The following is a 71,306-nucleotide window of genomic DNA, read 5'->3' on the forward strand; positions in this document are numbered from 1 at the left end:
AAAGTCATATGATCAATCATTCAATCTTAAAAATTGCTGAATTGCAGGTCCTGGTTGTTCTTCTCTTGCATATGGAGCAATGGAGGAGCTTGGTCCTTTTCGGGTTTACAGTGATGGCAAAACACTCTACAAGAATCCATATGCATGGAATTCAGGTATTACTTTCATAATTCAATACTAGCAACCATAATTTTGTATTCATCTTTGAGCATATATTACCTAATCTGGAAAAATTAATTTCTGTACTTATGTGTTCTTTAGTGGCCAATGTTCTGTTCTTGGAGTCTCCGGCGGGTGTTGGTTTTTCATATTCGAACACAACATCCGATTACGCAAACAGCGGAGACCAGAGAACTGCGAGCGATAATTATGTGTTCTTGGTTAATTGGCTAGAAAGGTTTCCAGAGTATAAGACCAGAGAGTTCTATATATCAGGGGAGAGTTATGCAGGACATTATGTTCCCCAACTTGCACATCAAATCCTCCAAGGGAACAAGAATGCCAATAGAACTATCATCAATCTCAAAGGAATAATGGTATAACTCTCTTTGAATCTCTCTTAACTAGACTTGCTTTAACACAATTAACATTAAAAGGGTTTGTTGCTTACCTTTTTTTACTGTACTTTTGCTGTTTATTGCAGATTGGAAATGCAGTAATTAATGATGAAACAGACCAAAAGGGGATGTATGAGTATTTTTGGACCCATGCTCTCACTTCTGATGAGGCTTACTATTTAATCAAGAAATACTGTGATTTCTCCTCAAATGCAAACTCACAAAGCAGCCAGTGCATCCAGGGTGCTAATGAAGCCAATATAGATACCTCTTCCCTTGATATCTACAACATCTATGGTCCATTATGTTTCTCCTCCAATCTCACAGATCCACCCAAAAAGGCGTCGGTACGATTAATTGTACAATTATGAAACAAAATTTTTCATCTTTGCTGATCCAAAACATAATTCCATTTTCTTTCCCTGATGGATGATTTGTTGCTGCAGTTCATGAATTTTGATCCTTGCAGTGATAATTATGTATATGCTTATTTGAACCATCCTGATGTTCAAAAGGCTTTACATGCCAATGTTACCAAACTCAGCTTTGATTGGGAACCTTGCAGGTGTGCAACATAAAAAATAAAAATAAAAAGACGAAAAAATCGTGTTCTTGATTTGATATGATTTATTCTCTTACAGAGTTTATGAAAATTTTGTAAATTTGATTAGAGAATTGTAAATTGCAGTAATGTAATCACTGCTTGGAGTGATAGCCCATCGACGATTCTTCCTCTCTTGAAAGAGGCCATGGCTAATGGAATTCGAGTTTGGGTGTACAGGCAAGGCCACACTTTCTTCTTCTTCTTATTCTTCTCTCTCTTTTATATTACAATCTTTCATGTACTCAAGGTTGAAGAGATTGACTAATATGTGTTTATTGGACTGAATGAATGCAGTGGTGATATAGATGGAAGGGTTCCAGTGACTTCAACTAGGTCATCTCTTAATACGCTTAGACTTCCAGTTAACACTTCATGGTATCCTTGGTTTGTAAATAATGAGGTAATTTCTCCTTTTTCAACAATTTTACTAAATTTCAATTCTCTGAGTAAATTATTCTTTTAGAAACTTCACCACAAAATTCATAGTTACCTAACTACCTTTAATTTTTCTAAGGGACTGCTTACCATTCCTTTTTTTGTGTTTGCAGGTTGGAGGGTACACTTTTGCATACAAGGGGGATCTAACATTTGCTACAGTGAGAGGAGCAGGTCATGAGGTCCCAAGTTTCCAGCCTCTGAGGGCACTTATACTTATCCAGCATTTCCTTAGTGGGAAGAACCTCCCTAATTCATGAAACTTGGAGAAGACCATACATTGCTAATTAGTCTTTTTTTTTTTTTTTTTCTCCTTTAATTGTTTCTAGCTTCCCTCAAGTATGTAGGAAAGCTTAGCTTGTTAGCCTCTTCCCTAATTTTTAATTTAATTCAATTTTTAGATAGGTTATTTGATTAGCTTGCAAAATTAGTGGAGTTTTTGTATCCACCAAAAATTTTTATTGCCATTGAAATAGTTGATTTGATCTTCTTAGCTAATTTTATTACAAAAAAAATATATATATATATCTTAGCTAGTTTGCAACTCAATGATTCGATGACACGATCCAATAGTTATATCCTCGGCTCAACTCAACTCAACTCAGCCTTATCCCAACTAGATGTGTTGGTTCATATAAAGATTGATTCAAATGAAGTGGAAGTGGGCTTGCATAATGTGTTGAACTATTTCATAGCTTGCTAATTAAAACTCAATTGGACTGTTCAATTACAACCCATTTAATATTCTCACATAAATTGAGTATGCAGTTTTTGCCATAAAATATTTATGAAATTTATTGAAAACCTTTTTTGTTTTTGAAATAAATTTATTCAGAAGAACTGGAAAGATGCATGGATGCTAAACGTTGATCTTGGAACCAAAGATCGGAAATTAGTCAAATTATTGTGCCCGTCACAGGTTGAGCCCTCCTAGCCAGGGAATCAATTTTGTTGAAAAACCTATATGTATGCATGGAGATTAGAAAAGGAAAAATGTTTTATTGATATGCAATACAAAAAGTTATAAAGCAACATCCATTTCAAAATCCAGAATGTTGTTTTACAAAAATAATGATTTCTCTTGATTATTGGAATTCTTGGCATCTATATGTGGAAGCTCCATCCCTATCATATGGTTACATTATTTTCCTCAGCCAATTATATTTAAATATGCTTATAGTTATGTTCAATAAAAAGAAGACTAAATAATTAAAAAAATAATATAAAATTATAAATTTTCCTTTAAAACATTTTAGGATGAAACAAACACAACCTAAGTGTTTTGAAATGATAAAAAAAATGATTTATGACAATTTTAATCATTTTCACCATCTATGGATGAATGGGTTTGAGTTGTGTTACTTGACTAAATATATTCAAAAGTTCATAAATCATTGCAGGAAAAGGGTCTTTGAGCCTAAGGCGTACACTGCGCTTCCTCACATCCTTTGTGACTTTGTGAGAGGATGAAGAATACCGTGCATACTCAAAGAACCGTCACCCATTCTTTATATATCTCTTTTTAGCTTTAATTAATCATTGGGTTTGATCCCAACATAGGCCCACATTTTTTAGTTTGGGCTAAGATTTTATCCATTCATAAGCTTTACTCAACTTTGGCCTTGTGACCAACGAAAAGTTTTTCAAAGACAGAATCTAACCAGAGTTGGGATCATACGGGCTCATCGATCTAACCAAATGACATCTTAGTGATCAGTGTCACATCAAGATTTCATCTCCCTGATCTAGGGCTGCAACACGGTCCAGTTGGGTTGGAATTTTTTAAAACCCCAACCAAACCCTTAGTCCCCATATATAGCTAGATTTAGGCCCGGCCAAGCCTTGACTCTGGGCCTTACAAATCCAACTTTGACCCGCCCTCACGGTCAGGTCAGGCTGACCCTATTTGGCCCTGATTATGGGGAGGTGAAGGGATAAATGCATGGGTTGGGTTGGACCGGGGAGAAAATTATCAATTTTACATAAAATAACATTATAATAAAGTATATTATGACACTTATTATCTTCATATATAATATATTATAAAACAAAATGTGTGTGATGTTTAAAATTTATAATATATATATATATATACAGGGTCGGGCTTAGCCCGAAACCTCAATCCTAGCCCGGTCCGACCTTGACTCAGGACTAGAAATTTCTAGCCCTGACCCACCCTCAGAGTCAGAGTATTTCAACCCAGGCCCTGCTCGGGCTCACAATGGGCTAGGACCAATAGGGCCAAACTTGCACCTCTACCCTGATCCATCCATTTTGTTTTTGGTTGGGGGGAGGGGGTAGAAAACCCAAAAAACCCCTCATCACACTTCCTTGGTAATGGACTTAGACCATCCCATCATATGAGTGACCAGTTTGGATCAATTCCTCGCTACATAAGGATATTATGAAAGCAAAATGATACATGTCATTATGAAATTATACGTGCGAAGCCTTTGTACAAGGAACTGATCCGGGTTCATAAGTGAAGTCTATATTAGGTTATTTTAGGATTTTTTTCTTTTTTTGGGTAGAGAAGGTTGTCTTTGCAATTGAAGTTCCCTAGAGGCTCTATGAAACTGAAATCGTTTCTACATAAAACAACAAAAAATTGTTACACATGAACTTAATCACTAATAATAGGCTTAGACCACTAAGTTTGTCATCCTATGCATAACAGCTGTTTTAACTCTCAACCAAAGGTTCTAACAGTTTCATATCAAGTTACAGCTTATCTTATGAGGGGTACTTTATGACCATCAGATTGTTGAGTGTTAATTTGATTCCGATCCAACGATGGAACGAATGGAAGTACCATAGTGATCAATGGTGGCGTAAAGCTTAAAATAATGCAAAAGATTAAAACCGGTTCTTTTAGTACTTCATGCTTTATAATGCGTTGCACTAGTGGTGAGAGAGAGAGAGAGAGAGATTTTGATTGAAAGAAGGAATCGGCCAGGGACAGAGCTGGAAAGAAGGAAACCGTAACTGCGAAAGAGGAGGAAGTTACTGTTTTTAAAAACTTCTTTGTTTTCAATAAACGGGATAATAATAAAAAGGGAAGAGGCTGGTATGCTAGCGGTTTGCAAACTAACACCCTATGTGTTTATCGCTCTCTTTCTTGTTTTTAAGGGTAAGGGAGTCATTTCGAAGGAAGAATAGATAGATAAATACAGAAGGTGCTAGATCCTCTACGGCCGGGCAGCCTAGCAGCCATTGTGCAACCCACACATAGGCAGGGGCGAAATGATCGCCCTCCCTTTCACTGGATCTTTATCCCCTCTAGTTATCTGCCTGGCCAGTTCCCCAATGCCACTAACAGGGGGAAATGATCACCCTACCCTTGACTGGGTGGGATCCACCCCCCTTATTAGAGGCACTGGGGAACTGGGCCGGATAGGAGACTGGTGGAGATAATTTTTCCCCTTCACCTTTATCCTCTCACTAGTGTGTCTCATTCGATATCTAATTTTTTATTTTTTATTAGGGAGTGTATCTCTCTTCCTTTTTTCAGGGGTAAGGGAGTCATTTCAAGGAAGAGAGATGGAGAGAGAGATAAACACATAGGATGCTAGCTTACCCATGTTTCTATCTATCTCTTTCTCGTTTTGAAGGGTAAGAGAATCATTTCAACGGGAGAATAGATACATAAACACATAAGGTGCTAGTTTTAGGGTTAATTTAAACTCTTTTACAGTTTTACCCCTAGTGAGAGGATAGAGAGGTATGAGAACTTTATACAAATCAAGGTGAGATTGAGAAGAGAGAAACTAAGTGACGAATAGCAGAGCAAATGAGGAGTGGAGAAATGATTCTGAAGAGCTCAATCTTTGTTCTTCATTTGTTACTTCTTTTCTCTCTTACTACTTGCTTTGCCGTAGCAGGCAAACATGAAAGGCAATCAGATGTTCTTCACCGTTTTTTCAAGGAAAAGTTGCAGAACAAAGCCGGGATCAACACCGAACCAATTTATGTAGAGAATGATATCTTTAATAATATTCATGTGGAACCTCAAGAATGCTTGAAGGAACAAGATAAGATTGAAAAGCTTCCGGGACAGCCTTTCGTTAACTTCTCTCAATATGGAGGTTATGTCATTACAGACAAATCGGCTGGTCGAGCACTTTACTACTACTTTGCTGAGGCTCTTGAAAGCAAAGAAAAACCTCTCCTTCTTTGGCTTAATGGAGGTATACTTTCATCTCTGTCTTCTTATGTTCTTATTCCTTTTTATTTCTTTTTGATGAGAGAAAGATGAACACAAAAGGTTTAGTGTGATTCGGTTCTTGCTGAACCTACCTCCACAGAGATGAGATTTTCCATGCATAAAAATCCTCTGCAGTGCCAGCGGGGCGCTGGTGCACATCGGGCAGTGCAGCACAGCAGAGGCCATGTATGCCATGTGTGCCACCTGGCTTCTACTGTGCTGTTGGATGTGCACCGCCGTCCTACCGGTACTGTAGAGGATCCTGATCCGATTTTCTACTATTATGTTTCAATGTATATGCAATTACGATCTTTATGAGAAATGATTGAGTCAATAAAGGAGTGTACGTGTATCCTCTTTACAAAGAAAGGATTTGATTGGAAATTTAGTATATTGGTTGTCTTTCTATTTTTGTATCCCATGATATTAGCTGTCTAGTTGGGATCCTTATCATTAGGAATTTGGATCCTCGGTCAGGATTTGGATACTTTGCGGTTTGGGGTTGAGCGGCCATTGTGTTGTGCTAATTTTGAATTGAACTCGTCTGTCTATCGATTATTGGAACGACATGAAATCCAACGTGACAGCCTGGAAGTCGAGCGCAGCAAGTTGGCGGAGGATCCAAATCCTGTCACTAGCAATCAAGCTTGCTGACCTTCTATATTTGTGACCCATGGTGTGAACTGCTGGGGAATTAATTTTGGTCATATCATCTTGATGAGATTTGATTTGAGAGTATTCAAATCTGTATTTGAATTGTTTTCTTCTACAATCTAAATATGGATTGTATTATTAAATTAGTAACCATTGGTCAGGATCTTCTGCACCAATCACAATATACACAATTTGATGTCCTTCGATTTCTTACTGGTCCAGGTTGTTCTTCTCTTGCATATGGAGCAATGGTGGAGCTTGGTCCCTTTAGGGTGTACAGTGATGGCAAAACACTTTATAAGAATCCATATGCATGGAATAGAGGTATAACTAATTAACTTTCATAATTCAATAATAGCAACCATAATTTTGTAATATCTTTGAGCATATATTAACTAATCTGATAATATTGTTCTTAATTATGTGTTCTTTAGTGGCCAATGTTCTGTTCTTGGAGTCTCCGGCCGGTGTAGGTTTTTCATATTCGAACACGACATCCGATTACGCAAACAGCGGAGACCGGAGCACCGCGATCGATAATTATGTTTTCTTACTTAATTGGTTAGAAAGGTTTCCAGAGTACAAGACTAGGGAGTTCTATATATCAGGAGAGAGTTATGCTGGTCATTATGTACCCCAACTTGCACATCTTATTATCCAAGGGAACAAGATTGCCAATAAAACTATCATCAATCTCAAAGGGATAATTGTATAACTCTCTCTCTCTCTCTCAAACTTGTTTAATTTAGGGTTTGTTTGCTTTACCTTTTTACACTTACATTTGATTGTTGTTTATTGCAGATTGGAAATGCTGTGATTCATGATGAAACAGACCTAATAGGAATGTATGAATACTATTGGACCCATTCTCTCACTTCTGATGAAGCTTATTATTTAATGAAGAGATACTGTGATTTCTCCCCAAATGCAACTTCACAAAGTAGCCAGTGCTTAAAGGGTTCTAATGAAGTTGAAGTAGATATCTTAGGCCTTGATATCTACAACATCTATGCTCCATTGTGTTATACTACCAATCTCACAGACCTCCCCAAGGAGGCATCGGTAAGATTAATTGCACAATTATTAAACCAATTTTATCTTTCTTGATTTATTGATGTTCTCACTTGTATTTATAAACCCTAAACCCTAAATCCTAAACCCTAATGCATTATCGCGTTACCAAGGAACCCGGTCCTTTTCTTTCCCTAATGGATGATGATTTATTGCAGATCAAGAATTTCGATCCTTGCAGTGATAATTATGTACATGCTTATTTGAACCATCCTGATGTTCAAGAAGCTCTACATGCCAATGTCACCAAACTTAGCCATGATTGGGAACCTTGCAGTAATTTAATCACCAATTGGACGGATAGCGCAACAACGGTTCTTCCTCTATTGAAGGAGGCCATGGCCAATGCAGTACGAGTTTGGGTGTTCAGGAAAGACCACACTTGTTTTGTTTTGTTTTGTTTTTTTTTTTTTTTTTTGGATAAATTACACGTCACCCCCTGGTTTTCAAACAAAACTTAGATCACCCTCTAGTTTTTGAAAACACTCAAATCACCCCCTGGTTTAGACCCCAATATGACAAATTAGTCTCTACCATTAGTTTTATGATGTTAAGTGATGATGTCAGCCAGTTAAATAAATTTAAATCCCTAAACTACCCTTGACCAATATTGAAGATGAAGGAAGGGTAGTATTGTAAATTTAATTCTAAGGTTTAAGTACAAGGGTAAAATAGTCATTTTTCACACCAATAACTAACAACAGACTAACACTGTTACTGTAGAGGGGATGTTTTGAGTTTTTTCATAAACCAGGGGGTGATCTGAGTTTCATTTGAAAACCAAGGAGTGATGTGTAATTTAACCTTTTTTTTTAACAATTTTTTTATTAACTCATCAAAGCTAATATATGTTTATTGGACTGAATGATGAATGCAGTGGTGATATGGATGGAAGGGTTCCAGTGACTTCAACTAGGTTATCTCTTAATAAGCTTAGACTTCCAGTTAACACTTCATGGTATCCTTGGTTTGTAAATGATGAGGTAAATTTCAATTCTTTGAGGAAATCATATTTTTTTAAGAAACTTAAACCACAAAATTCTTAATTATTTTACCTTTAATTTTTTGATTGATAGGGTGTGCAGGTTGGAGGGTACACTTTCGTATACAAGGGTGACCTAACATTTGCTACAGTGAGAGGAGCAGGTCATCAAGTCCCAAGTTACCAACCAGTGAAGGGACTTGCACTTATCCAGCATTTCCTTAGTGGGAAGAACCTCCCTGATGGTTCATGAAACCTGGAGAAAGACCATGAATAGCTACCCTTAATTATTTCTTCTCTTATACCCTTTAGGTATGTAGGAAAGCTTAGCTGGTTTGAGTTTTAGATAGGTTATCTGATTAGCTTGTAAATGTTGTTAGTGGAGTTCTTTTATCCATTGAGAAATTTATTTCTTAGAAATAGATGATTTGATCTTTTAAGTTAGTTTTATTATGAAAAAGAAAAATCTTCTGCTAGTTTTTCTATTTGGTTTGAGCATATGTCCTTTATAGGTGTTAACGATCATCATCTCGGTGATCGATAATGGAAAATCATCTTTGGGACAAGTTTGGTTAAGATCTCAAAAGTCAATATAGACTCGGATGTGCCAATTCTTTTTTTTTTATGGGGACATTAATGTTGGCCAACCAGTTTAGATATTTTTCTTCTCGAATGAAACCGATTGTTGTGGAGTATGATGTCTTGTATTCTGTCACTTGATTTGTGGGTTGATTCCGAAAGGCTGTTAACTTGTTAAGAGGTCGTAGGCCTTGATGAATTGCTTCCTGGTTTGCATGGTCACTCCACCACCGAGGGGTCAATGAGAGCACAAACATGGACATCAACATGTATGAGATTTTTTACTTGATGGGGAGGGGTGGTGATTTTGTCATTTTTCAATTGAAATATCAATGAAATTTTTTTTTTATTTGAGGGGAAGGTGAGGTGATTGGAGCACCGAAAAAATCACTCATCACTTCGCCTTGATGATGGGCTCAGACCATCCCAACCTATGAGTGAAGAGTTTGGATCAACTTCCCATATTTGGAGTGTAACGAGTCTTCGCGTACGGTTTTGTGAAAACACACAACCTTTTTTCCTTCACAAATTCTCCTCTAAACGTTCTTAATGACAGAATGGGACATTATATTATGGAAGCAAAAGACACATGTCATATGAAGCTAGCTTCACGTATAATGAGCTTATCGAGATTCATAAATTAAGTCTATATTAAGTTATCTTAGCAATTTTACTTTTTTTTGGGTAGACAAGTTTGTACTTGCAATTGAAGTGTCAGGCTCTATGAAACTGAAATCGTTTCTACAACAACAAAAAAACAAATCGTTTGCAATGCATAAGGAGCTGTTTCAACTCTCAACCAAAGGTTTTGAAACTTCCGTTAATCCTTGCAATGATAAAAGGGAAGAGAAGTCCTTGTTCAACTTAGGTCGTGGGGAAGAGAAGAAGAGGAAGAAAGAGAAGATGAAGACTACAGGAAACCTTCTGCCTCTTTTTCTCTATGTGTTCCTTCTTCTTGGATTTCTTGTATCAAGCAGCAATGGCCGCCGACAAGGCGATGCTTATCGCGTTTTCATGAAGATTAAGGCTACTGAGGACGTGAACACAACCCACGACCTCATTAAGTTCCTACCTGATTTCAATTCAGAGCTAATACCTCAAGAGGGATCCAAAGAGAGCGACAGAATTCTAAAATTGCCCGGGCAACCTAAAGATGTGAATTTCGGCCAATATGGTGGGTATATCACAGTCAATAAGCCCGCCGGACGAGCACTTTACTACTACTTCGTCGAAGCCGAACCCAAGGACGATTCGAAGCCTCTTATCCTCTGGTTCAATGGAGGTAAATTTCTTGAAAATAATGTCGATTTTGCGTTAATTTGTTTAATTGTGTTGGAAGAATAGTCTTACATCGGTTACCTACCCCTAAGATCTTCTTCTCCCCCCCCCTCACCCACCTAATAGTTCGAGCTTTTGGATTGAATATTTACAAATTTTTCATCTATAGGTCCTGGTTGTTCTTCTATTGGATATGGAGCATTTGAGGAAATTGGTCCATTTCTCATAAAAAAAGACAATCTTATTGAGAATCCATATTCATGGAATAAATGTGAGCTTACTTATCATCTCTTTTATTTCAAATTTATCTTCATTAATCAATAAATAAAAAAAGGACAAGAGATCTCTACTTGATTGCCTGGTCCCTACACAAGCATCTGGGCCAATGGGGAAGCATGCCTGGGTATCTACCCAGGGGGCGGAGGCATCATTTCACGGTGCCCTGTGAGAGAAAGTAGAGATCTTTTTCCCATAAAACAATTACAAGTCTCCTAATCATCTCTTGGACTTCTTTTTTTTTTTTTTTTGGGGGGGGGGGGTTGATCCAGTGGCGAATCTCTTGTTCATTGAGTCACCAGCAGGAGTTGGCTTCTCTTACTCAAACACGACATCGGATTATACTACGACCGGAGATAGTAGAACTGCGAGAGAAGCTTATACATTCTTGATAAATTGGCTAGAAAGGTTCCCAGAATACAAGAACAAAGATGTCTATTTAGCTGGAGAAAGCTATGCTGGTCATTATGTGCCAGAGCTTGCTTATACTATACTTCAACAAAATAACAATTGTGGTAGAATCATCAATCTCAAGGGCATCGCTGTATGTACTTTTCTATCTTTCTATTTATGTCAAGTCCTTATAAGTCTCCACATCGGGTTATTCACATCAGAATTGACTTTAAATAAGTTGATGGTGACAGATTGGAAACCCTAGTATCCATGACATTGATGATCGTGCCGTTGGTAGCAGTTTTGGACAGTTTGAGTACCTATGGAGGAACCTTCTCATCTCAAATGATTCCTGGAATACAATCAAGAACAACTGTGATTTCAATATTCCGCCCCAAAATAGGACTCAACAGTGTCAAATAGCTTTAGTTGTGAATTTCATGAGAGTCAATGACAACACAGATAGTTATAACATTTATGGTCGGAAGTGCTATGAAGACAATAGAACCTTATCCTCGGTAAGCAATAACCACTTCTTTTAAGTAATCATAGATTTTTGATGCTTTGTTTTGTCACTCCATTCTTATTGTTTTTAGGGTTTTGATCAATTTAGGATCAGAGCCAGAAATTGGGTTATTAGAACTACTAACCCATTAATGGAGATTTCCTTTTAGGTATTTTGTTTCAAATTTTATTATTTGTATGCTTAGGAATGAATATTAAATAATCATAATAGTGTTTGGTTCTTATTAGGAAACAGAACCGCCGCACCTATTAATAAACCGGTTCTAAATCTTAAGTTTGGAATTGATTAGACCAGAACCATTTTGGTTTCAAAAGCTGGAATCTTTTGTCAATTTGGTTTGGTTTCGGTTTCATGCCTAAAACCGTTAAACTGAACCAAATTATCTATTTTCAAACCGAATAAGAAACCAAATAAAATTATATATTTTTTAAAAATTTCAATCAAAGGCGAATGATAAATTCTATTCCTTTTTTAGTGTTTGAAAAAAATTTGGTGGACGATCCTAACAAATAAGGGTTTTTTTTTTAATGGTGAAGATGTAAAAAGTAGGCCAAACACTTAAAATATAATCTAGACCGAATATGAAACCAAATTAAAACCCACCAAGAAACTTCATAGAATCAATTTTAGTTTTGAAATTATGTTTCTATTCATTGGTTCTGTACGTTTCGGTTTTGATTTCTACATTTTGTATCTTGAACCAAACCGAATAAACGAAACCGAACTGATGGACACCCTTAGGCCTTAAGTAGTGGATTTTGAGTTGATGATCTTTCATTTCTGTTATCAGGGTCCGGTTGGATCAGAAGATCCATGTGTCCACAAGCAAGTTACTGCCTATTTTGATCGCCCAGAAGTTGTAAAAGCCTTAAATGCAAAAGTTACCAGATTTGATGAAGGTTACCCAAGCCCTGATAATGATGGTAAAATACTTGGTAAATGGGATAAGTGGGAAGGCTGCAGGTAAATAATATATTTTCATTTTATTTGGTGATCATCATCAGCTTCAATTTTAACAATTTAACTAAGGATGCTGAGAACTAAATATTGCAGGGATGTGTTCCTTGAGACTTGGAAAGATAGTCCCACCAGCATCTTACCAATCTTAGAGTACTTGAAATCCCATGGAATCCGGATTTTGGTTTATAGGTAAGAAGATCAACCTCTATTGCATCTCATTGTTTTAAGAGTAAATTACGCTGATCTTCCCTGACCTTTCTGACAATTACACAAACCTCCCCTGTTTTTCTGTCAATCTAAACCCTAATCTACAAATTTAGCTATTCATTAATTGTTGTGTTTTGGAAGGTCTTAGTGTAACTAATTAAACCCTAATTATGATGTACTTTTAACCTTAAAATTTCTTAAGATTCATTACAAGATTTCTGACCATGGCTATGGTTTATGTTTTTGATGAAACACAGCGGCGATTTAGATTCTATTATTGCATATACTACCACCAGAAATACGATAAAGAGAATGGGGCTTGTGGAGCAAAAGAAATGGCGTCTTTGGGGCGCAGAAGAGGTAAAATATTTAGCATCAATCAAACTTTTCTCTTTTTTGTTAATAAAAATAAGGGAGATGGATCGATCCCTTTATATTGGTATCATATATGCATAAAGGGGAAGAAGAGTTTCGGTTGGCGACTATTCGTATATAGAGGGACCCACGTCATTGAAAAAATTATATTATACATTTTTTCTTCTTCTTCTCTTTTTCTCAATTTGTGATGTTGATTACAGATTAGTGGATCTGTTGTTACATACGAAGGCAACGTGACATTGGCTACTGTGAGAGGAGCAGGTCATGAGGTTCCAATGGACCAACCACGAAGAGCATATGTACTCATTCAATCTTTACTTGAAGGAACCCAACTTCCAAAGGCCACACCTCTTATGGACCTCGCAGAAATGGGGATCAATGAAGATGATGTTGATTAATTAAGGATGAGGATAATAGAAGAAAACAAATAATATGAATATAATCAAAACAAGTGCATGTACCTAGTGAAATTGCCTCTCTCTCTTTGGATGTTCTTCTCTACTTTTGTTTTGAAAGAGGGTAGGACCTATTTAGTTCAGTCAATATATGTGTCAATTTGGCATTTTTTTTAGATTATACAACTCTCCTTGAGGAGGTTAATTTATGTATTATTAAGCAAACAAAAAATAAAGATGTGTCAATTTGGTTTATTTAAGTGTTAATATTTGTATTTTTTTTTTGGATGAATAAAAAGTATATTCAAGGAAGCACAAAGAATCTTTGTCCCCAAAAAATAAAAGGCCAGGGAAAGAATCTGATGAAAAAAATACAAGGAGAAAGGTCCTCAACAGAACAACTAACAAACCTGCAACCGAATCAAGCTAAAGGGAGAACACCTAAAGAGAAACTAAAGGACCAAAATAGCCTTACACAACCAATTGCGTGATTAGAAAGTTGACGTTTTTCCCATTAGGATTGTAGGGAGGAATAGGAGGAATCATCAATATTCCGCTATGATTGATTGAAGCGATGGAAGGACTCACCTTATCAGCAGTGCCAAAAACACTGCCAATCACTCTTGGATCTCTCCGAGTATTGTTGACTAGGTCAGGCCATAAGTCCCCCACGAGAGAGTCATAGTTCGAAACAACAACCACAGGACCCACATCTCCTTCGTTGTCCGATTTGAGCCGAACTAACAACATCCCTATCATCGACAATTGACGAAATAGAACCTGAGATCATCAAATTCTTTCGCCAAGAGGAGTCAATAACATCAGGAACTCCAGGGTCCCATCTTGGAGGAGGAAGCTTGAACACCCTCGAGCTTCTTCTTCTTCTTCTTCTTCTTCGTCTTCGTCTTCATCCCCAACAAGGAGGGGAGGGGGATAAGGCAGATAGATTACCGTCATCTACAAGCACCTCCTCAACCACAGGAGTCCCTAACTCCACCACCAAATCGATGCCCTTAGCAGAAGAGTCCAGTGAGGATGGGGCCAGAGAAGTAACCTCACACACAGAAGTCGCTAGCATGGAGGAAGAAATATCCGTAGAGTCGAACAAAGTGGGAACCGAATTAGGACCCTTGGATTTAAGCTCTTTTTGGTATCATTTTTATTTTGTTTATGGCCTATATATAAAAAAAAAATTATTACTAAAAACCATTTTCGATCAAAAAACGAAACATGTTTGGTAACTACTACACATAATTGATTGTAGAACTCATGTGTAGAATAATTTAAATGATAGGTTAAGGGATTCCCCTTCACAACGAGAAGCAAATATTTCATATAAATTACATGCGGTGGGCATACAAAAGAGAATTCTCAAAGAAATATTAACAAACAGAAGCAAAGGTTCACTTGTATGCATATTCCAAAGATGAATCTTCAAAATCCCCAATTCTCATATATGATGCATTAAGACGAAAACAAAGACAATACCCATTTGCTTAAAAACAAAAACTAAAGAATATTTGGAAGGTCTAATTGAGACTGACCTTCGCAATGCAAACAGCAGATTCTTCTAGCGATGGTGATTAATGGATTGAAATTTGTTTCCTTAGTTTCAGTGATTTTCCAATGGGAGTATAGATAACAATTACAATAGATGAGAGAGCTCACCAAAATATAAAGAGAAAAAAATATTGTAATACACAGTTTTCCATGTAGGACAGAATCCAGAAATCTTGAGCAATCTTGGATAGGGATCCATATCACATGTGATAATACATAGTTTCCATATATGACGGATTCCAGAAATCTTTAGCAATCTTGGACAGGGATTCATATCACATGTGATGGAAATCAATATCACATGTGATGAAAAAGAGAGAGAGTGTATTGTCCTATTAGTGATCGAGCTGACGTGGGATTGGTCTGCTTCTTCTCGCTGGAATGAGATTCTTCTCCAACCATGATATTGATCCAAAATCCACCCGAGTAGAGGTCGACAACGTGGAATGAACTAAGCTGAAAAAATACAATTTGGATCCTCTACTGCTGAGCTGCCCGGTAGGACCGTGCTGCCCAGACATGGTACTGCGCGTGATGTCCACCTTATCCCTGCCCAAATGCCTTGCCCGAGTGGGGGTAAGGCGGTCTTTGCGCGTAGCACTGTGTCTGGGCAGCACGGTCCTGCCAGGCAGCTAAGCAATAGACGATCTGGATTGAGAAAAATATTAAAAAAAGAAGAAGAAATTGGAGAAAAAAAGAGGATGGGGATCTCAGCAATCACAGGGCGAGATTGAGGGATACGTGGTGGTGTGGCGCAGCTGGGGTTGCAGGCCTCCACCTCCGCTCAAAAAAATGTCCAACACATGTGTTTTCCCATAGATGAAGCTCCTTTGAGAGAACATGAAGAGGGCAATGCACCACCCTATGACGAAGGTTTTAAGTCTCTTAACGTATCCGTCGACGCTAACCAATACGTATCTTAATTTTAGGATATCGATAAGATACGATACGATACAATATCTAAAAAAAATATCAACTATATAGGGTCAATACGTGACCCAACATGGTTGATATTGATCGATACACTCGATACATCTCTTATAAACAATATTTTACATATTACTTAGTTATAGTGTTTTATGCATCAAAATTGTATTTCACATGTATCCTAAACATTTCCATGTGTATCTTCCGTCTCTTCAATTCGATACGATACGATACAATATGATACATCTCTTAAAATCACCCTTTCGATACAATACCCGATACCGATACTTTAACCTTGCTTATGACCCTCTTCCAAATAAGGAGGGACGTAGTGCAGTGACAACCCCTCCTATGAAGAGGGGGAGGTCCCAAACAAGGAAGACTAGCGATGGTCCTTAACACGTCGTTCCACATGAAGGAGCCTTCATTGAAGAAACCCTCACTGACGGAATTTTTATCCTCTCAATTACACTGACGCGTAGTATTACACTGCCTCGGAACCCACAACTAAACCACCATCTACAGCTGCAGGGAGGGGAGCTAGGAGTCCTGAAAACACCCCCTAGCTACCCGCTCATCAACTCTCACAGAGAGAACGGGAGGCACAACGGCACAGTTGTCCCCCAAACAAACACCCAAAGCCCTTACTCCCCTACCCAACGCAACATAGGGAGGAGGACAACCACCACACGCAGAGCCTTCAGAGCCTTCCTTGTATGAATTATCTTAAGAACTCTATTTTTTTGTTGTCCCTCTCTTCAATGGACGAAATTTTGCTGCTACACTACTACTAGTAGCAGGAATGTTCCTGCTGCAAGGCTGGCAGCCAAGGAAATAGGATCTTAAGGGGTGTTTTAGAAAATACTAAAACCTAGGAGGGTATTCATGAACCCAAAGAGGAAGTGAATTATTCCATTTCCTTGGCTGCTAGCCTTGTAGCAGGAACATTCCTGCTATGGGCATAGCAGCAAAATTTTTTCCTTTCCTGTTCCCTTCCCCCCCCCCCCCTTGGCGATAAAGCTCTTGTGGAGACTCGAGGGAGAGGTAGTAGTGCATAGCATCCCAACGCACAATGACACAAGACTATTTGATAGATTCAAAAAGATCAAAAACTGATTTTCTATCCAACAAAAAAATAGAGTTCTTAAGATAATTCATACAACTCGTAATCAAATTTGTATCCTTAACACTCGTTCGCTTAGAGCAAGGAAATTCTTTAACGTTGGATCAAAATCATCGAATGAAATGATACGTAACTTCGTTTCAATTACCAACTGATAATGAGTTCTGTCCCAGCAAGTTTATAAGTTAAAGGGTCGGGCTTGGAATCGATCGGTTCAGTCAAGCACCCGACGGGCTAGGACTCCACATCAGGACCGTCCAATTACTAAACGTGTCGAACTAGGTCGGGCTGTAATCGGACAGGCTTGGTTGGGCCTGTTGGGCCAGGCCTGGAATTGACAACCTAAAGTAGAAGGATAAAAATGTTATAGTGAAATGAATTAATTCAGTTGGTACAGTAACGCCAATTTTCCTCCCCTCTCTCACTCCATTGCAAAATTACATCATTAACCCTTGTTTTATATTGACATGCCATTGTTCGAAGGGTAAAAAACTACCCATTATTTATTGAAGGGAAGAAAATAAGAATGAATTTCTAGTGCTAGCAGTTTGTTTTCTTGGAATTCAAAAGAAGTAATTGGAGTTATTAGAGGGTAACTCAATTTTAAAATGGATTAGAGAGGCTAGCTGAGCCTAATTGTAGATTGCAAATAAGATTATGATTTAAATGTTTTCATGATTGTGACGAGCACTCGATAACGTCTGTTGCAAGCTATCCACCAGCAAAGGCCCAGGAGTAGCTTGAGATTGGGCTCCCTATTCAGATAGAGAGAGCATGAGTAAGAGCAGCTACCTCCAAGGTTTTAAAATTCATCGGTTACAGAGGATTCCGATCCGAATCAGTTTGAATCCGTTCAGGAATCAGGAATCTAAGCTATTTTATGGTGAAAATCGAATCGAATTAGGAATCAGGGATCAGTGTCAGTTGATTCCGTTCCAAAATCAATCGATTCACCAATCCAATTCCCGATTCTTAAAACGTTGGCAACCTCTCAACCCCTGGTCAGACACCCCACCAACAGGCGTCCTCGGCAGTCGCCATAGCCAGCCTTCCTTCCCCATATCCCTAACCACAAAGCCCACCTCCCTTCCCTTCAACCACCACTACCAGCACTCACTCACCAAACCATCGTCTTCTTCTCCTTCAATCCCATTTGTTAATATATGAAGTGAAGTGAAAATAGAATCTTTGACCCAAAAAAAGAAGTGAAAATGAAAAGTTTACTATCATTACAAAAAAACTAATTGTATAATTAATTTAATAACATGATAAATGTGAAAATTAAAATTTGGACAAGAGATCGCTGCTTTATTGCTGGTCATCCAGACAAAGACATCAATATGGATGAGATTTTTTATTTCATGGGTAGGATGGTGATTTTGCATGCTCTTATGTTGGAGCATAGATTCCACATGATCAGGCAGTGTTCTTTTTTCCAACCCCAATAAACCACTCATCAATTCGCATTGGTAACGGCCTCAGACCGTTTAGACCATCCCGACCTATGAGTAAAGATATTGGATCAACTCCCCATACGTGGAGTGTAACTACTCTTCACGTATGGTTTTGTGAAAACACATGACTTTTTTCTTCTACATATGTTCCTCTAAATTTTTATAATGGCAGCATGAGGCATTATATTATGGAAGCAAAAGGACACATGTCGATGTCACCATGAAACCCTACACATGTGAAGCTTTCACGTACAAGGAATTGATCTGGGTTCATAAGTGAAGTCTATGTTAGGGTTGCAAAAGGTTCGGGTTGGGTCGGGCCTTTTAAAATCCCAGCCCCAACCTGAGTCCGCTTATCTGGGCCTAGGACCGACCCGGCCCTTACTTAGGACCAGAAAAATCCAACTCTGACCCGCCCTCAGGGTGCCGGGCTGTCCCTGATTGGCCCAGACCGGGAGGAAGGGAGATCCATGGGCAAGCCAGGCAGGGAAAGGGAGATGCATGAGCTGGCCATGCTGGAAAGAAGACGAACAAAAAAAGAAAAGAAAAGGAGAACAGGAAATTCCCAAACCTGACCCGCACTCATGGCCAAGGTATATCAAACCAGGCCCTGTTTGGGCTCAGGGCGGACCAAGACAGGCTCGGCCCATCAAGGTCAAAGTTTCACCCCTAATCTATATTATCTCTGGAATTTTATTTTATTTATTTATTTATTTTGTAGAGAAGGTTTTCTTGAGCGCGGATCATGTCGTTGTACAAGTATCCTCCAAGGCCCTCCAGACTAGTCACATTGAATCCACAGTGAGACCCACAAGAAAAGTGAATTCCATGTGACTGGTCCTGGAGGGCCTTGGATGGTACTTGTACAAGGACATGATCCGGTTTCGGTTTTCTTTGCAATTGTAAGTGCCCTAGAGGCTCTATGAAACTTAACCACTAATAATAGGCCTACCCCGTTAGGAAAAATGCATTTACAACGGATTTTTAAACTCATTCTCATTTTCTATAGTTGTAAACACGTTTTGCCATATGTGTCCCAAACATACGAAAAAAAGTGGCAAACAGAAAACATTCCCGTTTTAAACATGTTTAATTAAAACATGTTCCCCTTTTTTTAGTGTTTTCTATATGAACTTATAATTGTTGAACAATGGAGTACTTAACTGACCCGTATGGAGTACTTAACTGACCCGTATCTCTTTCTTACGAGCTCCGATCGACCTGATTTTTTCACTGACGTAAAAATATCTTGAGGAGCTACATTTCTCATAATATCATTTTCAACTCAAGGGCAATGCATGCACCCCGAAATTGATCTATAAACTGATGCATCTATTGAAAAGGGTTTCAAAAACGACTACTCTAAATTCCAACTAAACATGGATCACTCCATGTGTGTTGGCTGTGGTGACAACAATGAACAACACCATAGCCAAGCCACATTGCTCAACTTTGGACATTATGGTTTATTAATTGAGAATTGATATTAGATGATATTAAATGACATGTCTTAGAACTGCCAATGGGTTGTGGAATATATATGGATTAATTTTGGATGTTACAGTTACTTTGAACTTTAGAAGCATGTATTTCAAATACAAATTTCTCAATATATATGATATATCTAAAAATAGTGTTGGTTTTTTTTTTTTTTTTTTAAATATAAACATTTAAACCGGTACAATCCGTTTTTCGTCTTTTACAATTCTTTATTTTTTTTTACGATTTTATTTGACTGTCCGTTTGTAATTTTTTACCATTCAAAACTCGTATCATTTTATTTTGGGCTTTTTGTTGGGCCTAGCCAGCCCCACTTTCATTCTGGACCACTAAGTTTGCCATCCTATGCATAAGAGAGCTATTTCAACTCTCAACCAAAGGTTTTTGAAATTCCGTTATTCCTTGCAATTATAAAAAGGAAAAGAGGTCCTTGTTCAACTCAGGTCGTGGGGAGAGAAAAAGAGGAAGATAGAGAAGATGAAGACTACAGCAGGAAACTTTCTTCCTCTTTTTCTCTGTGTGTCCCTCCTTTTTGGCTTTCTTGTATCGATCAGCAATGGCAGCCGACAAGGCGAAGCCTTTCGAGTTTTCAGAAAGATCAAGGCCACTGAGGGAGTGGACACAACCCACGACCTCACTCAGGTCCTACCCGATTTCAATCCAGAGCTAATTCCTCAAGAGGGATCCAAAGAGAGTGACAAAATCTTAAAGTTGCCGGGGCAACCCAAAGATGTGAATTTTGGCCAATATGGTGGGTATATCACAGTCAATAAGACCGCCGGAAGAGCCCTTTACTACTACTTCGCCGAAGTCGATCCTAAAGACGATTCGAAGCCTCTTATCATCTGGTTTAATGGAGGTACATTTCTTGAATAGTCCTATATGGGTCATGTCCCTAATAGGGCCCACTCTAGTGTATGGGCGCTATATTAGGTCAACCTAGTATGTGATAGGTTAAAGGACGTGATTTAACTTACAAATTGTTCGTTTTATAGGTCCTGGTTGTTCTTCTCTTGGATATGGAGCATTTGAGGAAGTCGGTCCATTTCTCGTACGAGGAGAAAATCTAATTGAGAATCCATATTCATGGAACAAATGTGAGTTTAATTACCATCTCTATTAATTTCACAATTAAGGTTTTCTTAAATCATCTACTGGATTTAATTTTTTTTTTTGTGGGGGTGATCCAGTGGGGAACCTCTTGTTCATTGAGTCACCAGCAGGAGTTGGGTTCTCTTATTCTAACATGACATCGGATTATACTTCGACCGGAGATAGTAGAACAGCGAAAGATGCTTATACATTCTTGTTACATTGGTTAGAAAGGTTCCCAGAACACAAGAACAAAGATGTGTATATAGCTGGAGAAAGCTATGCTGGTCATTATGTTCCTCAACTTGCTTATACTATTGTTCAACAAAATAAGAAGTGTGGTAGAATCATCAATCTCAAGGGCATTTCTGTATGTACCTTTTGTTTTATTTTTATCTTTTTTTCTATCTAACATTGTTATTATTAGAGGGTGCTTAAGTCCTTATAAGTCTTCACATCGGGTTATTTATGTCTGTTGTTGACTTTAATAAGTTGATGGTGACAGATTGGAAACCCTATTATCCATGACATTGATGATCGTAGCAGTGGTGACGAAGGTGGCGGCTCTCTTGGACTGTATGAGTTCCAATGGAAGCACCATCTCATCTCTGATGAATCCTGGAATGCAATCCATACAATCTGTGATTTCAATGTTCCGATCGACGAGAGGACTAATGATTGTAAAGTAACTTTAGTTGTGAATTTCGTGAGAATCGGTGACAACATAGATCCTTATAACATTTATGGTCCGAAGTGCTATGAACACAATACATCATCAGTGACCTCGGTAATGTTTTAGTTTTATCTCGTTCTTTTACGTATGTTTCCTTTATTTTAGTTTCTCGCTTTGTTGTATATAAGGCTCACTTTTTAACTAAAGGTGCCTCTCATTTTTTTCTGTCCCGTCTGATGGTTTTATCTCGTTCTTTTACGTATGTTTCCTTGTTCAATATCAGGGTCCAGTTGGATCAGGTGATCCATGTGCCCACAATCAAATTACTACCTATTTGGATCGTCCAGAAGTTGTAAAGGCCTTAAATGCCAAATTTACCAGATTTGATGAAGGTTACCCAAGCCCTGATGATCCTAGAATAATGATTGGTAAATGGGATAAGTGGGCAGGCTGCAGGTACTTAATATATTTTCATTTTATTTGGTGATTAAAATCAGCTTCAATTTAAATAACTCAACTAAGGATGCTGATCAGAATTAAAAATTAATGCAGGGAGGTTTTGTTTACTACTTGGAAAGACAGTTCCTCTAGCATCTTACCTATCTTAGAGCACTTGAAATCTAATGGAATTTCAATTCTGGTTTATAGGTAAGAAGATCTACCTCTATTGCATCTCATTGATTTAATGTTGCTAGTTATTCATTAATTGATGTGTTTTGGAAGGTCTTTTAGCACTAATATTCAAGATTCATTACAAGATTTCTAACCATGGCTATGGTTTATGTTTATGATGAAACACAGCGGCGATTTGGATTCTGTTGTTGCGTATACTTGCACAAGAAATTCGATAAAGAGGTTGGGGCTTACGGAGAAGAAGAAATGGCATCTTTGGGGCACCGATGAGGTAATATGTCGCATCAATCGAATTGTTTTTTCTCTATTTTGTTAATAAAAATAAGGGAGATAGATTCGTCCCTTTATGTTGGTATCATATATATACCCATAAAGGGGAGAGGAAGAAGAGTTTCTGTTTATATCTATTCGTATATAAGGGACTCACGTCATTAAAAAAATTATATTATTCGTTTTCGTCTTCTTTTTCTTCTCTTTTTCTGCTTTCTCAGTTTGTGATGTTGATTACAGATTAGTGGAACTGTGGTTACATACGAAGGCAACGTGACATTGGCTACTGTGAGAGGAGCAGGTCATGAGGTTCCAATGGACCAACCACGAAGAGGATTTGAACTCATTCAGTCTTTCCTTGAAGGAACACAACTTCCAAAAGCCAAGCCTCTTATGAACCTCGCAGAAATGGGGATCAATGAAGATGATGTTGATTAATTAAGGATGATGATAATATAAGAGAACAAATAATATGAATACAATCAAAACAAGTGCAAGTACCCAGTCAAATTGTCTCTCTCTTTGGATTACTTCTCTACTTTTGTTTTGAAAGAGGGTAGGACCTATTTAGTTCAGTCAATATATGTAGCCATTTTGGCATTTTTTTTAGATTATATAACTCTCCCTGAGGAGGTTAATTTATGTATTATTTACCAAACAAAAATAAAGATGTGTCAATTTGGATTATTTAAGTGTTAATATTTGTGTTATTAACTCGTTTTATTGTAGATTAGATTACAATTGCACATCTCCTAAACTTATTTAATAAGGATATTATTTAAATATTTTCATGATTGTTAGATAAATATTTAAACAGATAAGTTTGAGACAAATATAAGTCTCAAAAAGGCTCTAAGCCTTTTTAATACGGGGGCAACAAAATCAAATTTTAGTCATCTTATTTATTTTTATTTTTTATTTTTGGAAGAAACTTTAGTCACCTTAAACAATTTTCGTTGTCTTGTTAGTCACTTTGAGTTGCAAAATTCCTACGTTGTCAGTGTGGGGATGCTTTTTCCTGCTTTCACATATCCATAACATACTCTCTCTCTCCTCTCTGAACATGTGGGTATTAAATAATGAAATTGATTCTTGCATCCGATTGGTGTGGTATGGAAGATTTCCCGTCTCCCAAACGTATCCTGAAAAATCCACTTCCAAATACATTTATTCAAAAATTGGAACCGGTCAAGTTCTTCAGATCAGAGCCATGAATCTAGTTGGATTTATGTGTCCATTAAATGCAATTTAAACAATTTAAATAGATACTAATGTGCATTAATTTAATTGGGCAATTGGTTGTCCTAAGTTAAGTCCTTAAATTATTGGCAACTAGGGACAAAACAGAGCATTCTATACATATGGTTGTCACAATGTATATTTTAATAATGTAATTAAAAATACATAAATACAAATGTGATTATTTTTATTATGTGTGTATTAAATTGGATCACTTGTAAATCTTGTATAGTTTATTTTCATGTTTGAAAAAAAAAATATTATATGTAATAGTTCGTTTTGGGGACAATCTAAGTAGACCTTACCGTTGCAGTCAAATATAGTACACTTTGGTGTACCAATGATACCTCTTTGGCTATATATTAGTACGTTGGATTCAAAATGTTTGTCTGTGAAATGAAAAGAGGCTTGTTGGAAGTGTGTCCATCAAAATCAATGATGAAAGAATTTTCATTTTATTATGCATTTGTCACCCCGGGAAGTGTGGCAACAATGATAGAAGGAGTCCCCTGGTGTTACACCCGCACCCCAAATATACCCTTATACACAGCGGCAATCCAGACCTTACCCAAAGGGTAATGCCTTATGGCTACGGTCAACACTAATGACCTTGAATTGGAAATACCATAGAAAGAACCCCCTCGAAGTTTTGGAAGTGTGGGCCAAAGTCCCGCAACTTTCCTTGAAATTTGGGCCATGACAACAGCACCAGAGTCACAAACGGACTCACTCTTACTGAATCCGCTCGAGGATCCGCCCTTGCTGTCATCAGCCTTTTTGGATTATTTTCCTGTGGGAGCCACATACCCGTGTCCTAAACACCTTAGTTGAACCTTTGGACCATATGGACCCCTGCCCTCACCATTGATTGGTTGAGTGGGCCATGAAAGTGGGCCCACAAGGCCTAACTTGGGTGAATAATAGGTTTTATACACCCTAGCCTAAACCAAACAGACCCTACTGGACAATTAAGTCCTATGGACTTAGGGTGCACCCCAAACATGACCTAATGGACCTAATGGACCTAATAGTCATGACCATGACCAAACAAGCCCTAAGACCTAACTAAAATCCATTTAAAGACCTAGGGCCACTAAGTGATTTGGGGTACCTAAACCAAACACACCCTAAAGCCCATCTAACCCCTTAAAGGATACCGAAACCCCTCTCATTCACTTATCTCTCCCCTTCCCCCATAAACCGTGGAGGAGAAGAGACAAGAGAAAAGAGGAGGAAGAGGAAGGTAGAAGGAGAAGTAGAAGAGGAATAGGAGGGGAAGGGAAGAAGATGGAAGCCATGCAAAGATGGCTGGCGGCTCCACATCTCCTCCCCGACTGGCCAGATCCAAGGAAGAAGAGCAAGAGGAGGAGAAGAGATGGAGAGAGTGGCTGGAAGAAGGAAGCTCACCAAGGTAAGCTCCCTCAACCTAGCTCTCCCTCATTTCCCTTTTATTTTGTTGGTTTCTTGAGCTAGGGCTAACTTAGGGTTCCATTTGGGACTCAAGGTGAAGCTCGGCCCTAGTTGGGAGCTCTAATGGATGTTGACCTAGGCCTCTAAGTGCAGGAATTGCAACCATGGCCAATGAACCCTGGTTTGAACCTTAAATCCCAACTCATGGACCAATGTGAGACCCAAACCTTGTAGGATCTTAGATCCTTGAAGTGCGCTTAGGACCTAGTGACCCTAGGAAGGCTTAGACACTTTCTCCATGACCCTGAGGTGCTAGGGAGCTCCAAGCTTCAAGCTGGAGCTGAAGCCCTCTGCAATCTCGAAAGAGACTGTCGGCGGACGAACGAACGGATCCATCTATCGTGGTACCGCCCGTCAGTCCGCCCAGTATAAACCTTGTGTATTGGCCTGAGCGGACGAAGGCACGAATTCACTCTATTTGCCTCCGCCCGGGACCTGTTGCTCTCGGGTCCTGTCTCAGGAATTGAACGGATGCAGGGGCTGACCCAAGAAGCACATCCGCCCGTGGATCCGCTCCCTTTTATGACTGCCTCAGATGTCGAACTGATGCACCACCAGACTCAAGTAAGAAGTTCCACTCGTGGGTCAGCTCGCTCTGTTTTCACCTTTTGGTCTGAACGGAGTCAAGGACGGACTCACCTCTGCTGAGACCGCCTGTGAGTTCGCTTGTGCTGTCTTGGTTGAAACTTGATTTTAACCTTAGGGGTCTAACATGGGACCTTTCTATGCATGCTTTAATGATTGTTTTTGTATTCCTAGGCTACCCAACTCGATGGAGAGCGAGAAGCCCAGGTGAGATTCATGTCAACCACACACAGAGGCGTCCGTGTTAGGTGAGTGGGTTCTGGGTGATTTGTTGGGTTTGATTATTATATAATTGTCAATATTAAGCATGCTATATATGTATATTTATAAGCATTGTGCGCATTGCATTATTATTCAATGTGAATTATTATGAATGTGATAGCATGCTCACCACTGTATCGGGCTACGGTACTGGATGTGCCGGTACCGGAACCCTAATTTATTTAATTATGAAAACTGTTGTATGTCATCCTGAACTGTATGTGCCGTGCCGTACTGGTACCCGAGTACTAGATGGAATGGGACGTTGATGCACCCGGAATACCTCTCGGGACGATAAGACCTGCATATAGTATATCTGTGGCTAGGATGCTTATTCCCTTATGCTATGACCTTTGCCAATAGGGGTTTATGTGTTGGATAGTCTGAGGAGGTGGGAGATGCCAGGGCAGGGGTAGTGATGGCTATCGGGGTTTGCCACTAGGTGGTCATGATGGCTTCTACCGGCGCAGGTCCCTTCGTGATAATTGAGGTCTCACTGGGGCGATAGAATAAGTGACCCTCAGTGTTTTCCGAGTTATCACAGTAGCATATACTTGACCGATAGAATTGTGTGTTAGGTGAAAAATGAATCTAACATTAGCATGCATCATTTTGATTGATATTGATTGTATGGTGTATGTGCTTTCCCCTTTGCTCCCTCACTAGCTAGTGTAGCTAACCCTGTTGCGCAACCCCTTTTTAGTTGTTATACAGGAGGTACTACTTAGATGAGCACCGTGGGATGTGAATCAAGTGGGACCCGAGGCTGTGACTTGGATGTAGATATACACCCAAGACTGGTGCCCTTGTGGCGGTTATTTGTTATTTTATTATTTTCTGTCTTCATTCCACAATCATGTATAAACTGTGTGTTTATTTATAGGGAGAGTAATGAATGGTTACTTATGTTAGAATTGTAATATGTGTTATCATTAGAGAACCGATGCTCTATAATTTCACATGATTTAATTTAATTTCGCTTCCGCTAACTCTGTATCTGGGACGGTTTATTCCTTTTGTACATTCCTTTCTGTTATCAAGATGTGATGACAGGGTAGACTGTGGCTCGGGACACTGTATCTGCGATCTGGGTAGGTGTTGGGATGATGTGTAATTGTCCCAGCCATACCCCTATGTGGCAAAATATCTTACATCGAGATAGGGGCGTGACACCTGGAGTCTCATTAGAAATCTCAGTGATTGGTAGTGTTTGATAAATTAGGGTTTTGCTAGGTTAAAATTATCATTTTGCACATGGCACCGCTTTTGTACCCAAACCTTTTCAAAATTGACCAAAACTCGTAGGATAGATATGTTTTATTGTATTCACCCTATGTCTAAAGTTCGATGCAAAGGCGGCATCGTTTCCAAATAAATCAGGATTTTGTTGGTTGAAATGACCAAAATACCCCTACTATTATCCAATTTTCTCAAAATGGTCCCAAATTATGTATTCCAATGTGATTTTTTATTTTAAAGCATTTCATAAAAAATTGTTCAAAAATTGTTTCATGTAGTCACTCTTTTACCAAATTTAACCCTAGGATGGACCTTAAAATTGGGCCCTTTTTTAACATGCTTTTTGGACAAATCACCACCTGATTCTTGTATCATTGTTTAGCTCATCTCAATATTTGTATCGTGAAAATAGGACCATCAGATCTCCTAAAATTTTCGTTGGAAGTTTGGCGCGCTAAATGACCCATTTGGCGAATAGAGGAGTGCACCGTGGTACTTTTTTGAGACACCTTAAGGGTTGCCCTTGTGATGCAATAGAGACAGCCCTTGCAGTGTTGCAGAGGCTTTTTTGGGCTATGAATATATTCCGCTCATATATGAGAGAGAGAGAGACCAAAGGGGGGGTTATGCCCAAATTTCCCAAGAAAACATCTACGACCCCCAAAAATATCCAAACACCTTATAGGAAGGAAAAACCAAAATACAGAGGGGTAGCTTTCTTTCAATCAATGAAATCCTCCTCACCTGGTAAACCCCAAAATTATCAAAATACCCTTGATAACCTAGGAAACAACAGAGCTCAGTATCAAAGAGACAACTGTAAAATTGAATATCTGAGACTCCTATCAGACTCTAAACTATGCTTGGAGGTATCTGGGTTGTCTACAAACTGCCAGTAAAGGCCACACACATTTAAGCGGCATATATTATATCTCTCCAAACAAGCTGAAAGCTAAACGTAGATACTTTTGGTTTTTTTTTTTCCTTTCATTTTTTCTATTAGTAGTGTGTAATAAAGTTCTTCTAACCTTCCCTAATAACTTCTTTCTTTTTTGTTTTTTTGGTAGAACCCTCCCTAATAAATTCACCATAATGTAGTTGCAAGCCATTTAATATATTAATAAAAATACCCTGATCGGGGTTTTAGTCGATTAAGTGTTTCCTAGGTTAACCGGCTTTATTTATGAGATTTTCATAATGACGCCCACAAGGTGTCAAATAATTTGTAATTTTATATTTTAGCCTTTATGCCACAACTTTTTCCAATAAGGATAAAAAACTATTATTCTACATGTGCACTAAAAAATTGTATGACAATGAGTTTTCTGTTTTTTTTTAATAAAGATTTAATGATAAGTTGCCTTCAAAATTATTTTGAAAACCCTCCTTGATAAATTCATAATGTCACTAGGTATTAATTTTCAATGGCTATATTCCAACGGTAATATTTTCAACAATTATATTCCAATGGTAATATTTCCAATAATTATATTCCAACGGCTATATTTTAATAGCTCTATTCTTTTTTTTTAATGAAAGTGAAATCACGCAAACCAAATTGCTCTATTCCAATAACTATATTTCAACAACTCTATTCCAATGACTAGATCTCCCTTCCCCTATATATTTTTGCATTGTGAAGTATAGAAAAGTGAAGAGAATAAAATTTTGAGTTTGAGATCCTCTTGTGGTTGAGTGAGTCTCACACTTGAGTTGAGTGAGTCATCAAGCGACCCCAGAGTTAAGTGGCCCTCTTTAACACTTAAGTTAAATGGTCCTCTTTGATCCTTATTATCGTATATTTGGTTTTTCAATTTGGCAATAAAACATTTCTATACATTTTGAGTTGCATCAACTTAGTATCAGAGGAAATTTCAATCTTAAGTATCATGTCAAAGGTAGATCATGAGTTGAAGAAACTTGATCATAATACTTGGAAAATGAAGATGAATGCATCAAAATCTAGAACGAATTCTTTCAAAACGGGGTATAATGATAAAACCATAATGTCTTTAGTCATTCATTTCCAATGGCTTTATTTCAATGGATAGTTCTCCATTTCTCAATGTATTTTGTATTGTGAAGCATAGAAAAAAGAGAGAGAGAGAGAAAAAGAAATTGAGTCATACTTTTTAATTGAATAGCAACAAGATTTTATATATATATCAACAAAATTCAGGTGCCAGTAAATACAATACCACATTATAGTTCAGTTGTCCATATGAAAATGGCTTCGCCCACTATCCAGGTAGGTGATCCGCCCCTTTTAGATATTTTTTTATTTTTTATTTTTTATTTTTTATTTTTCTTATTTTTTTGGGAATTGGAGAGTTTTAATAGGGTTGGGGGGGGGGATAGAGGATGGAGATAGGCCCCAAGGTGGTTTGAACTCATGACCTCTCATTTAAGGAGTTGGGTTTTTATGTGTCTCATAAATAATACAGTGTAGGAACCGTCCAAATGTAGGATCATGTGAATGTACTGTTCAGCCCCTAGTGAAATTAAAAATCTCATTCCATTGGTGCAGACATTACATGACCAAAACAGTGATCACTTGCCCTAATATAAATATTGAAAAATTGCTACACTACCTTTGTATAGATTCTTTTATACCCTTCTCAAATAATAAATAGTGGATCTCACACTAACAATCTTTCTCTTATTCTGACCATGTGGACCTCATATGGATGATACCATTTTTCAACCTCTCATTGGTGCAGTTTGTAGATTCCTTCTTACATTGCTTTTATAGAAATTCCTCCCCTGCAAACTGTATAACTAATGAGAAAAGACTGGGCACGCCATTAGGATGCCCATCCTATGTCATTCTCTCCTACCCCTTTGGAAAAGATCCTCTTTATACCCTGCTATGTCCAGGTCCAGCCCTATCCCACTAATTTACCGAAAGCTGCAGTGACATACCCAACCCTCACCCATAATTAATAAACCTAAGCCATCATAAGATTTGGTCTCATTCTTGTTTTTACCTTTTACCAATGGATGGATAGAAAGTGGAATCACTTTCATTTCCATTAACCACCACCCATTATCATATTCATCATTCTCATGTCACCATTCAAAGCATAGTGCTTGTTTCCATCACCATCATGCCTCAACCACCTCTTGTGCACTTTGCTAAATTAATCCAACGGTCATCATTTCCCACGTAGACATTCTGAAATTACGTATACTTCTTAACGAAGTTCTCCATAGTTGTGGCCTTGTGGGTCAGAATTATATGGTTCTAACCTTCTTGATCGCCTGACTTTTTCCATATTTATATCAATAGATCAAATGGGGCCTTGATGAATCGGGTTCGTTTGATTGGAACAAAATCTGCATAAAATTTTATTTGAATATAACTAAATAACTTGAGCCAGTAAATTCAAGGACCATCGAACCATCTAGAAATATTGATGGACCTTAAACTCAACTTAATCTTATACCTACTAAATTGGGTCAGCTACATTTAGGGGTTACAAAATTAGACCCAACTGAGCAAATTGAATCGAATCGAATCAAAATGGTCCAGATCAAATTGAACCAAGACCTTACTTGGCCGGCTTTGGATTGAGGTATTATGACCCCAAAATCAAAACACACAAGAAATCAAAATGAAACCAAACCATTCTACCCTGATAAGAAACCAATAACTGACCCAAACCCATTAAGAAAAAAACAGTTATTTTTTAGGCCAAATGTTTTCTGTGTCGAGGGCACAGGCTGCGCCTAAACACATGGGTGTTGGCAAAATGACCACCCTGCCCCCCTGAATGGTAGGCCCATGTGTCTAGGTGTAGGCTACGCTGTGACATAGAAAACATCAGCCCTTTTTTTATTATTAATTTTATTTTCTTTTTTTATAAAAATATTTGGTAAACCAAACCTAAATCGGACCAAAGCCAAAACCAACACAGGAACCGATACAAATTAATCCAAAACCAAATCGAAGGAAAACCGAATTTTTCTTATTGGTTTGGTTTGGTTTCGGATTCACCATTCCTCACACTCACATTGAAACCGACTCAATCCGAACTGACCAATTGAAACCCTTAGTTAAATAGATTTTTTTTTTTTTTTTCAATCAATTCTATTCAAAGCCATACATGTGACAAGTCGTAACCTGTGCAAATCTTTACTCCTTCTAGTTGAACCAGAAATAATCAACTCTTGGTTCAAAACTGGTCCGGGTTGGATATTAATGGTCCAGACTCCATAGCAAAGGAGCCTAGCCTAGTGGGTGATGCCTTTGATGATACTTTCGCATTTTCGCACGACCATTAATATAAATTGTCGAAAAGGATTCATTAACATATACCACCATCGTCTCCCTTTTCATTCCCAATTTTCCCAACACCATCATCACCTCTGTCTCCCGCTTTCTACAACCCCCATTCTCTCTCTCTCTCTCTCCACCTCCCTTAATCCCTCTCTCACTGTTTCTATCTCAATCTCTGTGCGCTTCCACAAAAAAGAAAACACCAGCACCTTCACCACCATAACCTCTCTCTCTCTCTCTCATACGATGAAACCTGAGGAAGTGACACTACAGAGGAACAGCAGCAGCTGCAGAAGCAGCAGAAAGATCATCCCAGCAAACTATGTGAGATCAACACCACACACGCCGAACACCGACGGTGCATCAGAGGGGCCGCTTGTCCAGAAATACGGCGCCGCCGTATCGTTTACTCGCCCAACCAAACCAAGAAACGTTTCAGTGATAATCCGTTCACTCCTCGGCTTTATCTCACTACCGTCCATATTCCCAACCACCACGTGTCGGTGGCTAAACAGTCCATCCCGTTTCTCTCCGGCACCGTCACTGGGCCGTAAAGTTACCGGAACACTATTCGGACACAAGAAAGGCCACGTCAGTTTCGTGGTTCAAGAAGACCCCCGGTCTGAACCGGTGATACTACTGGAATTAGCCATGTCCACGTCAGCATTAGTGAAGGAGATGTCGTCGGGGCTCGTCAGAATCGCTCTCGAGTGCGAGAAGGGTTCCACCGGTGGCCGGTCGTCGGTGAAGCTGTTTCAAGAGCCGATGTGGACGATGTACTGCAATGGAAGGAAGTGTGGTTACGCTGCGTCTCGCACGTGTGGGGAATCGGATTGGCACGTGCTGAGTACGGTTCAAACGGTGTCGATCGGTGCTGGTGTGATTCCACCGGTGGAGAAGAGCAGGATTAGTAATGGGAGTGTTTGGGAAGGGGAACTTATGTATATGAGGGCAAAGTTCGAACGAGTTGTGGGTAGTCGTGACTCGGAAGCTTATTATATGATGAACCCGGATGGAACCGGTGGGCCTGAACTCAGCATCTTCCTCCTCAGAATCTGAGAGTAATGTAACAACATAATATCGTCGTCTATAGCTCCACCGATCCATAACGAGTCGGACTCGGACATGAACATAGTGTCAAGTACGTGACTCAGTAATTTGTAAGTTGTATTTCCAATCTGTATCATCTGCTTTGAAGAGAAACTTTCGCCACTCTACCTCTTCTCCCAATCTATCTCTCCGACCCAGCAAGAGTTACACGCGTGTGGAGACATGCTGAGTCTCACGCCAGACACAGTGAAGCATGAAAAGACTGCCTCACCCCTATTCGAGCGCTTTGCCCGAGCTGGAGGTGCTCGGACAGGGGTGAGATGGTGCTGCACATGCAGCCCGGGCAGAGTGCTGGACAAATCCTATTGGCTCACGGGTGGTCATTGCCCACGTACCATATAAGGATGAGTTGCACACGTGTACAACATAGAGACACGAACGCACTGGCTAGCAATTGATGAGAATGGGAGTGGTGTGAAAAAATGGAAAGACGATTACTATTCCCACGCACGCGTATTAGGAATCCCACACTATTCTGTGGAGGCCTAACACTAGTGCTAAAAGCATCTTGTGACCCACGGTAGGATGAACTTTCCATCTCCTCTTTAACCCAAATGATGAAAAATATACTTAAAAATTAGGGGTGCGAGTTTGGTCTTGTTGGCCAAGCCCGTCCTAGCCATCCTGAGCCCTAACAAGGCCTATGTTGAGATATCCTGACCCTAAGAGTGGGTTAAGGCTGAGAATTTTTTGTTCTGAGTCAGGGCCGAGCCGAGCTGGGATTGACCCCGGCCCAACCCTGTTTTCTTCTTCTTTCCGGTGTGCCAAACATCTGCATCTCCGTTGCCCTTCTCCATGGTCAAGGCCAATTAGCGCCAGTTTGGCCTAGCCCTGAGGGCAGGTCAAGGTTAGATTTTTCTGGCCCTGAGTTTGGGCCGAGCCTGGGCCCAACTAAGGGGACTCAAGGTCGGGCTGGGGGTTTTAAAAAGCTCAGCCCAAACCAACCCTGTTGCAACCCTAGTTAAAAACATGCTTCCGGAATAGAAATGATGAAATGCCATCTTACTAGATATCATGCTAGCTTGTTTATAATCCAAAATTTTGAGGCCGCGATTTCTCTTGACCTAGCTAAGTGTCATTTTTCTCCTTCTATTGAAGAAGGTCCGAAATGTCTTTGATGCAGCTAAAAAAAAGGGGGGAAAGTTATACTAAGAGATAAAATAGAAATACAGGATCACAAGGACCACAGATGATCACCTCACTCAAGTGTTACAGATGACCACCTCACTCTAGGTTTCTTGGGGATTCACTCACCTAACTCCAGGAGTCACTCATCACTAGAGGACATTTAAAATCACAATGGGACTCACCATGACACATCCACAAGTTTTAAGGATACAAATTATAAATTGTACCTTTAACATAGTAGAAGTATTGGAGGTTAGAAATCGTTCTAGCACAAACAAACATCCCTCGAATCCACATGGTAAAAACCCTAAATTCACAAAGGAAAATAGAGACAAAAATAGCTTGTTTATAGATTTCAAGATGAGCATACAAGCAACCAAAGAGACTTTATATAATAGGTCAAAATAAATTTCAAACTTACAAAAGTGTGCCAAAATTCAAAATTCAAAAAATGGAGTCAAAACTTCTGAACCCCGGACAGCCTTGAAAATGAAGGAAATTTCAAAATTTCACTCGTAATTATCTATCTCCAATTTCCGAAAACATATTATAATAGTGAATTGGCCAAGTGTGGGTAAAGTTATGCCATCCGGAAATTAACCCTAAGAAATTTTGCATTTTTTGCCCGACTAGATCACTTTCTACCAGTCCAGGGAATCCAGGAATTGCGCCAATATTTCCTCTACATCAACCTTCTACAAAACAAAAGATGCACGCTCACGTAGTTGTTTCAAAAAAGTTGTCGTTGAAATATAATCGTAGGAAATTTGTCAGCTAAAATTAGTTTTATTCAAAAAATAATCCTTTCTTGAATATTTGACTCCAACATCTTAAACTTTTTCCCAATTATCTAAGGTTTCTAATAAAAAAATTTCGGTTACTAGAGCCAGAAGAGGCTTTTTGGTTCAAGAATTCTCTAATGTCTATATTGTTGGAAGGTGAAGGAAATACTAAATGTTTTCATGCAGTGTCTACGCATAACCTTTCTACTCGTAGTATTTCCTATCTTATGGATGAGTAGGGTGATAAGGAGTATGAGTTACCTCGGCACCTTGAACCTGTGTTTACCACTTCTAACCCCTTGGACCTGGCCTCTAGAGCCTGCACGTGCACACTGGCCAATGGAAATACATGCACAAGCATCACCCTAGGCAGGATTTTCACCTTTCCATGCATGGGGTATCACGGTACTTTTGCGCACTTCTATGTCTAGGCACAGGAGCCACATCGATCATGCGATCAAGTAACGTTCTTTTCCCTTATTATTATTTCCCATGAACTTATGATTTTCTTGGAAGGCACAAGGGGAAGAGGGGTTGGATGACTCTTAAACTTAATATGTGTAAAGCAGGTGATAGGATTGAATGGGGTTTCATTATAGTCATCTTTGAGTATTTAGGATTTAATCAACAGTGGTGTGGCACAATTAGTTATTTAGTTTCCATCTGTGCATACGCAGTTAAGTTATATAGGAGTTGTTTGGGTTTTTATGAGCCCTAGTGTGGCATCCATCAAGGATGTTCTCTTAGTCCTTACTCTTTTATTCTTGTAATGAAGGATCATCCAAACTTTTTAAAGTCAATCAAGAATTGATTATGTTTAAAAGGATGTAAGATTGCTTCGGATGCTCCTGTTATTTCTCATCTGTTGTTTGATACATTAATCTTCTATCGAGCCATTGAAAATGATGCTCAGTCCATCCAAGCTATTCTAAATTTGTTTCAGGATCTTTCTAGTCAATAAATTAATTTCTTTGAGAGTGGGATTTCCTTTAGTAAAAGCACATCACTCTTAATTAAAAATAAAATACTTAACATTCTTGGTGTCTCTCTTATGGAGGATTGATCTCTCTATCTTGGCACCCATGTGGTCCCTCAAAGGAGTAAAAAGGTAATTTGGAGTAATGCCGCAGAACAGATACGGTTAAACTTGGCTTATGGAAAGTCCATGTTCTCTCCCTGGCTGAAAGTAGGGATGTCAATGGATATTCGAAAATTTGTATTCTATCCGCGTTCGTATCCGTTTAGGAGATCCAAATCCGTCCGAAAACTAATCGGATACGAATATGATAATCCACCTATCCAATCGATTATTATCTAATTCGTTTAGCAATTCGACGGTAATAAAATGTCTGAAATATATCTTTGAATCTGTCTATCCGATTTAAGTTTTTTTATTTTTATAATTTTATAAGTTAATATAATTTGATCCTAACCCTCATCAACAAAATGGTAAAGATGTCAATAGATAAGATATCCGAATCCGTCCGAAAACTAATAGGATATTATCCGAATCCATCCGAATATAATCGGATATGGATATGAAAATGCCATTATCCAACCGAATTCGATCATTTTACATCCTTAGCTGGAAGGAGTATTCTCATTCAGTTTGTTATTAATTCTATTCCTACTTTTTGGATATCATGTTTTCATTTTTGCAGTTCAGTTTGTAATCAGTTGGACCCTTTGAGTGCTAAGTTATGAAAGGGTTGCACAGAAAATTGAAGGTCTGGTCGATCCTCTCAGCTCTCTCGTGGGATTAGATGCGTTTACCCAAAAAATTAGGTGGATTATGTTTTCAGAGATGCTTTGTTGATAACAAGGCTTTGCTTGTTAAGGTTGGGCTCAGAAGATTCTTTGAGCTAAGTATTACTCTGATTTTCCCCCTTGGCATGGGTTAACTCCAGTGCTTCCTAATTTGGGAAAAATGGTTTGTCGAAGGGTGTTTAGGGAGTCCAACTTTGCTGTTTCCAATGAACCTTGGATTCCTGCTCTTAAAGAATTTTTTATTCCATGTAGATTCTCTAATAATATAGGAATTGTTGTCTTGTTAGTGACTTGATCCATTGAGGCCATCAAAACCATGAATTATTGCATTGCTTGTTTCCCCCAAATGTTGGGATGGCAGTTGAACAAATTCCTATTTTTCCAGTCTCTTAGCAGTAATAATGAATGATTTTGCCCCTTTTCTAGGAATAGTATGTTATCTATGCACATGGTTGTGAATTATCTTGTTAAAAATAAACTGGGAAATAGCTAGCAGAGTGGCAGACTAGTAAGGAAAAAAATCTTCTTCAATTTCCTAAAAAGTGCAGTGCAATGCGGTTTGGGATGGAAATGTAGACACCTGGCAGGCACGACATCCAACGGTGTTGACCTCGAGAAAAAAAAAAAAAAAAAACTCAGGAGGTGCAATTCGGACTGTTGGATATCGCACCTGCTGACTGTTGAACTCTCCACCACGAACTGCACCATAGGGGAATTTGAAAGAATTTGAAGGTAGAAGAATCTGGAAATTTGTTTGAAAATTGAAACTTCTCCCTCATTTTAAGTCATTTATGTAGAAAATAATGGATGATGGAATTACAGCTAAGGATAAGCTAACCTTTGTAGATAATATAATTAGTTTTGTCCTCTTCGTAAATCTGAAAAAGAAATCAAATGGCATTTTTTTTTTCTTGTATTTTCTCTAAACATATTTGGGCGGCTGGGCCATAGAGTCTATGTATAGGGTCTCTTGCAGCTTTTCTCCTCTTGATCTTTTTTATTCTATGGTACCAGCTCCAACTATTTCCATTAACGATAAATCGTGTCTTCTCAGTATTGTTGATGCTACATTGTACTTTATCTAGATTTCAATATAAATGTGTTTTCCATCCAAGGACTCAAAACTCATGACAGAAACTTGATCGAGTTAATTTTGAGTTGAAAACCGTTTTTCTTTGCCCATGTTGTGAAGTATCACAAACCCGATTCCATAGATGACATGATATTGTCTGCTTTGAATCGAGTCTCACGCAATTTTAAAACACGTCATATCAAGTAAGGAAGTCACAACATATATGCGCATTCCATGATACATCTACAAACGATGTGAGACTATTCTGTGGTTCAGGGGTCCTACATGGTGAACATCGATGTGATCATAATTACTATTTTTCCCTATTAGATGATATCATATCCAAAGTCGGAAATTATGCTTGTAGTCCCAAATAGTCTCATCAACATGCCTTGAAGAATCCAATTACAAGCAACATACCTCTTTGTATTGCAGGAATTATGTCAGATATTCATCAACTAGTCTCTCAGTTTAGTGAATGTCTTTTCTCTCTTATCTCTAGAGATGCAAACTCTGAGGCGCATTCTATAACCCGGAAGGCAATATCTTTGGCATGCAAAACATACTGGCCTATTTTCATTCCCTGACTTCAGGATCTTTGTAATCAAGAAGCCTTGTGTTCTTCATGCCCAATTATTCAATAAATTTTCTTCTTACCAAAAAAAAAAAAAAAGTCTCATCAACATCTATAAACATGATAGATGAAAAGATTCTTCAATCACCATGGATGAAATAAAATTCAATATATATGATGTCCATTTGGAAAAGTGCCTTCTAAGAATAACCAAGCCCTCTCTTCCAGCAATGAAGGAGGGCCCACGTGTCAATCTAAACAGGTTGGGTGTTTTATGTAATTACTCACAAACGTGTATAAATAATCATAAAAGGACCCACGTGTCAATCTAAACACTGCTTGTCAATGCGCGTGACATCTATAACCCCATGCTTTGGGGTTGGTGCTCTTCTTTTGAGCGTGGAAATTTGAATTTAAGATAAAAGATAAAAGATAAAAGAGGTGGAGACTCCCACATGGGAGACAAAAGCATGGTTTAGTCATGAATCATTATGAAGACGTTGATGCCTATTTATTCTAAGCTTCCCTTGTGATTGTCACCATTAAATGATCGCGATGGCTTAGCTTGCGGTGCGGTTTGGTTTACTGCTTCGACCTCGACCTCGACCTCGGCCTTTGTAAAGTTGAGAAAGACAGGATCAAACAAGGAAGGAAAATAAAATCTCTATGATGAATAAGAAGAAAGATTTGTTTAGAGGTGGGGGGGAATCCTAAGAAGAATTTTGTGGCAACCAATAAGAAGATATGTTTGGATATTGGGAAAAAACAAGTATTGGACGATATGTGTATGGGTGGCATAGATCACTTCCATGAGTGGCACTATGTATGTATATATATATATATATATATATATATATATATATATATATATAGGTTAGTTAGTGACCTTTATTGCCTACGGTTCTTGTCTGGTATAGTTCCTATAATTTTCTAACAAAGGGGGACAAATTGATAATTTCACCCAGTGACCGAACACTCTGCCTGGGTGGGATCCAACCCCCTCTTATTAGAGGACTGTAGGAACCGTATCAGGTAGGGAATCGTAGACAATAAAATTTCGTTAGTTAGTACCTATTAAATATAAAAATTATCAAAAAGATCTCCACCATTGGAATGAGTTTTACTTCAATTATGGTGTGGAAGGAATCTTTTCAACCATGGGATTTGAGGCTTTGATTCTACCAAGGAAAGATATTTTGGACCTTCGTGGATAGAGAGAGTTAATGATAAACTTCAATGTTCCAGGAATTCAATTATAACAGCAAATTATTTTGAATGAAGAGAGAATCTCTTCACCTTAAGTGATAAAAAAACGTTTTTGAATCGATTAAAATCAAAATAATGCACTTAAACTCTCCTGATTTGGACAAAGCCACTGAAAATTTTGATAACTGGTCAAATTGCTTGATTTAGTTCGTGAAATTTTGTCAAAGTGGGCCAGCAAAACCATCTTGCTTTCGGTTTTTGGTCCTTCAATTTCTTAATGCAACCAAAACTTTAATTTTGATGGTTTAGTTACTAGTCTGGTTTAGAAAGCATGATATGAACATGTTAATTATATTTCAATGTAATGATAAAGAGAGGGTGAATCACGGGTTCATATATATAGGGACCGAATGTCAGAGAGGAGAGAGAATGTATATAACACTATTATGTGACTATAATTTTTCCAAAAAAAAAAATCTAAAATACAGATAAAAGATCTCCAATACTACTGTCAAAAAATGCAGCATTTTAAAGTCTTCATTTGTTCCCTCATTACTTTATTATGGCCTCTCTCTCTCTCTCTCTCTCTCTCTCATGCATACATTATTTGGTGATCAAACTTAATTTTAGTACTCAAAATAAGAATAAATAAATATTCTTAATTTTAGTGATCACCATGTATGAGCATTTTTCCTTTATATTATGAATCGGTGAATTACTTATTTGAGGAACAAGGCTGAAATGCCAACTTCTATAGATAAAGAGGACACCATGGACAACCAACCCATGTCTTCATCCAAATCTTGGCTATGTAGATGCTAAATGATATTGTTTAAAGGGAACTTTTCCTTTTAAAACTTACATGGGTTTTGTCTAGAGTGACAGTATATATTGAGCTTTTAGTGGCAGGCGGTTAAACGTAAGTCCAGGGAAGATTGAGAGTTCGACCCTTTAATTTTCCACCCTTCTAGAAATAGCACGTACTACATTTGGCGATGTTATTTTGCGATGATAGTAAAAACATCATCGCCTATTATGATATACTATTACATTAAATACCCAACCGTCGCCATATTGATATTTTATGATTATAGGAAAATTTCCGTCTACCATAAACTATTTGTTACAATGTCAATATTATTACCATCTCCATTTTTGCGATTTCACTACGGTAATAAAAACTCTGTCGAGATATATTATGCTCCTATTTGCTTCGGCAATGAAATTATATTCGTCAATCATATATTAAATTCCACGATGGTAGCTTATATTCCATGGTGGAATATAAATATTTTACGATAGTTTAATTGTCTTTGATGCCAAATATAATAACTTAAATTTGTCAACATATATTTTTATTTTCTCTCTTACCCTAATCATGTGGGTCCCTTGTAGATGATACCATTTTTGCATCTTCATTGATCTAACATAGAAGATTCTCCTACACTGATTTACACTTCAAAAGATCCCCAATATCTCCCAAAAAAAAACAAAAAAAAAAAACCAATTTCTCCTCATACCCTGATCATGTGAGCCTAAACGGGAAAAAATATGGGGTGAGAGAGGCTCGAACTCTCGACCTCAGGATTACTCTATAGCTATGAGACCTACGCGCTAGCCAACTGCGCCACCACCCCAATGATGTTAAAGTAGGCCAATTGCAATCTTAGTTTTATAGTGGTTGCATTAACTATTATTGAAATAAGAAAAACAGGAACCATTTTCATTTTACAATGTCTGTACTAGGTGTAGTAGTAATACCAGTTGAGGAGTTAATTAGTGAAGGAAAAGTCTCTAATGATAAGATAGATTTGGGCTATTTTTGTTGGGTGAGATTCTAAACATGATGAAGAATTTTTCCTTGCTTAGAAGAATCCAAGCTTCATTAGTATTAATGATGAATATGGATTTCTCACAATAAGTGATCATCTCCATTAATCCAATATTGTCTGATGGATTCTTTTCTTTTTTTTTTCTTTTTTGTAAATTAGATGGGCTCTTATTAAACAATTGTAAAACTGACAATCAAATTGAAGCTTAAGTTCATAATTAGCTAGAGTAGAATAAAATTAACAGAATGAGGACAATTAGATTAGTTTCCAAGCCAAACAATCCTAGACCTAGTCCTTCCTACATCACCCAAGCACCAAATGAGGACAATTAGATTAGTTACAAACATTAAAAACCCTTAAATAAGGTGTTAGATAAGAATTATGTCAAGTACCATCAAAGAGGAAGGCAATCTTGGAAACAATGACCAGATCAGGCAGAAGATTCGACCCGGTCGAGATTGTTACGGTTAGGGAATTCATCGATTTGCTGTCCAGTTTTGTTTCTAAAAACTATGTTTTGGACTAATTGGCATTTTAGGATTAAGTTTTCCTTCACCATTGATGACGTGAGGCTAGGATTGGATTTGGGGTTCATCGTTAGCTCCCATCCCAACCCCTTATTGTATGAGGTCGAATAACCTTGTCCGGTCCAATCAAAGGGTCTGATCCCATTGTTGAAGAAATTCTCTTGATGCAGGAATGTTGACTAAGCTTGGGCTTAAGAGTTTCCTGACCCTAGCCGGGCCGGGCCGGGCCTGGATTGATGCCTCTGGCTGAGCCCGATCCTGCCCAGCCCGGCCCTATGTATATTACAATCTACTTGCTGTGTTGACGTGGAGACGTTCCCACTGAACTTAAGCCTTGTCAAAAATGACACATGACAGTTGGATCTGGTCTTACATATGTGGGACCTTTATTAATTTTTTGATGGATGGGCCCCATTACTAATGGCCATATGATACAAATCACCGAGCTCTTCACCGATTGATCAGAGGAAACTGCCTTCCTCATCCGAGGTACCCTTGTCTTCTTCCACTCTTCCAAGTTTCAATCGGAAAAGAAGAAACCAGAAAGACTACGCTTCCGCTTTTGCTCTCTCAGAGGATAGAACGGTATGGAATAAAGAAATACCCTAGTAGGGCCGGGTTGGGCTTGGGCCGAGTGTAAGACCTCTACGGTTGGGCTAGGGTTTAGGAAAAATCCGGCCCATTGACACCCCTTGTTGGACTCTATATATTTATGTCAATCTTTTATGTAATCATTAATGTTGTTGTATTCAGTCCGGGTTGCAATGGTTGCTTGTTTATTTATTCCTATAATATTTTTGGGGAAAGTTTTCATACATGGCTGTGTAAGCCGTGTATGTAAGAGGGTGGGAGTTTCAAGGCATTAATTAATAGGTGGGGGTTTATGACTTTTCCAACTCTTTGTGAGAGGGGACACGAGCGTGCATGCTTACACGGTCGTGTATGAAATCTTTGGCCAATATTTTTATAATTATACTCCTAGGATGATTTTCCCTTATATATAATTTGTTCGCCTATGTTTCCTTGTGCAATGAAGTTAGAAACTAGAAAATTCCGCTATAAAATTGGAAAGCATGATGAAATTAGAAAAAAGGACTTGTAACAGATTATGATGTTCCTTTTGTTTTTTTGCTAAAGGTCAGCAAGTATGTATTAAAATAAATGAAGAAAATTACAGCAAAGAGGTCCTACACACCTGTTGCAGCTTGAGAGCTCAACCAGAGAAAAATTACAAGAGGGTTGACTCTTGTCAACCTCAGAAGAGTTTAACCAAATTGATAATATGGTCTACCCAAGGCTTCCCATGTAACCAAATGAGAAATGAAGGTAGGGGATCCTTTCCAATCCTCAGAGATTTTAGAATTTGCTACTCGATTAGCTAGTGCATCCGCTGGCACACTACCTTCTTTATAACAGTGAGTAATGCGCCACTGTATGAAGGTTAGGTAATTTTCCGCAGCCCACCAAAATTGAAGGAATTCCCAAGGGATCTTTGAGGTTAGGATGCCTGAAACCACCGTTGCTGAGTCACATTCCACCCATAGCTTTCCCACCTCGAGAGCCTCGGCCTCTTTTATGCCGATGAAGAAAGCTGCCATCTCAGCTTGAAAGTTCGTTCTAATCCCTTGGAATGAGGAGACGATCCTTCTTGTAGCACCAAAGTGATTCCTAAGGATCCCCCTTGCACCTGAATAACCGGGGTTCCCTAGGGAAGAACCATCAATGTTGAGCTTCCACCACCCTATAGGAGGCGGCTTCCATCTTACCTCCAGAGTTTGCTTCAGCTTGGGCGCAACTATGACTGCTCTGAAGAATTTTGCTAGCACTAGGTCACTTACTGATTTAATATGAACTCCCTTTGCTCTAGAGCAATCTGAAATCTCATTGATGCATCGTTGCATGACTTGCATCGGAGAGCTGCGTTGGTTGTCATATCTTCTTTTATTTCTTTCTACCCAGATCTGTTGACACACAATTATAAGTAGGGCCTTCCATATTTCTGCCACCGAGATAACCTTAGCTTTTCTTCTCCACCATGAGAACATGAGCTCAATAGAAGGGAAACCGTTCCAATGTTCATTGAACAGGTTTAGCACCTCTTTCCAGATCTAGCAAGAAAAATTACAACTTAGGAAAATGTGATTCCTTGAGTCTGCTTCTGCCCAACAGAGTTCGCATCTGGACACAATAGGAACAGATCTTCGACGCACATTCTCATCAGTGGGAAGGGCTTGGTGCGCTAATCTCCAACCAAACAAAGAGCTACGGGTGTGTAGATGTTGGTGCCATAATGCCCATGTCCACTCTGGTTTTGCTGCCTTTTGTCTCAACGCATCCCAGGCTGAACTCACCGAGAAGGACCCAGATTTTGAATGTGCCCAAAAACGACCATCCTCCCTTCCGAGGGTACTATTTCCAGGCTTTGTATCCTTGTGAATACACCTTGTAGCGCTTGATTTTCCACCTAGGTACACCCACTTACCCTCCTCAAAGAAGTCCGATACCGTGGTATTAAGGTTACTGGGGATTAGCGCTGGCAGCAGCTGATCTTCTATGCTTTGGCTGCCCATCCAGGTGTCATACCAAAACCGAATGGAACTCCCATTCCCCACCACCCAGCGTTCTGCCTCTTGAAGGAACCCCCACACCTTCTTTAGACCGATTAGCACAGTGGATGATCCCACATACTTCAAGGAGCCATCCTTATTGACCAATCTTCCTCGCAAAAAAGCTGTTAAGCTAGACTTTCCAGTGCATATAGACCAGGCAAATTTAGCTAAAAGGGCAAGATTTACCTCCCTGAGGCACCTAACTCCAAGTCCACCTTCATTTTCGGCTTACCCCACCGGACCGTGATGGCTTTGGTTGTCTCTGATTCTCCTGACCAAATAAAATTGCGTATCCATCTCTCCATGCTAGCAATAGTTGTTGAAGGCCAATAGTAAACATAGAAGTTGTGGATTGGGATGCTTTCCACGACCGACATCACCAATTCAACTCGTCCTGCCATAGAGAGGAGACGACCCTTCCAAGCTGAAAGTTTTTTCTTGAAATGGTCTAAGAGGGGAAGAACTGTTTCCTTCGTTAACCGTCCTTTGACCAGCTCCACCCCCAGATACCTTGTAGGGAAACTGCAGGTTGGGATTTGGAGCACCGTCGACAGGCGCGCCTTACGAATTGCAGAGATCCGACCCATGAAGACCTTGCTCTTTGCCAAGTTGATTTTTTGCCCTGAGACACTTTCATAGCCCTCCAGAAATTGCTTGATCTTCTTTATGCCCTTCATTTCTGCCTCATAAAAATGAAAAGATCGTCAACATATAGTAGGTGTGGGGGGGTGATACCTGACGTGGGCCTGGGAGGGGTTTGATCTCCCCCAACCGACAAAGTTCTCCAATACCTCGGCAAAGCACTTCCTCAGAGAGAATAAATAGGAGGGGAGAGAGGGGGTCTCCTTGACGGGGCCCTCTTTCTACACTGAAAAACCCCACCGGCCCTCCATTAATCAAGACTGATAATTTAGTAGAGAGCATGATTTGCTACACCAACGAAATCCATAAAGTCGAAAAGCCAAAAGCTCTAAGCACATCAAATAAAAAATCCCACTCAAGAGTGTCAAACGCCTTCTAAATGTCTAGCTTTAAAGCTAGACCCCTTCCCCTGCATTTTACCAACATGAGATTAGTTAATTCTGAGGCGACCCCAATATTGTCAAAAATCACCTTTCCTTGCTGGAATGCTCCTTACTCTGGCAAGATTAATTTATGAAGGATGGAGGAGAGCCTGGTAGCCAAGATTTTTGGGATCAATTTGAAGAAAAAATTCCCTAGGCAGATTGGCCAGAATTGACCCACTTTGTTCTCATTCTCCACCTTGGGAATGAGGCTAATAAAATTACAATTAATCCCCTTCGTGACCACTCATTCTCTAAAGAAATTTTGCACTCCTCGGCAGACGCCAGGGCCAACAATATCCCAGCAAACCCTATAAAAAGTTCTTGGGAAACCATCTGGGCCTGGGGCACTAGAAGGGTCAAGGTTAAAAACTGTCGTTCTGATTTCTTCTGGAGAAGGAACATGCACTAGGGCTTCATTATCACCCTCGGTGACCAAACTAGGAATTACTGCAAGCATGTCATCTTTTCTTTGAATCACCCCACGCTTGAAGAAGTTCTCATAATGATTAGCCATGCAATCCCCTATTTCTTTAACATGAGAGAGGGTGGTGCCATCATCCATCTTGAGTTCTCTGATGGAATTCCTTGATCTTCGAATTTTAGTTGAGAGATGAAAGTACTTGGTGCACCTATCTCCAAATCTGATCCGTTTTTCTCGAGATTTTTCTCTCCACAATTTTCCCTGTAGCATCACAGCCTTGTCATATTCTTTCCTCGCATGCATTTCCTTGTTGAAACTGTTATCGGTAATACCTTCCTCCTCTATTAAAGAGAGAATTTCCTCAAGACTTGCCTTGGCCCTAGAAACTTCATGGTCTATATGGGGGAATACCTGCCTAGCCCACTCTTTGAGAGGGGTTTTCAATCCCTTTAGCTTTGCCCTAGTCCGCCATGTAGCCACCATTACTTCCCCTTGAATTTTGTGCCATCTGTGCCACCACGGCCGAACTTAACGCCTCAATCACCGCCCAGGCTCCTAAACACTCCACGTAATTTTTGGAAACTAAATCACTAATCCTGGAGGTTGATTGCAAAAGAGAGTCCTCCACACATGCAGGAATAGAGTATTCCTGCTTTTTTGCCCTTCTAATCGATTCCACCTGATGCATATCTTCCAAATTTGAATTACTTGAGAATTTCGGATTCTCAGCCCTTCTAACGGACTCCACAAAATGCGCACCTTCCGTATTTGCTCCCAATACGCCACCTTAAGCCTTTACAGATTTGCCGTGAACCGGCATTGGCCCACCATCTTCTACCGTCTTGCCTCTCGACGTGGCACGTCGACGGCGCCATACTCTCCTTTGCCTGCGCGGTTGAACCTGCTCTTTGACATAGGTTGCCCCAGGAATGCCTCCCTCCTCCTCCCTATCAAACTTTTGATCTAGACATGACTCAGTCTGATGACCAAATCTGTGGCACCCTGCGCAACGGGCAGGAGGATCTTCGAAAAACACAAGCTGCTTGAAAACGAACATTTCAAAGGTTCCTTCTTGTTCTCTTTCTACATACACTTCCTCCACCCGGGGTATTGATTCATCAACGTCTACACAGACCCTCGCAAAGTGACCATAGTAAGAGTCTCGAGTTCTCCTATCGATGGCAATTGGCCTACCCACTACTTTTGCAATGGATAACAAGACTTCTTCATGCCAGTATTCCCAAGGTAAGTTGGGGAGACGGATCGAGGTCAACCGGTCCGTGATGGCCTGCTCTTGAGTTGTGAAATCTTTTTGCCATGGTTGAAAACGCAAGGCCTGGCCATCCACCCTAAATGGGCTCCTTCTCCAGACAGAAGCCATGTCTTCTTCATAACTGCAGATGACAAAGCCCTTCCCAATGGAACGTAGGCTGACATCCTCACGTAAGCCCCAACGCTTTGATGCTTCTCGGACCTTGTCCATTGTCGTATATCTGAAGTTCACCCTCCCCAACAGTGAAAATTTGAGCTTTTCCAGTTGTGCCACGTAGGTGGCTTGTGGGATCTTAATGCGCGTAAGGTTGCCATCTCTCACCGGAGAAGGCAGCTTATCAATCTCTGGTAGGCCATGCTTAGCCACAGTAGCGTAGGGTTTTGGCGGCACCGCGACATGGCTTGTTGTCAAAGCCAGAAATCCCAGAAAAGCCCCCAAGTCGACCACTGGCAATCTCCCCCCTCCATCTGGATCCTGCGCATGTCCCAAAACATCCCTCTGTAGCAGTGGTTCAGTCATCCCTCTGTAGGTCAGCATAACTCCAAAAAAAGAGTTACATCTCATGGGATATGCCCAATTAAGGAAAGGATAGCAACGCTGCTCACCTCAAATACTGATTAATTAAGGGATGTTCCTTTTGTAATGTGGAAAACTAACAACAATGATTTTTTTTGGGGGGGGGGGGGTGTGGGGTTTGGTTAACACCAGTGGTGGAGAGTTGATTGAATGTGTAATGAAAGCAATAAATGTTATGATTGTGACTCTTTTTAAATTTTACAGAAAAGCAATGAATTGTAATTTTTTTTTATCAAAGCAATGAATTGTAATATTTATATGAATTTTATTGTTAATAGTTTTTTTTGTGAAATGAATATTATATATGGATATAATTACAGGAGAATTTTTTTGATGTAATACAAACAAATTTTTTCAAAAAAAAGAAAAAAAAGAAGAAGAGTTTTGGCAATGGTATACATATTTCAGTCGTAAAAATACAATTACCTATTTTTTCGTAATATGAATTTATAGTGATTTTTGCATAAAAACCGTCGTCTAAAATGGATTATTAACGATGGTAATTTAAGGACCATTGTCTGAATTACGTATTTATTGTGATGATAGATAAAACACCGTCATCAAAAATAGATTATTAACAACGGGGGAAAAAAAAAAAACCCCGTCATCTAAGATATGAATTTATAATGACAGTTAAATACAGTCATTAAAAAATAAACGGTGACGGAAGGGTAAAATTTTTTGTTGTAATACAATTTTTTTTCAAAAAAAAATATTAATAACGACATGAATTTATAGTGATGGCAAAAAACCGTTGTTAAAGAAATAAACGGTAACAGAAGAATTATCTGTCGTTTAAAATATATTTTGCTTGACGGAAGCACTTTTTCCATCGCTATTTTCTTCAACGGCACTATAGCCGACGGAATGGGGACGGTTGAAACTACCGTCACCTTTATGTTTGGTGAGGGAAATGTATTTTCGGAAATAAATTTCTTGTAGTAATATAGCAGTGTAGTAACAAGTGTGACGCAGTGATCCCCTTGCGGGTCCCTGTTTGACCCCGATGTAGGGCCTTGCACCAAAAAAATAGAGTGATTCTCCTTTATTGAGTTTTTCTTCTATAACCCTAGAATACTATATAAATATCAATCTTCTGAAAACCTCCATGAAATTAAAATGATTGAAACAAAACAAGATACTCCAAATCATGGATAAAAAAGGATGCTAGCTAAGAGGCCTCAGGTGTCAATCTGATGTGTGATCTCTCATGTTGAGACTTGAGAGAGTTTTGAGTACATGACCACTCTTATATGACTTGAGCTCTTCTTCAGGGAGGCGTGCACCTAGGGTTCTGCCAGGGCACATCCAGCGACTGAGTTGTGCCACACACAGCAAAACGCACGCCTAGGGATGTGTGTGGCACAACCCAACTGCTGGCAGCGCCCTGGGCATTCTTTGCTCCCTGGAGACGATCCTGATCCCTCTTATATAGATGTGATCCAAAATATTGTAAGTATCGTGGTCCTCAGGACGAGGGTTCCTTAGCCTTATGGCGACAAGGATTAGCTTCGATGAATAACGGTGTATCGTTCCGACATATCATCATGGGGATTGGGATCATACTTCATACAGAAATGGAGTCGCCACTTAGGATTAGGGCCTAGGACCCAATGGGTGTAGCCCCATCCGGGATTAACGGAAAGGGCTACGTGATTCCATATGGTCTAATTAGAGATTCAGGGTAAGTAGTTAAGTTACGAGAATGGGAAGGTGTTAGGCACCCACCTCGTCCGGATAAATCGATCTTTCTACTAGATGTTTGTTTTTGAATATTTTCCCTTAATAATATATCTTATACTAACATGCAAGACTAGGTTATAATGCACTAATCATGACAAAGAAGAAATCATTTACTATGTAAATTAAAGCGAATTACTTTAATTGTCTACATTACTCCAAAAATAATAAGAAGGAAAGAGACAGATACCTGTCAAGAAATACAAGAAATAAATGGAAATGCACCAAATACGAAATATACGATGTCCCACGGCTCAGGTGAAGACGGACGATCGGCTTATCTCTCTCTTGTCGGACAAAGTAAGGACTGTATGAGATGGGTTTTGCCACTCACTTCGGGCAGAGCAACGGCTATATAAGGGATTCTCGTTATCTGTATGCAAACAGAATAACGGATGTGAAGGGGATTTTTCATTATTCGTACACTGACGGGATAACGAAGTTGCTGGATAAGAATCGCTCTTTACTCGAGTGGGTAATCAAAGGATCTACCCATGCCTTTGGAGTCTCGCTCCAACAAACGCTCAAGAGGGAGCGAATTAGGGGGAAAAGGGGTAAAAACATGAGTTGAGAGGGTCTCTCTGCCAAAAAAACTATGTTTTGGAGGGAGGGGGGCCCTCCTATTTATACGGCAGGGTGCCCCACAGCTTGGGCCAGAGAAGTCCTCCACGGCACCGAGGAGATCTCCACGGTGCCATGGGGGACTTCTCCACGGCGCCGTGGCTCCGTACACCCTTGTCGTGGGGGACCTCCACGGGGCCGTGGGACACTGTCCACGGCGTCGTGGACAGTGTGGTCCCCCTCATTTCACTTGTGGGGTCCAATTGGGCCATTTTTGGGTTCTAGAAGGTATTTGGGACCATGGGCTTGGTCTTTTTGGGTTTTCTTCTCCTTTTTTACTCTTTAGAAAATTTTCTATCGAGGGTTCCACCCCCTACACCCCCGCAGGGGGGCTGGCTGCCCCCAAAGACCCCCACGGCCCGTTAACCGACTAGCGGGACCACCGTGGTTGGGGAAGGGGAGCAGTACCTCCTTCAGCATTTGGTAAAAGGATCTTATAAGTCATTTTAGGGATGTAGGGACAAGTCTTTCTTGAGAGAAATACCGATGTCTGTCCGTGTCCTGTTATCATCATCGCCGATGGATGACAAAATTCTGTGTCTACAAATATTAATCAAAAAAGTGTTGTTAACATATGATATTTTTAGGCATTATTAACTTATTAAGAACATGAGCAGATTGTCAAGTACCATACTCCTCTGTCCTCAATCCTGCATTGACCAGTTTTGAGGAGGATCTTGGACTTATAAGCGGAAAGGTTTCCTCCACTTAAGATGGGGATCTTTTGGTATGGATTAGGGGTGTCAAAATGCAAACTGAACAGGTGAAACTGAACCAAACCGACCCAAACTAGCCTGAATTGAACAAAATCTTATTGGATTGGCTTCGAATTGGGGTATTGTGAAACTGAAACCAAACTGGACTACTGTAAACTGCTCAAAAAACCGAACTGAACCGAAACTGGTATAAACCAATAACAACCGGAAAACATTCAAAAAACAACCTGTTTTTCCCATAATTATGTATATATATATATATATATATACATGATAAAGCAAACACAAATTGAACCAAGCCTGATAACAAACTGATAAGAAAAACCGAAATCAACTTTTTCTTATTGGTTTGGTTTCAGATTCACCCATTCACACCCCGAACTCTATGAAACCGAATTGAAACACAAACCAAACTGACCCATTGACAAACCCTTAATATGGATGAACCAAACCATGACACATGGTATCAAAACTGGACCCAATTACTTTGGGATGTAGGTTCGGGGATACTATAATGTGGGTCCCATCATCTAACACATTTTCTCATTTTTCTGATCATTAATACTTGTGGGCTACCAATTGTGCACTCCGATTACCATTGAAAGGGATGTTTCCCTCGCTAACGTATTTGATGAAAATATTAATGCATAAGTTCATTCTCTCCATGTGGTAATTTTTCTAGCGTTGGCATCAGCGTTGGCATCTCTCTCTGTCTCTCTCTCCATATATATAAATATGAAAATTTTTGTTGTAACCAAGGTTAGTGAAAGAGAAATGATAACTTTACTTCTTTTGCCCTTTTAATATAAATAATGCTTTGTTTTCCCAAGAAAAAAATTCTCTTAATTTTCATGTAAATTTGAAGAGTATATGACAATGACAACTTTGATTCACCAAAAAAGAGACAATGACAACTTTGTTTTTTAGAATAAATATTTTGCAAATCAGCCCAAAATTCCCTAAGAGCAAAGGAGAGAGAGAGAGAGAGGTAGGGGGGATTGTGCTCCTCTCCAGGGAGCCTAACGCCCAGGGAGTGCCCAAGGGGTATCCAGCCGTTGGGTTTTACTGCACACATCCTGACAGCTGATTGTGCATGTACCGGGATGCGTGCGATACAGCCCAGCCATTAGATCCCCCCAAGCACTCCCTGGGCACTGGCTCCCTGGAGAGTAGTTGAATGGGGCGGGGTTGACTGTATCTAATCTATGAGATTTCGCATAATACCTACATTGGAGAACACCTTTTGGGTGCCAAGAATCTAACCGGAGAAAAGGCTCTCCCATCATCCACGCACACAGGGCCCATGTTTTGATAAAATTGGACATTTCTTGCGTAAGGGGTATCCAGCCGTTGGGTTTTACTGCACACATCCTGACAGCTGATTGTGCATGTACCGGGATGCGTGCGATACAGCCCAGCCATTAGATCCCCCAAGCACTCCTGGGCACTGGCTCCCTGGAGAGTAGTTGAATGGGGCGGGGTTGACTGTATCTAATCTATGAGATTTCGCATAATACCTACATTGGAGAACACCTTTTGGGTGCCAAGAATCTAACCGGAGAAAAGGCTCTCCCATCATCCACGCACACAGGGCCCATGTTTTGATAAAATTGGACATTTCTTGCGTAAGGGGTATCCAGCCGTTGGGTTTTACTGCACACATCCTGACAGCTGATTGTGCATGTACCGGGATGCGTGCGATACAGCCCAGCCATTAGATCCCCCCAAGCACTCCCTGGGCACTGGCTCCCTGGAGAGTAGTTGAATGGGGCGGGGTTGACTGTATCTAATCTATGAGATTTCGCATAATACCTACATTGGAGAACACCTTTTGGGTGCCAAGAATCTAACCGGAGAAAAGGCTCTCCCATCATCCACGCACACAGGGCCCATGTTTTGATAAAATTGGACATTTCTTGCGTAGCCCATTTAATCCTTTTGTAGATTCTATCTTCGCTTTCATGATGGTTCATAATAAATAAGTCCACTAAATTTAAAAAAATATAAAATTTGATCAGGATCAGTGAAAGTAAAAATTAATTGCATTTGGTCCATCTCCTTTGTACACTATTTTTGTTTTATTTTGATGAGATCCTTTTACACTGTTTATTTATTGGAAAGAGATCGCCAGCCGTTTATGTAGCGCATGCCGCTCTTGTGCCCTGACACAAGGGGTGTATGAAATGGCCACCATACCCCCTGAACCTCTGGGGCGATCATTTCACGTGTCCCTGTATCAAGGCGCAGGGGCGGTGTGTCTAGCGCGACCGGATGACATCCTTTCTCCCATTTATATATTTCATATTTTTTAATTACTTCCCGCATCATTGATGCTTTGAAGATAACCCTAAGCAATATATTATTAAGTGTTTGATGATATCCTAATTAAACAATACAGTAGATGTATACACATTTGAGTGACCTATGAGAGTAGACCAATAATGGAAGAAGAGATAAGGTTTTAACCAAAAAAAACAAAAAAGAAGAGATAAGGTTTTGTTACAATCACTTCATTCTCAATTCTCCTTGACCCGTGTGAGGGACGGCTTTGCGAATCATAGTAGTTTCCAGGGCCATGAATATTCACACAAATGGAATATTGAAGGAGTTGAGGGGGATGGAAGATCCAAAATTGATTTAACTATCAATAGGGAGTCATTTTGTAAATATATTTAATCTCAAGTGTTCCACTAAAAATTCGCTGAAATGAAGTCATAGAGTTTTGGTTGAACAAGTATGGCATATTTTTTATGGAATTTGGTATAGTTGTAGTTATCATTTTGAATAGAAGGAATCCATAAATAGACTTTGGAACTTAAAACAAGCAACAGTCACATCTATTGTCACCTTTTGCCAAACAACATTTTCAAAATCAGAATTGGATCCATTAAACCAGCTGATTCAGATCAGAATTGACCGTGATTGATCTTAATTCTGGTCGATCTAAATCGGTCAATTCTAAGGTTTTTGGGTCTAGATCATTGAGTTTCAGATATGAGGGTTTTGATTCTAAAATTTTAGTAAGACGGTCAACACTAAATTGAGACTTTATCGAAACCGAATCAAATTGTTTACACCGAAAATCGTAAACCTATTTAATAAATAGTTCAGTTTGATTTCAAAATTGAGACCGTTTAGTTAAACACTTCAGTTTGAACTATACATTAAGTCATTTAGGGACAGAATAAATAGTTATGATAAGAATAAAGAAATCCCACTAAAAAGTAGAAGACATTCAAACATTTTGAATAAAAAATTAAAATATATTAACAACTATAACCTTCCAATTATTAAAAAAAAACATAAACATTATACAATTCAATGTTAAATTTACTTCCATTTCAAAAAATAAAAAATAAAATAAAGAAAGAAGGCATTTGAATAAATAAATAAAAAAAAACTAATAAAACCATTTATTAAACAGATTGACTTCAATTAAAGAAATCTTGCATCAAACCAAACCAAACCATTTAACATCCTTAGTTTTTATTTTACCAATTCTAGGGTTTTGAGGTTGGTTCCGATCTGATCTAAATTGGAAATCGGTAAAGACCATTTCAATCCTCCATTCCAAGTTTAAAATCATTGATGCCAACCTAAAGTAAACTTGACTAATTATGTCCAATCCATAGTTAGCAAAAACGGGAACGGCAAAAAAATTAAAAAACAAACGATACGGGTTTTAAAAGTGTAAATTTCAAAAAAGTGAAACAAAAAATGTGGCAATATTCTCATATAAATTGAGGAATTTTTACTTGAATACCTGCTCTAATGTTCAAAACAATTACAATATCATCTAATATCTATTCCAAATTCATACACCATAACGTCAAAAGTCTTGTTGAGCAATGTGGCTTAGCTATGGTGTTGCTCACTCTTGTCAACCCAGTCAACACACTCAAGGAGTGATGATGCATGTTCAGTTTGAGTTGTGAGTCATTATTTTGAAAACTCTTTTCAGTAGATGGATCAGTTTGTAACTCAATTTCGGAGTCCGTGCATTAACCTTGAGTTGAATGTGATATCATGAGAAATATTGTAGTCTTTCAAGTCATCCTAACATAGAGAGAGAGAGAGAGAGAGTCAATCGAATCTATGTGAACAACAAACAATTTTGTATAAAAAAAATCCAAAAAAATGGAAATGCGTTTAAGAATAAAAGGGGGTCTGTTGCCTTTTTTTACCGTATGTTTGAGAAACAAACGAAAATACGCATTCGACTAATTTGCTTTGCTTTGTTCCATTGAGAGCTCGCTCAACCCAACCCCCTTTCTCAATTCTCAAGTGATCAAGTTTTCTAGTTGAGGAATGTTGAGAAGAAGACTTTTGTGTTCTAATCCAATAAAAACATTTTGGAAAAGAAACAAGAAAAGAGGAAAAAGGATTACTTAGACCTTCCAAACAAAGCCCTATCAGGAAAACAAATGTGTGATCCAAGTGAGACTTTGATTGCGTGTACGTGAGTTTGATCCGAAAGGGATAGGGTAGAGATGATGTATCTCTCAATAATACCAACAAAAAGAAAAACCCACTTACATATAAGAATAAGGTCTTTTAGTTTACCAAAAAAAAGAAAAAAGAATAAGGTCTTTTCCATGACAGAGAAAGTTAGTTAGGCTTCAATATTATTTGATAGCCCCTTCCCCAGGTGGGATCTTATTAAATTTAAGAGTGGACCTGTGGACTTAAGTTGTGTGGACCCAGTTTTATGGGCCACACCTTCCAACTACTGTTCTAATTGAAATAGGCCAAAAGCATATTGGACATATCTATGATCCAACGGCTAAGAATTACCCATCTATCTGTCCCAATTTGGCTTTGAGTGAAAAGGTTAATTGTACACTTGTACCATTAACCCTAGTTGTGGTCCATTCTTGTATCGCCAATTGGATGGTTTTGGGATTCTTAATTGGCAATTTATCCCTTGCTTGTTTGTTTACTTTCCAAACAAGGCTTTTGTCTCTTTCCATAATGCCCTTGCCCATGCTTTGGCAGACCGCCGGGGGGGGGGGCTCTAGATACCTATGCTATATTCTCTTTTTCTTGACATTTCCTAATACACTCTCTCTCTCTCTCTCCTCTAATTTTTATGAAGAAATCTTTGGGGTTGTCTCTGTCTTCCTTCCTATACAATAATCTCCCTAACCCCCAATAACAAATATCCATTACACAAACAGGGTCAAAATTAAATAGAGGTAATGCACTCTACTTTCAGACGGTCCCAAGAAAATGTTTGAATCGTCTGACGCCATTGTCTCCGATCAACTCCAGTCAAATATTTGTTCGCTGATGTACTCTCTATGTCTAGTAGAATCCGTCAATGGCAGAGAAGGTTGATATCTAGTCTTTTCGTCTCTCACAGAAAAACACTCCTTGATGGTGAAAACTGATGCAGTACATAAGACTAGAACCCTCAAAATCCTTATCCTTTTGTAACTACCACCATCAGGTAGTTTCCCTCATGGATAGGAAAGTGCACTAACCATTTTTTAACAAAACTAACTTAAGTGATGTGGCACTTTGGGTCACATCAGCCAACACCCCATAGATTGAACTAAAAACGGGGCCCTAATTGGGGTCTCATGATAGTGTAAGAGTCATGCTCCCGGACTAAGAACACTTTCAAAAAAACATAAGGGGAAAATGTTCTCTGCAGTGGGGGCTTAGGATGCGCCTAGACACATGGCGGTGGGCGAAATGACCACCTTGTCCCACCTCATGTGTCGAGGCACAGCCCTGAGCACTCCTGGCAAAGAACATCGTCCCAAAAATAATAAAATACAAAAGTCATTTCTATTGTGCACTTTCTTAGTCTAGCCCTTATGTAAGGTCTAGCTTCCTCTATAACTTGCCATCTTGTGAATCTTTAAAAATTAGATTTGAAGATTAGAAACATGGGAGAGAATTCAGCAAAACCTAAGTAAATGACATACATTGGGATGACTAAAGGGGGGTGTTTTACCAAAAAAAAACTAAAGGGAGGGAGGGAGGGGGGGAGTGGGAGATATAAAAAGCACACCAATGAGAGGGTGGAAGATAGAATCATTATATAGATGACCATGTTTTTTCTAAAGAGATTATCAATGAGGGCCCCACAACTCATTTTGTGAAAAGCCAGAGAGGGCAAGGGAAGGAATTCTTAATCCAGCATTCGAGAGAAATCTCAGTTAAACTTAAGTAACAGAATTCCGTAGGGCTGATTAAGACAGAAAAATAAAATTAATACATTAATAATACAATATAATACAATGAGCTAATATAGGAGCTACTTACAAAATATCTAATCAAAAAATTAATATCAAAATAAGACTTATTACAAAACGAATATCCCAAAAGGATCCCAAAGCTTGTGGGGGGGTTCATCACATGTCACTCATGTCGTCATGGGTCATCTAATGCATACGACAGTACACAAAGCTCTCCTCGTCCGGTAGCTTTTTGTAAATGGGTATCTTTAGTGGGTCCCATACACAGGTCTCCGTCCTCAAGAATCCAATAAAGAATCAATGGTCATGGTCAACATCATTATCCTCCACTTTCATATACAACTTTTGTGGAACAATTCTGGACCACCCGGTTCGGTTTGAGGCTCTGGTCTGTTCACAATTTGGTCCGACCTCCAACATAGAAATATTGCTCTCCTAATCCAAAATTTTGCTTGAGAGCAACACTTAAATCTTTCAAACTGAGAATCGGCGGGGAACAGGGACCCTAGGGGTGGGTACAAGAGAGGCTTTGCTAGATTCCATGAAGTCGATCCGCTCAGGAATTGTTTTATCAAATAGCCTGCTCTCCGGGTGCTCTGCATAACACACATAGTAACAGGCAACACATGCGTGTGGTAGCGCCATTCCAATCCGAGTCTGCAACATAAAAGAAACATATAGTGTGTAAGTTTCATTGATTTTCTGTTGTTTTATTTAGAATCAACTCTCAGTATGAAAACTCGGTGATTTTTAAGGTTTCTTGACATGAATTGGTTCGAAGCAGGATCAGTCAAAGTCAAATCGGCCGATTCACCAATCCAACTCCAATTTCATTTACTGGTATTGAAAACCGTGGTTGAAACTAAAATTGGAGTTTTCAGTCGATTCGGACTATTCAACCGATTCAATTTCAATTTCTTAAACCTTGCTTTGAACCAAAAATGAACATTGAGCCAACTTATGGTCTAAAAAGAAATGGCTGATCTAGGAAATAGAATTGCAAATACCCACCAAAAGGTATCCAATGAAGAATGCTAGGAGAGACACGGTGGCCGTAAAGCTCCGGTAAACCGCCCACGACCACGACGCGGTGACAAGGACGCAGATGGAGCCACTGCAAACTCCGGCCAAGAAACAAACCGCACTGGTTATATCCGAGTCAACCATGGCTTCCATCCCTTGCCTCTTAAACAATGCCCATGTGTCCTGTGATGCACTCACAAATCCCTTCCCATATGCAGCTATCTGCAGTAACACAGATCATATAACCATTTTCAATTTCCATCTTAAAACTTTAACAGGTTCATTTCAGTTATTTTGAGCCTGGTCTGGTCGAACCGGTTCAAAAATCGTGAACCAATGAGTAAAAACCCAACATTTCCAATTTTCAGAGGAATCCAGAAAGGGCAAAAAAAAGACTAGAAATGTTAATGGGTTAAGCCGTCAACAGCAACAGTGAAGAATACCTGAACGAAAGCCCAACCATTGCCGTAACTGAAGATGGTTTCCATGACATTAAGGCAGCAATGAGCGCAAGAGAACATGAACTCGTCTTCACCTTCAAGCAAATTGAGACCTCGAGCTACGATTCTCAAAGCTTCAATCGCAGGCACAAAGAAAGAACCCAGACAAGCGCTTCCAAGGTTCATTGTCAAGGCTCTCTGGAAGCAGAAATGGGTGTTTGATTGCATTCCTCTGAGATAATAGAGAGCTATAACTCGACTAACAGTTAAATTAGCAACATTTCTCATCACCTCTGCTACCCAAGCTAAGCTCAAGATCAGAGCGATTATGATTAATGGAGGGAAGTAGAAATTAAGAGCTCCGATTATTGCAAAAACCCAAACTGAAATCCAAATGAAACATATCCCAAGCATCGAATAAGTGGGTCGACTGAGATCTGGGAATTTCGCTGCCGGTTCAAGTGATTTGGAGAAGACTTTTGCACAGAACTTGGTTCTCTGCGTTACCCAACACGCATAGAGTCCATTACAGATTGCAAAGCCAAGAAGGGCCACACCAATTCCGTCCGTTGAAGGCTTCTGGAAGACGAGAAGAACAGATCCTGCAGCAAGGGAAGAGCCGAAGGTGCTCCAGATTATGAAATTAACCATGAATTGAGGCCATGATCTGACTGATTTCTGCCACAAGAAGGCAAGAATGATGCTTAAAACTGTTGCTCCTTCAGCTTGGGGAAGCCAATACTTTAACATCCTTTTCTCTGCTCTATGAGTCTTTCCATTTTCCAAGAGCCCCTGAACTCCCTTGAACACAAGAAAACCTACTAACCCAATTGCAGCAACGATGTGAAGGAGAAACAGAAACAGAGATATTCGATTCGTGTAATTCCTCGAATTCAGATTAGGCAATGTTCGCTGCTGCAACTATAAGAACCCACAAAAACCCAAAAACCATTAGAGTAGGTCTACAACTTCACATACCATAAAAATTCAAGATATCTATCTCACTTACTCCAGGAGTTGAAAGAGGGGGTTGTGAAGAAGGAGCTTGTGAAGGAGGTGCAGCTTGTGAAGGAGGTGGAACTTGTGAAGAACGTGGCGGTTGAACACGAACAGGTCGAACACCTTGAATAACAACTCTCAAAGGGTTCGATGGATTCAAATTCCGCAGCTTGGAAGTTGTAAATTCCGTCGGTGATGATTCTTGAACTAAATTTTCCGGCAAACCCATGTTTTCTTTTTCTGGTTCCTTCACATCTCCATTATCTTTCTCTTCTTCCCTCTTCTCACCTTCATCTTCTCTCACTGCAACTTCTTCGCTTGCTCCCATTGCCTAAGAAATTTTACAGAAGAATTAATCTCTGCAACATTAAACAAACTCTGGGGAAAAGGGCAAAAAAAAAACAGAGTCACGAACAAGAGAAGAAGATTAAAACAGATTTTTAGATGTTCTTACAACGTCAGCTGCGCCCATCTCTATCGGTAGGGTCTTCTCCGGCGGCGGCAGTCTCTGGTTGGTTCGTTTTAGTCTAATTTCCTATACAACACAGCTGGTTTTTGGCCTTTTAACCTCAACAAGACCTTCTTGTTCGGTCAGCACACGTGAACCAGTCAGGAGGGTTCGGAGGCTAATGGAGTTTTTGAAACTGACTGGGGCCCACTTAATCGAAGGGATTGGGGTTATACCATTGCGTGTGTGGTTAAGATTGAGCTGTGATGGAACAGGAATGAAAAGGGAATTTATGGGCATGGAAGGTACTGCTTAATAATGAGTCACTATAATTTGGAGTTTATGTTCAAATTAAAGTTTGTTATTATTAACAAATGACAATTAATGTAAGTGGAGTTACCTAAAACATTGAAAACATTCCACTGTTGGACACCAATTAAATTAAATTTGAGTCAATTTTTCCTTGACGTAACCCCAAAGTTGACCGTTGAGTAGGGTAATTCGGACTTGAGCCGCCCATGTATGTTTTTCTTGTGAGTTTAGTTGCTGATTCGGATACAGGTATGGTCAAAAGACTAAAGGGCGTATTCAATACACGAGACTCTCGCCATTGCGGGGGTCTGGGGAAGGTCATAATGTACGCAGTCTTAACCCTGCTTTTGCAGAGAGGCTTTTCCAGCTAAAAAATGCGACCACTTAATCACAATGGAGCAACCCTCGATCAAAAGACTAAAAAAAAAAAAAAAACAAAACAAAAAAAAAAGAAAAAAAAGAAGGGGAGCAGATTTTATGTAGGGTGTCAATTGGTCCATGTCTGGGCTATCAGTTTGGTTCCTTAATAGTTTCAGCGTTTAAGGGGTCAGGACTAGAGCTGGACCAATAAGTTAATCGGTTGCAAACTTGGGATTCAAAACCATTAACTAATGGGTGTGCTAGTTCTCGATTCTGGCCCAAAATTGATACTCTTAATTTTATGGACGGGCTTATTCATAAGGGATTTGTAATTTTACCATACAGTGAATCTGATCAGAGATTTTAAACTTGGAATCGAGTTCCATCGGTCTTTGCTGAACCTGATTTATATTGGATTGGAAGCAGCTAAAATCAGTTCCAAACACCTTAGAATCAGTCTTTAGATTTGAAAACCCAACAATCTATTCCCCAAAACCCTAGAATTGGTTGCCCTTGAATGTCTAGAATAAAGAGCAATAATATCCAATCTTGATCCAAATTAGTGAATTTGACTGATCTTGAGTTAGAGTTTTGAAACAAGTCTTATTTTGCTACAAAATTTATAGAGCCTCCTCCCCCCGCAAAGTCCCTTGCTCAGATATCAAATTTCAGTTCAATTGAAGTGGATTATGATGCAAAATATAACTTTCAAAAATAGGATTGCCTGAATGTTACTCAAATAGGTGTATTTATAACATAGTTGGAAAACCTGGTCACTCAGCCTTGTCAAACTCGGTCATGACGAGTCACGTTTTTTCTTATTTTTTAATGCAATAATTATGTATAAATTAGTAAAAAATTAGAAAACATTGAAAAATATGAGAAAACCAGAAAAACAAATCAAGGAATCACATAACAATACATTTTTTAGTTTATACCATTGAACAATAGAAGGGAGACGAGGTGTTGAGGGTTTCTTACTGTTTTAGAAACAAATTTATTATTTGACTCAACTCAATTTCTAAGTGAATCGACTTTATGATTTTTTAAAAAATGATTAAAATCCCAAAGTCTATCATGACTCGGATAAAAATACTGAGTCTTATTAGACTCGAACATTTTATGATCGAGTCTTGTCATTTTTTTACCCCAACCTAGTCTACACGACTCTTGACTAGGTTTTCCAAAATTTTGAATCGACTCGGGTCACTCAGCCTAGTCAAAACCCAATTTTCCCACTATGAACATGTAACTTCTTTTGATTGTTATTGTCTTCTTTTCAAAAGTTGTATAAATCAAAGGAGAAATAATATTTTGAATATAATTTATTAATTTGAAAGTGTATCATTATTATGTCATTGTCAAGAGTTGCCGATGTCTATACGTTTTTTGGTACACGCATGAAATGATAATATTTTACCTTTTTGGTGAAAGAAAAAATATGTTATATTAAAAAAGGCAAAGAAATAAAATTACAATTTATTTGACGCATCAAGCGGTAGGTACATAATCCTATGAATTCATTATATGCATGTGCATATGATCCTATCAAACATATTCCTATGGATTCGTTATATGGCTTCCTACCAAAAAATAGCCCTGTTTGTGCACCGTTCATGTCAATATGGGCAGCGCACCGTAGACGATCACGATCCTATTTCAGTCTTTAATAAATCATCCTTAAAAAACCAAAAGTTGGAAGGGACCGCAGCCTGCCTTTTAGACTTGTGAACCCAAAGAGGGGGAAAGTTTCTCATGTTGGTACCACATTACTCTCACATGGGTTTTGTTTTTATTATTTTCTCTCTCCATCTCCTATCCATGTGAAGTCCGTGTAGATGATACGTTTCCTAGCCGTCATTCTTGTGGCCACAATGTACCAAGGTATAAAATAATCCCTTGTGACAGAGATCTTATCAAGCTCCTGTCGTGCACCAATCCCTCGCCGCATAAAGAAATCTCAAATATCATAAGTGATATTAAGTTATTTTATCACATTCTCAGGGATTAACAACGTTGCTGACTCTTTGGCTCGGAGAGTTTTGCCCTATGCGAGTCAAACAGAATGGCAAACGACCTCCACTTCGTGGTTGTTTGATATTTGAAATTTGGACATCTTGCGCTCATCTCGTGCTTATAAATGGTCTGTTTGTTCGGTCTGATTTTAATTTGGTTGAAAAGGTTTTGATGTTATTAGGTCAATCCAAAATCAAACCGTTAAAGAAGTTTTTTGGTTTCGATTTGATTTCTTATTGATTTTTTGTTACCGGTTTATAATTGGGCTACCATCTGGTTGGTTCGGTCCAGTATTCGAGTTTACATATATATACATTAAAAAAATTGATAGAAAATCCTGGTTTTTTTTGTTTGGGATTTTCAATTTCTTTTTGGATAACTATTGTCCAGTACGTCTCGATTTTTTATCAGGTTCAGACCTGTTTTCAGTTTCGGCTCGTGTATTCAGTCAATGTGGTTTGGTTCGATTTCTACTATTCCGTAAAATCTCAATTCAAAATCAAACTGATACGAATTTGGTGCAAAGTGGACCAATCAGTTTCGGTCAATCGAACCGAGTCAAGCTGAACTATGATACCCTTCTCTCTCTCTCTCTCTCTCTCTCATACTTTTGTATCAACATATTAAGAGCTACCATTGCGACCTAGTGGTTGTAGGCTAGTGTCCGGAAACAATCTTTTCAGTAAAGTGAAGGTAAGACTTCGTATATTATGATCTTTGCTAACCCCGCAAAGTGGTAGGAACCTCGTGCATTGGGTACACCTTGCATTGATACACTGAAGAATATGATAAGTTGTTAATCACACGTTGATAGTCATGGACCGAAGTAAGGGTGTTAAATTGAACCAGAACCGAAAAACTGAAATCAAAATTGAACAACATAAATCAAACCAAACCGAACAAAATAATATTTTTGGTATTTTTCCGGTTTTCTGGTTTCCTGGGTTCAATTTTATTTTTGTTTCGATCCGGTCAGTTTTGCTTTCTGGATTAACACCCGGACATGGATTTGATAACGAGCTGAAACTTGCCTTACAAGAGAAAGAAATGTGCCAACGGTCTAAATACTTTCATGAAACCAAACATAAATGGATCCCCACAAAAGAAAAATAATATTCAAAAAGTCTTAATTACGTTCTTAATGATGCATGGTTAGATGTTAGAAACCTTCGAACTCCGAAAAAGAAAGCATTATCTTTTCATTTAATTTAGGGTAATTTACACATACCACCCCTGAGGTTTGACGAAAGGATGATTTTACCCCCCAATTTTGGAAAATTCTGCATACCCCCATGAGGTTTACAAACGGTAACAAATAAACTCATTCCGTCAGTTTATGACTAACACTGTTAAAATCAAAACATAAAATGACAAAAATACCCCTTCAAGAAAAAAAAAATTAAATAAAAAAAAAAACCTACAACTCATCTTCCCCAAATCGATTGGGGAAGATGAGTTATAGGTATCCCCATCGATTGCTCCATCCATGGCTTCTAATGGAACATCTCCGGTGAGCAAGACACAGACACTTCTACACCAAATTTAGAACCTTCCCTTTCAGAGATTGGAAATGCAAGACACGGAAGCTCACCGGAGATCTAAGGAATAGATCAATACAGAAACTGATAAAACATATCCTATCTAGGATATCCTCTTTGCTCGTAAGATGTCAAAAAAAAAGTAGAATTACTTTTGCAGAGAAAGAGGCCCGCAGGCCATGAGCGTGAAAAAGTGACCTTAACTACGAGTGGGTAACGGTTGTAATTTTGTTCTACTTAAAGGGCACACGTAAAAATTAAAACACTGGCTGTTCATCTGCTATAATTTCGTGACCGTTCGGGGTGTACAGTCGTAGCTACGAGTTGATTTTTTATCTGAATCTGGTGTATCTTCAGAGAAATTTTTAATACAAGGCATGGTCATTTCTGCTCCTATGTGATGAATTGGAGGAAATTGGAGCGGGCAGCGAATTGGAGGGGATAACGATTCCACCCACCCCACCCCTAGCTATAAAAGCTCCGAGGGAAAGACCTTTTTTTCTCAGAAGCTACTTGACTCCATTGAAGAGTAAAGTGCAAACAAGAAATGTTGTAGCAGCAAAAAGAAAGTAATTCCCTCAAAGGCTTCCCCTTCGCGGCGCCCGGGGGGTGGGGGTGGGGAGGGGGGATTAGTTAGGAGACTTCCCCTCTAAGAGTAAGAACTATAAAGCACATGACTCAAGACTATGTAAAGGGAGTCACGAGCCTCTCTCCACTTGATTATGCCATATGAAAAAAATATTATACATTGATCCTTAAATTCTACCATAATGTTACCAAAAATAAACTCTAGCCTAATTTTAGCACGTGACAATATTATAGGAGGCTATAGGTTTCTTACATGATATCCCAAAATATCCCACGGAGTTATCCTTCAGAATAACGATTGGAATACTGATGCGACCAATGAGCACTCCTTCGGCTCCCTCTTGTGCTGTGGAAGGTACTGCTTTCGTTGGAGGTGCCGGAATAGCTCCAACCTTTTTCTTAGGAGCTGGAGGAGGAACTTTTCTCCGGTATCTTCGGTCTGCTGCTTCCATGGGCAGATACCATACTCAGGAGTGCCACAGAGTTATCCTTTAGAATCTCGATTGGAATAATGATGCGACCAATGAGTTCTCCTTTGGCTCCCTCTTGTGCTTTGGAAGGTGCTACTTTCCTTAGATGCTCCAAAATAGCTCCAACCTTTTTCTTAGGAGGTGGAGGAGGAACTTTTCTCCGGTATCTTCGATGTGCTACTATGGGCAGCACAGATACCATACTCAGGAGTGCCATAGAGTTATCCTTTAGAATCTCAATTGGAATACTGATGCGACCAATGAGCTCTCCTTCGGCTCCCTCCTGTGCTTTGGAAGGTGCTGCTTTTCTTGGAGGTGCTAGAATAGTTTCAACCTTTTTCTTAGGAGTTGGAGGAGGAACTTTTCTCCGGTATCTCCGGTGTGCTGCTGCCATGGGCAGTATAGATACCATACTCAGGAATGCCACAGAGTTATCCTTCAGAATCTTGATTGGAAAACTGATGCGACCAATGAGCTCTCCTTCGGCTCCCTCCTGTGCTTTAGAAGGTGTTGCTTTCCTTGGAGATGCCAGAATAGCTCCAACCTTTTCTTAGGAGTTGGAGGATGAACTTTTCTTCGGTATCTCTAGTGTGCTGCTGCCATGGGTAGCACAGATACCATACTTAGGAGTGCCATAAAGTTATCCTTCAGAATCTCGATTGGAATACTGATGCGACCAATGAGCTCTCCTTCAGCTCCCTCCTGTGCTTTGGAAGGTGCTACTCTCCTTGGGGGTGTAGAAATAGCTCCAACCTTTTTCTTAAGAGCTGGAGGAGGAACTTTTCTTCGGTATCTCCAGTGTGCTGCTGTCATACTCAGGAGTGTCACGGAGTTATCCTTCAGAATCTTGATTGGAATACTGATGCGACCAATGAGTTCTCCTTCGGCTCCGTCCTGTGCTTTGGAAGGTGTTACTTTCCTTGGAGGTGCCAGAATAGCTCCAACCTTTTTCTTAGGGGCTAAAGGAGGAACTTTTCTCCGGTATCTAAGGTGTGTTGCTGCCATGGGCAGCACAGATACTATACTCAAGAGTACCATAGAGTTATCCTTCAGAATCTTGATCGAAATACTGATGCAACCAATGAGCTCTCCTTCGGCTCCCTCCTGTGCTTTGGAAGGTGTTGCTTTCCTTAGAGGTGCCGGAATAGCTCCAACCTTTTTCTTAGGAGCTAGAGAATGAACTTTTCTCTGATATCTCCGGTGTGTGGCTGTCATGGGTAGCACAGATACCATACTCAGGAGTGCCACGGAATTATCCCGATTGGAATACTGATGCGACCAATGAGGTCTCCTTTGGCTCCCTCCTGTGCTTTGGAAGGTGCTGCTTTCCTTGGAGGTGCCGGAATAGCTCCAACCGTTTTCTTAGAAGCTGGAGGAGGAACTTTTCTCTGGTATCTTCGGTGTACTGCTGCCATGGGTAGCACAGATACTATACTCAGGAAAGCCACGGAGTTATCCTTCAGAATCTTGATTGGAATACTGATACAACCAATGAGCTCTCCTTCGGCTCCCTCCTGTGCTTTGGAAGGTACTGCTTTCTTTGGAGGCGTCGAAATAGCTCCAACCTTTTTCTTAGCAGCTGGAGGAGGAACTTTTCTCTGGTATCTCCGGTATGCTGCTGCCATGGGCAGCACAGATACCATACTCAGGAGTGCCACGGAGTTATACCAATTGGAATATTGATGTGACCAATGAGCTCTCCTTCGACTCCCTCCTGTGCTTTGGAAGGTGCTGCTTTCCTTGGAGGTGCCGAAATAGCTCTGATATTTTTATTAGGAGCTGGAGGAGGAACATTTCTTCGGTATCTCCGGTGTGCTGCTGCCATGGGCAGCACAGATACCTACTCAGGAGTGCCACGGAGTTATCCTTTAGAATCTCGATTGGAATACTGATTCGACCAATGAGCTCTCCTTTGGCTCCCTCCTGTGCTTTGGAAGGTGCTGCTTTCCTTGGAGGTACCAAAATAGCTCCAACCTTTTTCTTAGGAGCTGGAGGAAGAACTTTTCTTTGGTATCTCTAGTGTGCTGCTGCCATAGACAGCGCATATACCATACTCAGGAGTGCCACAGAATTATCCTTCAGAATCTCGATTGGAATACTGATGCGACCAATGAGCTCTCCTTCGGCTCCCTCCTGTGCTTTGGAAGGTGCTGCTTTCCTTGGAGGTGCCGGAATAGCTCCAACCTTTTTCTTAGGAGCTGGAGGAGTAATTTTTCTCTGGTATATCCGGTGTGCTGCTGCCATGGGCCGCACAGATACCATACTCAGGAGTGCTACGGAGTTATCCTTCAGAATCTCGATCAGAATACTGATGCGACCTATGAGCTCTCCTTCAGCTCCCTCCTATGCTTTAGAAGGTGCTGAAATAGCTCCAACCTTTTTCTTAGGAGCTGGAGGAGGAACTTTTCTCCGATATCTCTGGTGTGTTGCTGCCATAGGCAACACAGATACCATTCTCAGGAGTGCCACAGAGTTCTCCTTCAGAATCTCGATTGGAATACTGATGCGACCAATGAGCTCTCCTTCGGCTCCCTCCTGTGCTTTGGAAGGTGTTGTTTTCCTTGGAGGTACCAGAATAGCTCCAACTTTTTTCTTAGGAGCTGGAGGAGGAACTTTTCTCCGGTATCTCCGGTGTGCTGCTGCCATGGGCAGCACAGATACCATACTCAAGAGTGCCACAGAGTTATCCTTCAGAATCTCGATTGGAATACTAATGTGACCATTGATCTCTCCTTCGGCTCCCTCCTGTGCTTTGGAAGGTACTACTTTCCTTGGAGGTGCCAAAATAGCTCCAACCTTTTTCTTATGAGCTGGAGGAGTAACTTTTTTTCAGTATCTCTGGTGTGCTGCTGCCATGGGCAACACAGATACCATACTCAGGAGTGCCACGGAGTTAACCTTCAGAATCTTGATTAGAATACTGATGTGACCAATGAGCTCTCCTTCGGCTCCCTCCTGTGCTTTAGAAGGTGCTGCTTTCCTTGTAGGTGCCGGAATAGCTCCAACCTTTTTCTTAGGAGCTGGAGGAGTAATTTTTCTCTGGTATCTCCGGTGTGCTACCGCCATGGGCCGCACAGATACCATACTCAGGAGTGCTACGGAGTTATCCTTCAGAATCTCGATCGGAATACTGATGTGACCTATGAGCTCTCCTTCGGCTCCCTCCTGTGCTTTAGAAGGTGCTGCTTTCCTTGGAGGTGCTGAAATAGCTCCAACCTTTTTCTTAGAAGTTGGAAGAGGAACTTTTCTCCGGTATCTCTGGTGTGTTGCTGCCATAGGCAACACAGATACCATACTCAGGAGTGCCACGGAGTTATCCTTCAGAATCTCGATTGGAATACTGATGCGACCAATGAGCTCTCCTTCGACTCCCTCTTGTGCTTTGAAAGGTGTTTTTTCCTTGGAGGTGCCGGAATAGCTCCAACCTTTTTCGTAGGAGCTGGAGGAGTAATTTTTCTCTGGTATCTCCGGTGTGCTGCTGTCATGGGCCGCACAGATACCATACTCAGGAGTGCTACGGAGTTATCCTTCAGAATCTCGATCGGAATACTGATGTGACCTATGAGCTCTCCTTCGGCTCCCTCCTGTGCTTTAGAAGGTGCTGCTTTCCTTGGAGGTGCTGAAATAGCTCCAACCTTTTTCTTAGAAGTTGGAAGAGGAACTTTTCTCCGGTATCTCTGGTGTGTTGCTGCCATAGGCTGCCATAGGCAACACAGATACCATACTCAGGAGTGCCACGGAGTTATCCTTCAGAATCTCGATTGGAATACTGATGCGACCAATGAGCTCTCCTTCGGCTCCCTCTTGTGCTTTGAAAGGTGCTATTTTCCTTGGAGGTACCAGAATAGCTCCAACCTTTTTCTTAGGAGTTGGAGGAGGAACTTTTCTCCGGTATCTCCGTTGTGCTGCTGCCATGGGTAGCATAGATACCATACTCAGGAGTGCCACGGAGTTATTTTTCAAAATCTTGATTGGAATACTGATGCGACCAATGAGCTCTCCTTTGGCTCCCTCCTGTGCTTTGGAAGGTGCTGCTTTCCTTAGAGGTACCAGAATAGCTCCAACTTTTTTCTTAGGAGCTGGAGGAGGAACTTTTCTCGGGTATCTCCAGTGTGCTACTGCCATGGGCAGCACAGATACCATACTTAGGAGTGCCACGGAGTTATCTTTTAGAATCTCGATTGGAATGCTTTGGAAGTGTCTTGCTTTCCTTGGAGGTGCGAATAGCTCCAACCATTTTCTTAGGAGTTGGAGATCTCCGGTGTCTTCCCATAGACAACACGATACCATACTCGGAGTGCCACGTAGTTATCCTTAGAATCTCGATTAGAACACTGGTGTGACTAATGAGCTCTCCTTTGGTTCCCTCTGTGCTTTAGAAGGTGCTGCTTTCCTTGGAGGTGCCGAAATAGCTCCAACCTTTTTCTTAGAAGCTGGAAGAGGAACTTTTCTCCGGTATCTCCGGTGTGCTGCTGCCATAGACAACACAGATACCATACTCAGGAGTGCCACGTAGTTATCCTTCAGAATCTCGATTAGAACACTGGTGTGACTAATGAGCTCTCCTTTGGTTCCCTCCTGTGCTTTAGAAGGTGCTGCTTTCCTTGGAGGTGCCAGAATAGCTCCAACCTTTTTCTTAGAAGCTGGAAGAGGAACTTTTCTCCGGTATCTCCGCTGTGCTGCTGCCATGGGTAACACAGATACCATACTCAGGAGTGCCATGGAGTTATCCTTCAAAATCTCGATTGGAATACTGATGCGACCAATGAGCTCTCCTTCGGCTCCTTCCTATGCTTTGGAAGGTGCTGCTTTCCTTGGAGGTGATAGCTCCAATCTTTTTCTTAGGAGCTGGAGGAGGAACTTTTTTTCGGTATCTCCGGTGTGCTGCTGCTATGGGCAGCACAGATACCATACTCCGGAGTGCCATGGCTAGGAAACTCCAATTTGATTCTCTGACGAATGTGGCTGCTTTCATTATCAATCCTTGGGTGCTGGTAGGGGACTGGAATGCTTACTTGAGTTGTAGGGACAAAGTGGGTGGGCGACCAATCTCTCAATCTCATGTTCTCAACTTCAATCAGTTCATTAATTTGGCCTGTGTAGCTGAAATTCCCCAAGTGGGGTCTCCTTTTGCATGGACCAACAGACAATTTGGTGGAAGAAGAATTGATTCCAAGTTGGACCGGTTCCTTTGTAATCCGGAGTGGCTTTCTCTCTTTCCAAGGGCCAAAGTTACTTCTGAACTTCTAAGTTCTTCTGACCATAAGGCAATAATATTGCAGACGGAGGAGAATATCTATAGAGCAAAATGCCCATTTCGATTTGAGGAGTTCTGGGCAACAGAACCGAATTTCTTGGAAGTAATAAACTTCAACTGGAATGCAATAAATCTCAGAGGTTCCTCTTCTTTTAGATTATGTAGTAAGTTAAGGAACTTGCAAGGAATGCTAAAGGACTGAAACAAAAATCAGAGTGGGAACATATTTCACAATAAAGACGAGACACAAAAAATCCTTGCAGACATTTATCAAGTTCCTCCCCATTTGAGAACGGAAGACTGGTTCCACGAAGAGAAATACTTTCTTGCTATCCTGCGGAAGTTTAACCACAAAGAGGAAATCTTATGGCAACAAAAATCAAGGGTGGATTGGATTCAGAATGGTGATCGGAATACTAGGTTCTTCCACTTAACTACAGTGAAGTGGAGAGTTAGAAACTTCATCAAATCCATTAACTCTAATGGCATCACCTTCACAGAGGAATCTGACATTGGTAGGGAATTAACTTCATTCTACAAGGATCTATATTCAACTAAAAATCCACCGGTGGTTGGTGGCTACCTTGATCCAATAAGAGATAGAGTTAATTCTGATGATAATATAGCTCTTATTAGGCCAGTTTCAGATGAGGAGATCTTCAAAACTGTTATGTCAATGCCATCCAATAAGTCTCCAGGTCCAGATGGGTTTCCTGGTTTGTTCTTTCATAAAACTTGGGATGTTATTGGCAGGGATATTTCAGAGGGTATTAAAAGTTTCTTTTGGACTGGGAGGTTCTCTCTTCAAATGAATCATACTTTTA

The 71,306-nt window shown here is 39.7% G+C and overlaps 6 protein-coding genes and 1 non-coding gene across 8 annotated transcripts in view; 5 read left to right on the forward strand and 2 right to left on the reverse strand.

The window, feature by feature from the left end:
• LOC122644267 (serine carboxypeptidase-like 40) overlaps positions 1-1,895 on the forward strand; it is a 2,540-nt gene extending 645 nt beyond the window's left edge. Inside the window, exons 2-8 of the mRNA XM_043837908.1 lie at positions 48-155; positions 262-536; positions 644-907; positions 1,007-1,122; positions 1,246-1,338; positions 1,456-1,561; positions 1,710-1,895. Coding sequence (XP_043693843.1) covers positions 48-155; positions 262-536; positions 644-907; positions 1,007-1,122; positions 1,246-1,338; positions 1,456-1,561; positions 1,710-1,856 — 1,109 coding nt within the window. The 3' untranslated portion in view covers positions 1,857-1,895. The remainder of the gene's footprint in view (positions 1-47; positions 156-261; positions 537-643; positions 908-1,006; positions 1,123-1,245; positions 1,339-1,455; positions 1,562-1,709) is intronic.
• A 3,491-nt stretch (positions 1,896-5,386) lies between these two features.
• LOC122643190 (putative serine carboxypeptidase-like 53) lies at positions 5,387-5,851 on the forward strand. Its single transcript, XM_043836838.1, has one exon. The coding sequence runs from the start codon at positions 5,387-5,389 to the stop codon at positions 5,849-5,851; it is 465 nt and encodes a 154-aa protein (XP_043692773.1).
• Positions 5,444-8,781, forward strand: LOC122644268 (serine carboxypeptidase-like 40). The gene is made up of 7 exons (XM_043837909.1): positions 5,444-5,783; positions 6,671-6,778; positions 6,889-7,163; positions 7,256-7,516; positions 7,684-7,895; positions 8,403-8,508; positions 8,611-8,781. Exons 2-7 carry the CDS (start codon positions 6,703-6,705, stop codon positions 8,758-8,760), a joined length of 1,080 nt encoding a protein of 359 aa, XP_043693844.1. The 5' UTR covers positions 5,444-5,783; positions 6,671-6,702; the 3' UTR covers positions 8,761-8,781.
• Positions 8,782-20,539: 11,758 nt separating this feature from the next.
• Positions 20,540-23,169, forward strand: LOC122643191 (serine carboxypeptidase-like 26). Its single transcript, XM_043836839.1, has 7 exons — positions 20,540-20,922; positions 21,059-21,160; positions 21,254-21,525; positions 21,661-21,942; positions 22,112-22,284; positions 22,630-22,732; positions 22,972-23,169. Exons 1-7 carry the CDS (start codon positions 20,541-20,543, stop codon positions 23,167-23,169), a joined length of 1,512 nt encoding a protein of 503 aa, XP_043692774.1. The 5' UTR covers position 20,540.
• Positions 23,170-31,999: 8,830 nt separating this feature from the next.
• Positions 32,000-32,904, forward strand: LOC122641605 (protein MIZU-KUSSEI 1-like). The gene has a single exon (XM_043834892.1). The coding sequence runs from the start codon at positions 32,051-32,053 to the stop codon at positions 32,861-32,863; it is 813 nt and encodes a 270-aa protein (XP_043690827.1). The 5' UTR covers positions 32,000-32,050; the 3' UTR covers positions 32,864-32,904.
• An 8,091-nt stretch (positions 32,905-40,995) lies between these two features.
• TRNAM-CAU lies at positions 40,996-41,080 on the reverse strand. Its single transcript is given in 2 exon segments — positions 40,996-41,031; positions 41,043-41,080. It is a non-coding gene; the product is annotated as a tRNA-Met (tRNA).
• A 16,423-nt stretch (positions 41,081-57,503) lies between these two features.
• Positions 57,504-60,049, reverse strand: LOC122641524 (CTL-like protein DDB_G0274487). 2 transcript variants are annotated; one of them, XM_043834782.1, is made up of 5 exons: positions 59,951-60,049; positions 59,504-59,824; positions 58,498-59,406; positions 58,043-58,276; positions 57,504-57,688 (listed from the first exon to the last, which is right to left on the reverse strand). In XM_043834782.1, exons 1-5 carry the CDS (start codon positions 59,963-59,965, stop codon positions 57,506-57,508), a joined length of 1,662 nt encoding a protein of 553 aa, XP_043690717.1. In that variant the 5' UTR covers positions 59,966-60,049; the 3' UTR covers positions 57,504-57,505. The 2 variants fall into 2 exon arrangements, with proteins under 2 accessions (XP_043690717.1, XP_043690716.1); XM_043834781.1 differs by having other exon boundaries at positions 59,948-60,043.
• Between the last annotated feature and the right edge of the window lie 11,257 nt (positions 60,050-71,306).

Source organism: Telopea speciosissima, chromosome 10 (assembly GCF_018873765.1).
Source record: "Telopea speciosissima isolate NSW1024214 ecotype Mountain lineage chromosome 10, Tspe_v1, whole genome shotgun sequence".
In the NCBI taxonomy this organism is placed as follows: Eukaryota; Viridiplantae; Streptophyta; class Magnoliopsida; order Proteales; family Proteaceae; genus Telopea; species Telopea speciosissima.

Coding starts and splice junctions, on each gene's coding strand:
- LOC122643190 (XM_043836838.1), top strand. CDS start 5,387: ATGAGGAGTGGAGAAATGATTCTGAAGAGCTCAATCTTTGTTCTTCAT.
- LOC122644268 (XM_043837909.1), top strand. CDS start 6,703: ATGGTGGAGCTTGGTCCCTTTAGGGTGTACAGTGATGGCAAAACACTT. Junction 7,517..7,683: donor ACCTCCCCAAGGAGGCATCG/GTAAGATTAATT, acceptor GATTTATTGCAG/ATCAAGAATTTCGATCCTTG. Junction 7,896..8,402: donor GTACGAGTTTGGGTGTTCAG/GAAAGACCACAC, acceptor TGATGAATGCAG/TGGTGATATGGATGGAAGGG.
- LOC122643191 (XM_043836839.1), top strand. CDS start 20,541: ATGAAGACTACAGCAGGAAACTTTCTTCCTCTTTTTCTCTGTGTGTCC. Junction 21,161..21,253: donor TCCATATTCATGGAACAAAT/GTGAGTTTAATT, acceptor GGGGTGATCCAG/TGGGGAACCTCTTGTTCATT. Junction 21,526..21,660: donor TCAATCTCAAGGGCATTTCT/GTATGTACCTTT, acceptor TGATGGTGACAG/ATTGGAAACCCTATTATCCA.
- LOC122641605 (XM_043834892.1), top strand. CDS start 32,051: ATGAAACCTGAGGAAGTGACACTACAGAGGAACAGCAGCAGCTGCAGA.
- LOC122641524 (XM_043834781.1), bottom strand. Junction 59,407..59,503: donor CCCCTCTTTCAACTCCTGGA/GTAAGTGAGATA, acceptor TAGTTGCAGCAG/CGAACATTGCCTAATCTGAA. Junction 57,689..58,042: donor TCTTCATTGGATACCTTTTG/GTGGGTATTTGC, acceptor TTTATGTTGCAG/ACTCGGATTGGAATGGCGCT.